Raw genomic sequence first — 72,089 nt, 5'->3', positions numbered from 1 at the left:
AAACCGCACGCTGTACGGCAGGAGCAAGGACTGAACCATCACGACGGTCTGCCTTTGAGCGACTGGGACAAGAAGAGGAAGTGGCTGACAGTAGGGACGCAAGACATATTTCGCCACCTAGACGTACCGGGTTGCCAGGACGCCTCGAACCCAATATGGACCTAAGAGGCCATCTCAACGCCAGGTGGGAGATGCTAAGGCGCCAAGCCGCCCTTGAGCCGCAAGAAGCCGTCCTTCCACCAACCACAACACCACATGTGCCACATGTCACTCTAATCAACCAAGCGTCGAACGAAAGAGGGCGCACTACCCGATTTGCGTCGGCCGTCCCTCAGGGGAGAAACGACGAAGTAACCAACATGTTCAATGTGTTAAGGGAGGAAATACGAGAAATACAAGCGGCATAAACTAGGACCCCGATCGTGAGAAGCATGATCGAAGGAGTAGCCTCACCGTTCGCTGCGAATGTCCTCGCCGAAGATACCGTAGGAAATTTCCGGCCGCCAACCATGACACCCTACGATGGGAGCACCGACCCACTCTATCATATCCACCAATACCGAATAAACATGAAGATGGCAGGGCAAACACCCTCGACAATGTGCCAAGCATTCTGCCTCACACTCACCGGAACCGCGTTCGAATGGTTCCAAAGGCTAAAATGGGGATCAATTCAATCTTTCGAGGACCTTCAAGAAAAATTTCTCACGCGTTTCGCCGCGTCACGTGTCCGAAGGAAAGAAAAGTCGTATCTCCTAACAATCAAGCAAGGACACCACGAGACCCTTCAGCGTTACCTGAACAGATTCATCGAAGAGTCAAACAAGGTGGATGAGTACGATGACAACGACGCTATTTTTGCCTTCATCGATGGGCTCAAAACCAGCAGCTTTCTGATATCATTGGTGAGGCAACGACCAACAACCATGTCAGAACTCATCACCCGCGCTACCCAGGATATCTCCGTCGACGAATACCTCAACAGTCGAAATGCCAACGATAGGGGAAGCCGTCGGAGAGAAGATGAACAATTCGACAACGACTTACGAAGAAAGAAGAACCGGGCCACGACGGTCACGGTCTCGGACCTCCGTCCCCTACCAAGTCCACGACCCTTGCTTGCTGAGAAGTTCCAAAGAAACGCAGACTTTACTCCGCTCAAAACTACGCCAGATAGGATCCTTTCATTGCACAGGAACATGTTCACCAACCCACAACCCATGTATACAGATCCATCCATGCGAGATAAAAGGAAGTATTGTGAATTCCACAAAGATCAAGGCCATCTCACCGCTGACTGCATTCAACTCAGGAAACAGATCGAGGACCTCATCCAAAATGGAGAATTAAAAGATTTCGTCCTATTGATGGTCGCCAATCCAGACGCCGCTGAAAGAAGACGGGCCACTCAAACCAACAAGCAACAAGACCGCGGAAAGAGACCCGCCACCGACGACCGCAACCGCGGCACTCAAAGAAATGCGGTTAACGCCCCGCTTAACATCGTGACAACCATTTTTGGTGGACCAGAGACGGGGGACACCGCCCACGAGCGAAAGAACTATGCACGAGCAGCGACCGGGGAAGCCCACTCCCACCACATCAACCTTACAGAAAATAAATGTCCGACCACTCCATACGAAACAATTCGCTTCATGGAGGAGGAAGCTCTCTGAGTAATGCACCCGCATAACGATGCGATCGTCGTTAAAGCACATGTGGCCAACAACATGGTAAAGAGAATCCTCATTGACAATGGAAGCTCCGCCGATATCCTGTTCAAAACAGCCCTCGAGCGGATGGACCTCGGTGAAATCTACTCAACCCCGGTCAAGACCCTGCTCTTCGGATTCGCTGGAGAACGCGTCTACACAGAAGGATCCATCAGTCTCCCGGTTACCTTCGAAACAGAGGGGGAAGCTCAAACCACACAATTAGTCAACTTCTTGATCGTAGATCGTCCATCTGCCCACAACATCATTATAGGCCGGCCGACACTCAACAAACTTCGTGCCGTCACCTCCACATACCACTTCCTCATGAAGTTCTCGACACCATCGGGGATTGGAGTGATGAAAGGAAATCACGCGGACTCAAGAATGTGCTACGTTCAGGGGTCCCGCAGCAAAAAGGTCGACACCACTAAGAAAGGTGACGAAAGGATAGGGGCTGTATACCAGATCGAAAACGATCTTCCGAGCTAGAGTAGCAAAGCCCAAATGTTTGAAGACTTGGACCCGAAGGAAGAAGCCGACACAAAGAAGGTGGAAGCATCAAGCGACCTTTCCTACGTGATACTCGACGACGAAAAGCCCGAACAAGTTGTCAAGATCGGAGCGCACCTAGCGACCGAGGTAAAAGATCAACTTGGAGCGTTCCTTAGATTACACAAGGACGTCTTCGCATGGACACACGCGGACATGCCCGGAATTGACCCACAGATCATTGCCCACCGCCTTAACGTGCTCCCTGGAGAAGCAGGAAAAATCCAGAAAAGAAGGTCTTTCAACCCTGAAAGATACCTCGCGATCAATGAGGAAGTGAAAAAGCTAATCACCGCCAATTTCATCCGCGAATCGAAATTTCCCCAATGGATCTCAAACGTGGTCATGGTAAAGAAACCCAGCGGAAAGTGGCGAATCTGCATTGACTACACTGACCTCAACAAGGCGTGCCCGAAGGATTGCTTCTCGCTACCTAGGATCGATCAATTAGTTGATTCCACCGCTGGTCACGAACTCATGAGTTTTATGGACGCATACTCCGGATACAACCAGATAAAAATGCACGAGCCCGACGAGCTCAAGACCACATTCACCACGGATCGGGGGCTTTTTTGCTACCGAGTAATGCCATTCGGGCTAAAAAACGCCGGAGCCACATATCAACGTTTGGTGAATCAAATGTTTGCAAAACAAATCGGGAGAACGATGGAGGTCTACGTCGATGACATGCTCGTCAAAAGTCTCAAGGCACATGACCACGTCAAAGATCTACGAGAAACCTTCACACTCCTTCGAAAATATAAGATGAAGCTAAATCCAAACAAATGTGCATTTGGAGTGGAGTCAGGAAAATTCCTAGGGTTCATTGTCAACCAGCGAGGAATAGAGGCCAACCCTGAGAAGATCCAGGCTCTGCTAGACATGAGATCCCCACAAAAGCGAAGGAAGTTCAAAGCCTCACCGGACGGATAGCGGCGTTGAGCCGATTCGTCTCTAAAGCGACAGACCGTTGTCAACCATTTTTCCAAGCCATAAAAGGAGGGAAGAATTTCGCATGGAGCGACGAGTGCGAAACCGCTTTTCGAGAATTGAAAGTTTACTTTGCAACACCACCACTCGTGGCAAAACCCAAAGAAGGCGAGACTCTCTACATATACCTTTCCGTGTCAACAAGAGCCGTAAGCGCGGTCCTCGTTCGAGAAGAAGAAAGAACTCAATGGCCTGTATACTACATAAGCAAGGCCCTTCTGGACGCAGAGACTCGATATCCGGAAATAGAAAAGTTGGCTCTTGCTTTAGCGGTGGCAGCAAGGAAACTTCAACCATACTTCCAGGCACACCAGATCATGGTAAGAACCAAGTACCCGATCAAGAAAGCCCTACAAAAGGGAACGTCAACAAGGATGGCCATCTGGTCTCAAGAATTGAGTGAATACGGAATAGAGTACCAACCAAGAATTGCGATCAAGGGACAGGCAATCGTCGACTTCATAGCCGAGTTTACATATAACGTGGACCTTGACCAAGATGGAAAGATCGATGAAGAACCAAAAGCATCAAAGAAAAGGAAGGCTATCCCCGACGGGCCTGTCTGGAGTCTCCACGTGGACGGAGCTTCCAACGTCCGCGGATCCGGAGCTGGAATCGTATTCATGAATCCAGATGGAGAGAAAATGAAGTATGCCATCCATTTCCAATTCAAAGCTTCAAACAATGAGGCCGAATACGAAGCACTCCTAGCAGGACTCGACATGGCCAGAAAGCTCGGCGTGGAAAACCTCAAAATCCATTGCGACTCGCTACTCATCGTCAATCAAGTCAAAGGAGAGTACCAGGCAAAAGAGGAGAGCATGATCGCGTACCTCGAAGAGACTAAACTCCGACTCGAAGCAATCTCATGGTATGAAATTGTGCAAGTTCCCCGCGACTCAAACACTGAAGCAGACGCTCTAGCCCGAATGGCCTCCGGGGCTGATCATGAAAACTTGGGGAAAGTACCCGTCGAAACCTTGAAGCACCCGTCAATCAAGAAGGAAGAAGTGAACACAATAGAAGATGACCCAAAGCCAAATTGGATGACGCCGATCATAGATTATCTTCGCGAAGATACCCTCCCCAGCAACCAGGCAGAAGCCAGGAAGGTGAAGTATCAAGCGCAAAGATATGTTCTACGAGGAACCACGCTATACAAAAGAGGATTTTCGCAGCCACTCCTCCGATGCTTGGATGAGGCTGAGGCCAATTACGTCCTGAGAGAAATCCACGAAGGAATCTGCGGGAACCATTATGCAGGGCACTCTTTGACACTTAAGACCCTAATGCAAGGCTACTTCTAGTCCACTCTCAAGAAAGATGCATTTGAACTGGCAAAAAAATGCGACAAATGTCAAAGGTTCTCGCATATCCCAAGACAGCCCCCAGCGCCGTTGTGCCCCATCCTTGTTGCTCGCCCGTTCGCAAAATGGGGGGTAGATATAATCGGAAAACTGCCAATGGCGTCAGGTCAGCGAGTCTACGCGATCGTTGCAATAGATTATTTCACGAAGTGGGTGGAAGCAGAACCCCTAGCGAAGATCACTGAAGCCAACACTACTAGTTTTATGTGGCGATCAATCATTTGTCGCCACGGTATTCCCGCCTCCATAATCACAGACAATGGCTGCCAATTTGACAACAAAAAAGTCTGGGAGATATGCAAACAGTTGAAGATCATAAAGACCTTTTCATCACCTCGTCACCCACAGGCAAATGGCCAAGTCGAAGCCGTAAATAAAACAATCAAGGAAACATTGAAAAAGAAGCTAGAAGAGAAGAAAGGTGCGTGGGCCGACGAGCTCCCCCTTGTCCTCTGGGCATATCGAAAGACGACCCGAACCGCGACGGGTGAAACCCCTTTCTCCCTCAGCTATGGAGTTGAAGCTGTTATTCCCGTCGAGATTGGGACTCCATCTTTCCGAATGGAAACTTTTGACGAGGAAAATAACAACGAGGCACTCCGAATGGAGTTGGACGTAATTGAAGAGAGGAGGGTTGCAGCATTCACTCGCATGGCCGCCCAGAAGAGAGTCGTCGAGAAACACTACAACTCGAAAGTCAAAGCTCGTCGCTTCGCCGAAGGAAGCCTCATCTTACGGAAGGTATTCCAGAACACACAAGTACACGGAGCAGGAGTACTTGGGCCAAACTGGGAAGGACCCTACCGAGTCCGGCAAGTAATACGCGACGGGACATATCGCCTTGAAGAGATGGACGGAACATAAATCAAACATCCATGGAACGCGGAGCACCTCCGCCAATATTTTCAATAGGTCGCAGCACCAAATTACCTACCTTCTTCAAACCGGCAAGCGTCACCGCCAGTGTATTTAATTTATTTCGCTATAGTTTCTTCCAAAAGCGGCCACATAGCCCAAAAAATGTAATGTTATGAAAAACAAGACAAAATATTGAAATTAAATATCGCAGTTGTTCCTCTAAAAAAGGATTTTTGAGTTTTCATACAATTTTATAAAATCGCAAAGAAAGGGGGATTTAAAAAAAAATATATATATATAGAGAGCTCGCGGCGTCGAGACCTCTCACAAAAAAAAAATAGAGAGCTCGCGGCGTCGAGACCTCTCACAAAAAAAAAATATAGAGAGCTCGCGGCGTCGAGACCTCTCACAAAAAAAATACAGAGCTCGCGGCGTCGAGACCTCTCACAAAAAAAAAATATAGAGAGCTCGCGGCGTCGAGACCTCTCACAAAAAAAAAGAAAAATAAAGAGCTCGCGGCGTCGAGATCTCTCACAAAAATAGAGAGCTCGCGGCGTCGAGACCTCTCACAAAAAAAATAGAGAGCTCGCGGCGTCGAGACCTCTCACAAAAAAAAAAAAATAGAGAGCTCGCGGCGTCGAGACCTCTCACCAAAAAAAATAGAGAGCTCGCGGCGTCGAGACCTCTCACAAAAAAAAAATATAGAGAGCTCGCGGCGTCGAGACCTCTCACAAAAAAAAATAGAGAGCCCGCGGCATCGAGACCTCTCAAAAAAAAAATAGAGAGCTCGCGGCGTCGAGACCTCTCACAAAAAAAAATAAATAAAGAGCTCGCGGCGTCGAGATCTCTCACAAAAAAAAGAGCTCGCAGCGTCGAGACCTCTCAAATAAAAATTAGAGAGCTCGCGGCGTCGAGACCTCTAAATATATATATATATATATATATATATATATATATATATATATATATATAGAACGCTTGCGGCGTTGAGACCTCTCACAACAAAGTATAAGAAAGCTCGCCTCGTCGAGACCTCTAATAAAAAAAGAGAAGAATGACCTACAAGATGCATTGAAGACCCACCGGAAGCCCGCATCAGCAAAACTCTAAAAACAAAAAGCCCAACGCTCGAACAAGGAAACATTCTCAAGATGCGGACGAGACGGAGATCATAGAGCACTCGTACAAAGGTCCAAACACATGCGCAAGGATGGTCCAAAGCAATTAAATTTTTCGCGCAAGGGATCCAAACTTGCGTGAAAGCAAGCAACATAAGAACGGCAAAGACAGTCCTCATCAAGCAACCACACGACAAAGGCAAATCACAGCGTGAAATAAAGTAGAGACTGCACATACGATCTGATAGCCCATACAACCTATAGTACAAAGAGGGAAAACACCCATTTGTCAGAGTTGTACCCAAAACTAGTGCCCGCAAAAACACAACGGGTCATGAAAGACGCACAACAGACCGCGCCATAAAAAAGAATAATCCTGCAAATGATAGTTTTCCCAAATGCACATACAAAAATGGGAACGCGAAAGTCATCTATTGCAAAAGCAAAAAAAAAGGGACTCGAGCTTCTAAGATGAGTCACTATCATCCAAGGCGGCCAGGCGCTCCGCACCTTCCGGAGGAACCTCCCCACGCGGTCCGCTCTAGTATGAAATCAAGTCACGATGCGCCCGGTCGGTAACTAAACTCCGCTCCGCCCTTAGAGCCTCCAGCTGAAGACGCAATCGCCGGAGCTCAGCCTCTTGCTCACATATCTTCGATGCATCCACCTTAGCGCTCTTCTTAAGCCTCGCAATCTCAGCCTCAAGGCCCTTCATGCGGCCCTCGTTGTCTACCCGTGCCAGATGATGGACTTCGGTCTCTTGTCCTAATTTTCTCACCAACTCGCAAACATTGCGCTTAGTAGCTACAGAAGCGATTTAGGACTACAAAAATGTATATATAATGATGATAAAATAAAATGAAAAGATAATGAATAGAGAAAATACAAGGACATGCGCGAAGAAGAAACCTGTCGGGAGACTCGAGTCAAAAGCTCGGCGAGGGCAATCGCGGACATTCGATCCACCTTAGTCACCTCTGATACAGGAGTCAACTCGATGCCACTGATGGCTTTAAGCGCTAAAGGGGTCAGCGCCTGGGAGCTAGACGGCATCGTTATATCGGATGGTGAGCAAAGATGCGCTCTTAGCTTATTTCCGAAACCGGCATGCGAAGAAGCCACTAACGGAACCTCGTCCCGCGCCCTCTTTGAACTAGTACCTGCTGCCTTCGGGATAGACACGGTGGCTTTAGTGGCACGAGAAGTTAAGGCTGCCTCGGAAAGTGGTGGAGGAAACCTTGCGGAACGAGACTGAGATCCTTCCGAGCCAAAAAACGGGACCGATAACGACCGCCCTGGGGAAGACTCTGGCCCTAGAGTACCTCGGCTCCCGTGGGTCACCATACCTGGAAAAAAAAATGTGTAAATAGATGCATATATATACATATAAATTAAACCACGATAGTAGAAGGTCAAAGACGTATAAACCCTCCTACTAATACCATCGGATGCTGCCAGCAAATATGAAGGAGCTCGGGGGAATGAGTGTGCCATGCTAGGAGTTTTAATCCCCTCGGAAGCCGGAAACGGGGATGGAAGTGAGCGTAAAGACGGCGACGAGGTCTCGTTGAGCGGAAGACAAGGGAACCACCCAACCTCTGCCCACAAATTGACATCAAGGAACAAGCTGGCCCGACGGTCGTTCAAAGGTATCCCCTCTATAAAAGAAGCGAACTTGGATCGTTGGTCAGGGGGTTTAGGGCAATCAACCGATGTACGGAAAACTCGGGAAATATCCCCAAAGTACTTGACACGCGTGTAAAAAAACTCGTCGACCCACTCGCGTCCCGTGCCGGGTAGTTTATGGAGCACTTTTTTTTTATTTGTTGTTACGAATAAAGAACGACCCCTTCGTCCTATAATTCAGAATCACGGAACACAAACTCAGAAATTCGCTGACCGTCATCCCACGACGTTTCTTCCGGAACCACATGATATAACAAGCGACTATCACCCAGTAGCTTCTGGGGTTTATGTTGTCGCAGTTTTTCGGACAACGATTTAGGAGTCGTAGACGGTTAGACCCAAGGCCGGACCAAGTGGTCTCGTCTCGACTCGAGCGTGTCGGGCTTGGTGTCCCAAGCCGTCCCTTAGCTGTAGATGATCTCTATCTCGTCCAAACACCTGAAACGTGAACAGAAAGGTGTGAACTACAAAGGGGAAACAGAGGGGTTGCCTCTGTTTACCTCTCCGACGCTCAACATTAGTAGGATTGAGGTGGTTTGTAGAGGGTTTAGTGTTTAGAGGTCGAGACTTGAGAGAAACGAGCGAGGTACGAGTTCGACAGCGTTTCAGCACTCAAATTCGGATTACCTGGGTCGAGGGAGAGACCCTCATATTTATAGGCGGCCAAGAGGTGTTTGAGGAACCCCTTGGCCGAGGGCCGGCCTTGGAGGGCCGGCCTTGGAGCGCCGGCCGTGGAGGGCCGGCCTTGGAGCGCCGGCCGTGGAGGGCCGGCCCTGGAGCGCCGGCCGTGGAGGGCCGGCCTTGGAGCACCGGCCGTGGAGGGCCGGTCGTGGAGCGCCGGCCCTGGAGAGCTGGTCCTGGAGCGCCGGTCTTGGGGGGCCGGCCTTGGAGCGCCGGCCGTGGAGGGCCGGCCTTGGAGCGCCGGCCGTGGAGGGCCGGCCTTGGAGGGCCGGCCGTGGAGGGCCGGCCTTGGAGCGCCGGCCGTGGAGGGCCGGCCTTGGAGCGCCGGCCGTGGAGGGCCGGTCCTGGAGCGCCGGCCCTGGAGAGCCGGCCGTGGAGGGCCGGCCTTGGAGCGCCGGCCGTGGAGGGCCGGTCCTGGAGCGCCGGCCCTGGAGAGCCGGTCCTGGAGCGCCGGTCTTGGAGGGCTGGCCGTGGAGAGCCGGCCACGGCGAGTGCCGGCCCCGGACGAGCGCCGGGCTCAGGACGGCCGCCAGCGTGGCCGTCGTCGATCTAACGGACCGAGACGGACCGGTAACATTAGCCCCCCGAGTTTATCATCGATTGTAAATCGCGTGGTAAACTCAGAGTCCGACGTTGGCCCATCGGAGAAGCCCGCCGTCAAGAGGTATGCTCCGACGTCCTTTCATGTTATTTTTATTATTATATTTTTTGTCGATCGTGCTCGGTTCGTTATTCGCGCCATGGACCCCATTGACCCGGGATGTGGGACCGTTGACGATGGCTTACACGACTTGTTTGAGGAAAACCACGTGGATTTGGATGCTTTTTGGGCTCAATTTTCGCCCCCATCAACACCACCCAACACTCGACACTCATCGCGTTCGTTCAACGCTATTGAGATGACCGGAGATGATCTTTCACTGGTTGAAGCGTGGCTGGCCGACGAGGGTGAGGGCGCGCGTGCCGGAGACGGCCAGCGCCGGCAGGAGAGCGCCGGCCTGATGGCACCAGCCGCCGGGGACAGCCGGGCCGACCAGCACGAGGCCGGCTTGGCCGAGGGACGCGCCATGGAGGCCGCGCGCGCGGGGGCGACCACCCAGGAGACCGGCGGCGCTGCGCAGGCCGCCGCCAACGCCGGGGGAGTCGCGCCTGGCTGGGTCGGCGCCGTCTGCGCTGGACCCAGCCCCGGGATCGCGCGAGAAGAGTCACGCGCGACGATCCCGACCGGGGAGCACGCCGACCAGGCCGAGGAGGCCGACGCCGGCGTGGAGGAGGCCGGGCCCGGCCGAGTCGGCGCCGCCTGGGGCGAACCCAGACTTGGGGGAGACGTCCCTCGTCCCGGGGGGGCCGAGCCGGTCGTGGAGGACGCGGGTGACGCGTCTGGCGAGGCCGACGCCGGCGAGGACGCGCTGGCGCAGAGGAGCGCCGCCCGGGGCGGCGTTGGCATCAGAGGGGACCCCACCCCCTCGGGTGGGGCTGCGCTGCAGGTGGTCGGCGGCCATGGGAGCCCAGGCGGGTTGGCCCCAGCCGGGCTGGAGCGCGTCTACGCCGCAGGAGGGGTCGGCGGCGCCGGACAGGAGGAATGCCGGCCGCCCAACGCCGGAGAGGGAGAGGCGGCCATCCTGGTGGCCCTGCAAACCCTAGGGCCCAACGGGCCAGGCCTAGGTGAGGAGACTGCAGCCGGCCGGGAGTCGGGCCGGGCCGACGTGCGCGAGGAGGGCCCAACCGGCCGAAGGCCGGACAGGGCCGCTGGGCGACAGGCGCGCGAGGAGGACCCAGCAACCCGCGAGCTGGGCCGGGCCGGCGGGCAGGACGCGCCTGGGCTGAACGCCGGGACGCCCGGGCAAGCCTCAAACGCCGGAGACTCGACTGGCCGAGAGCCGGGTCGGGCCGACGGGCCTGGCGCGTGCGCCGAAGGCCGGAGGTCGCCGGGGCCGCGCGTGGAGGAGCCACCTAGCCAGGTGGCGGGCTGGGTCCTCGGGCTTGACGCGCACGCAGGAGAGGACGTCGCCGGCCACAGGACGAGCCGCCCCGATGACAGTGACCCGGCCGGCCGGCAGCCGATCGAGCGCCCGGGCACCGCCCCGGACTCCGGGCACTCCGGCGACTCGTCGAGCCGTCGTGCAGCACCCGCGGCGAGGGGACTTTCCTCTACTGCGCAAGAGGAAACGCGGACCTCGTCCTTCCCGGTAGGAGAGTCAGCCGTGCGGGGTAACTTTGACTGCTCGGGCGTCGATGTCCCGAGCCTGATCTCCATCGTCAGCTTCAAGAGCCTCAGGAAGCGCTACAGCATCCCAGACTCTGTGTCAATCCTCAGACCGTTGCCTGACGATCTTCCGTCCCGCCCTCGAAGGGGGTACGCCGCGGTCCACGAGGCGAGCCTCCGCGGTGGGCTAAGGTTGCCTTTCCAGCCGGTTATCCAGGAGTTGCTAGTTCGACTGGGGGTGCACGCCTTACAGATGTCTCTGGCCTTCTATCGGGTGGTCGCAGCGTGCCACATGATGCTTTACCGGGCGAAGAAGAGGGCTGTCACCGCCGACGACATCCAGGACCTCATGACGATACGAGGGGTGCCGGGGAAGCCGGGCTTCTACCAAGCGCTACATCGCAAGCGCTTCGTCATCGTCAGCAACGTTAATTCGAAGCACCGATATCCTTGGATATGGGTATCCGAATCAGCCTTCGGGGTCGCGCCTCTCTTCTTTGGTCTTGCGCCTGATTTTCCACCTATGGGCGATATCGAAAGCTCTGAGCTTCACGCGGTGATCAGGGCGCTCCCGGAATCGAGGCGACAAGGACCGCACTTTGAGTCCCCAGACCTAATGGCAAGGACTGGGTGGTTCCCGCCTGGAGACGACGCCCTTCCGAGCTCGGGCCTCGCCGCGGAGGCTACGGAGGACCCCGAATCAGAGGCGGGGGGCTCGTCTGCTCCTCCCCCTGACGTGGGGGGTACCAACCGCACACAAGCTTCTAGTTAATGTATATTCCATTGTATTGCACTCTAACCTGTCACCTCTTCATCTTTTTCAGATACGATGACCCGACGACACCGACCACGCACGCAGGCACCGAGGGTGGCGCCCGACGCCGAGGCCGTGATCGCGGCTCAACCACAAGCTGAGGCCCGCCATGGGGGGCTTCCAACGCGGGCGAGGACCGAGGCGAACTCCTCGAATAAGCGACCGTCGTCGACGATCCTTCCCGGCTCGTCCTCCGGCCACAAGCGCGCTCATACGTCGGCGACGCCAGATGGCATGGAGTCGATGCTCCTGGCGGAGGCGGCGGAGCTGAGGGACCGATGCTCTCAGGGGATCCTTGAAACCTCACTACGGGATTTCAAGAGTCTCCTGACGGTGAGCGACCTTGAGCATTTCCAGAGCGGGATCGGCGACGCCCGAAAGGTATGACTCGCTTGTTTTCCTCATTTGCGATTTGTTGTGCTTATTTCGATTACATGTACGTTGTTTGCTTCCACAGATGCTCGCACGCCAAGAACGGAGCGACCGCATTCTCCGGGACTTGTTGCGTCGCATGCAGATCATGGAAAAAGACAAGGAGGATACAGCGGCCGCCCATGCCGCTGCCTTGGCGGGGGCCCGCCCCGTCCAAGAGTTCCAAGCGCTTGAGGAGGAACTAAAGCGAGCTCGTGAGAAGGCGGCGGCCGAGAAGGCGTCTCGGGAGAAGGCTGAGCAGGCGGCCGAGACTTTCTTAGGGGAGACCAAGAAACTCCAGGCGGCCCTCTCGAGCCGAGATGAAGAACTGAACATCGTCCACGCCCGATTGTCGGCAAGCGAGATCTCCCGGGTCAGGGCCGAGAGGGAGAGGGAAACCCTGCGGGCGGAGGTGCAGACCCTCATCGAGGAGAAGGACGACGCCGTGCGATCGAAGACAGAGTTGGAGGAGGACTGGGATCTCTCGCTAGAGGTGGCTCGTTACGAGGTGGCCATGCGGGTCAAGGATGCGACCGCGGAGGAGAACGCGTCTCGAGGGATCACATTTTCCTTCTTTGACGCCATGTTTCCTCCCTTGGAGGACGAGTTGCCGGAGGACGACCTGCCTCCCGAAGTCCCTGCGGAGGCCGCTCAGTCGTCAAACTGTCGGTCTGGTGGAGGAACCGTTGGCGGGTCGGGCGCCCCTCACCTTGAGGACGACGAAGAGCAGATATGGCTCGGAGTAGCCAAGTTTTCTTTGGTTTTTCCGCGCACTTGTTTAGCGCTCGCTTTGTGCTTTCTTTCGGATTATTGTTATGTTTGCGTCGTACTTTCGTACTTTTCTTATTGGGTTGCTTATGCAATATCGTTTTGCTTTAATTGAAGCTTTCTTTTCATCGTGCGTCTTATTTTCTCGACTTGCTACGCTTAGTGTAATCGATTTGCGCGATTTGAATAGTGCGTGTCTTACGAGCCCGGCTTACTATGCTTAGCGTAACCGGTTGGCACGGCTTACTGCCGCATTTGGCGGCGAAGTTTCCCGCGGACATTAGCTAGACCAGTTTATCCGGCGGGTGTGATTTCCGGCCATCCATTCGTGACTCGCTGCCTATCGGCGTGCGCGAGCTGGGTGGCCGTCGCGCTCATCCTTCGGCGAGTACGCTACCTATCGGCGTGCGTATCGGGATGGGTTTGCAGCTCCCAGTGAGCGTGGTACTCGTTGGTACGCGTGTCACGTTTTGGGTTTTGGCTGCCGAGATCGACAATCCGGTGCGCGAACGTGATCCATCGATGCCTTGCCGCCTATCGGTGCGCAAGGTGCATCGGTGCACGAGAGGGTCGCAGCAAAAGACGTGCGAGGCCGGAGGTCCGGTGCGCGGATCCAACTCATCGACGTTTTGCTATCTCTCGGCATACGGCCTCGACCCGTGCGAGAGCGTCGCACGAGGAGGGTACGAAGTCGGAGATCCGGTGCGCGGATCCGATTTACGGGTGTTTTGTTACCGCTTGGCGCGTGGAAAGTGGAGTAAGCGAGCCCGTTACTCTCGCCCTATCCCCCTTAGCCCCCCGAGTTTCTTGGGTGCTCGTAGAGGAGGCTAGAAACTAAGATACAATGTTTTGAAGTGAAATGTAATTCATTAAATTATCGAAATGGTTCAAAAATTACATCCCAGGCCTTTGGCCAAACTTGAAATTTAAAATTGACTTTGCTAGAATCGAAAATTACATGAAGACAAAAAGCGAAAAAAGGACGAATGAACGTCTACTGGTAATATTGTCGGAGATGCTCCGCATTCCACGGGTGTGTGAACACGAGTCCCTCCATGTTCTCGAGCTCGTACGTGCCATTGTGGATGGCTCGGCGCACACGGTATGGGCCTTCCCAGGTGGGGCCTAGAACTCCCGCACCTTGCACTTTGGTGTTTTGGAACATCCTTCGAAGAACGAGGCTCCCGTCGGCGAACTTCCGCAGCTTGATCTTTGAGTTGTAGTACTTCTCGACCTTCCTCTTCTGCGCGGCAAGCCGGGTAAGTGCGTCCGCCCTCCTTTCGTCTATGAGGTCTAGCTCGAGCCTGATCGCGTCATCGTTGGCGGCTTCGTCGTACTCCTCGATGCGCAAGGTTGGCAACTTGATCTCGACGGGTACCACAGCCTCGACGCCGAACGCGAGAGCGAAAGGGGTTTCGCCGGTCGCGTTTCGGGTGGTGGTGCGGTATGCCCATAAGACCATGGGGAGTTCGTCAGCCCAAGCCCCCTTTCTTGCCTCCAGCTTCTTCTTCAGGTTCTCCTTGATCGTCTTATTCACCGCCTCGACTTGACCGTTGGCTTGGGGGTGGCGGGGAGAGGAGAAAGTCTTGCTAATGCCAAGCTGTTCGCACATTTCTCGGAGGCGCGCATTGTCGAATTGTTTTCCGTTGTCGGTTACAATTGACGCAGGGATCCCGAAGCGGCAGATGATGTTTCTCCAAATGAAGCTTGTCGTGTTCGCCTCGGTGATCTTTGCTAGCGGTTCAGCCTCTACCCACTTCGTGAAGTAATCGATAGCCACGATCGCGTGCTTGTATTGTCTCGGGGCCGTAGGTAGCTCGCCGATGAGGTCGATTCCCCACTTCGCGAAAGGTCGCGGCACGATAATCGGACACAAAGGGGCCGGCGCTTGGCGCGGAATGTGGGCGAACCTTTGGCACTTGTCACACTTCTTGGCCCACTCGTGGGAGTCCTTTTTCAAGGTTGGCCAGAAATATCCAAGTCTTAGCAACTTCAATGCCAAAGATTGCCCGGCGGCGTGGTTACCGCACACCCCCTCGTGCACCTCGTGGAGCGCTTTCCTCGCCTCCACCTCGGTCAGGCAACGGAGAAGGGGCATGGAGTAGCCTCTCTTGAACAAACTATCCTCCCTCATCGTGTACTTTGGGGCTAGGCTTCTCAGCTTTCTAGCTTCTTCTTTATCCTCGGGGACGACTCCTCGTTTAAGGAATTCCACGAGCGGGGTCATCCATGAGGGAGGCGGAGTCTCGTCAATGACCCCTACGTCGCCTCTCGAGACGTAGGGTCGGGTCAACACTTCGATTGGGACGCTGCCCTCGCCTTCCTCGTCTATCCCAGACGCGAGGCGAGCTAGGGCGTCGGCGTCAACGTTCGCCTCTCGAGGGACCTGGACGATCTCGAACCACGACAGGGCCTCCAAGTTCTTTTGGGCCTTGGACAAGTAGGCGATCATGTGTGGCTCCTTTGCGGCGTAGTCGCCCTTAACCTGATTCACGATCAATTGCGAGTCGCAATGGATGCGCAGGTTTTGGGCGCCCAACTTGTTCGCTAGCTCCAAGCCAACAATCAGAGCCTCGTACTCTGCCTCGTTGTTGGAAGCCTTGAACTCGAACCGCAGGGCGTACCTCAGCTTTTCCCTATCGGGGTTTGTGAGCACAACGCTGGCGCCAGCCCCCCGGGCGTTTGATGCGCCATCCACGTGTAAGTCCCAGACCGGCCCTATCGGGTCGTTGGTTCTCTTCCTTGACAACTCGCTATGGTCGTCCTCCTTGTCTTCCGTGGTCTTACTTCTTTCGTCGCCCTCGTTGGTTGGGGGCGCGCTTGTGAACTCGGCGATGAAGTCGGCGAGGGCCTGACCCTTAATGGCGGTTCTTGGTTGGAACTCGACCCCGTATTCGCCCAGCTCTTGGGACCATATCGCCATTCGAGAGGAGGTCCCTTTTTGAAGGGCCTTCTCGATGGGATGCCCCGAGCGGACCACGATGGGGTGCGCCTGGAAGTAGGGCCGGAGCTTTCTCGCGCTCATGACGAGGGCGAGGGACAGTCTCTCGATCTCGGGGTATCGGGTTTCAGCGTCGAGGAGCGCCTTGCTAACGTAGTAGACTGGCCATTGCACCTTGTCTTCTTCGCGTATGAGGACCGCGCTCACGGCCCTATCGGAAACCGCGAGGTAGAGATACAGGGTTTCGCCGTTCTTTGGCTTCGCGAGGAACGGGGGGGAGGTGAAATAGGCTTTCATATCTCGGAACGCTTCCTCGCACTCCTCCGTCCATACGAACCCGTCGGTCTTTTTCAGTGCCTTGAAGAACGGTTGGCACCTATCAGTGGCTTTAGAAACGAATCGCGTCAGGGCGGCGATCCTTCCCGTCAAGCTTTGAACTTCTTTGACCTTTTGTGGCGACCTCATCTCTAAGATCGCCTTAATCTTCTCAGGATTGGCCTCGATCCCGCGGCGGCTCACCATGTAGCCCAGAAACTTTCCAGACTCGACCCCGAAAGCGCACTTGTTGGGGTTAAGCTTCATCTTGTAGCGCCGCAGGATCGTGAACATTTCCCTAAGGTCTCGAACGTGGTCGTGGGCTTTGAGGCTTTTGACAAGCATGTCATCCACGTAGACCTCCATAGTCTTGCCAATTTAATTGGCGAACATGCGGTTCACCAGCCTCTGATACGTTGCTCCCGCGTTTTTGAGGCCAAAGGGCATGACCTTGTAACAGTAAAGTCCGCGGTTCGTAACAAAGGTGGTTTTAATTTGATCCGGCTCGTGCATGCGGATCTGGTTGTAGCCTGAGTAGGCGTCCATGAAGCTTAGCAGTTCGTGGCCCGCAGTGGCGTCCACGAGCTGCTCGATCCTCGGGAGAGGGAAGCTGTCTTTCGGGCAGGCTTTGTTGAGATCTTTGTAGTCGATACAGATCCGCCACTTCCCGTTTGGCTTCTTGACCATTACCACATTGGACACCCACTTGGGGTGCTCCGCCTCCCTGATGAAGTCGGCGGCGAGAAGTTTGTCACCTTCTTCACCAATGGCTTGGTACCTCTCCCCACTGAACGCTCGTCGCGGTTGAACGCGCTCGACCACTCTCTTGTCGTCGTTGAGACGATGAACCATGATCTCGGGGTCGATCCCCGGCATGTCGGCGTGTGTCCACGCAAAGACATCTTTGTGCTCTCGGAGGAAAGCGGCGAGCTCGATTCGGGTCTCAGATGGGAGTTGGGCGCCTACCTTGACCACTTGGTCAGGTTTGGCGTCGTCCAACACGACGGGAACGAGGTCGTCCGGTGTCTCCACCTTTCGACGCTCGACTTCGTCCCTTTGGTCTAGCTCTCCGAAGGTGCCTCCTTCCTCTAACTTGCACGGGAATTTGTCTCCGAGTTGGAAGACGGTGCTCACCACCTTCCCTTTCCCTTTTCCGTCCACGCCCTGGATGTAGCACATCCTCGCCATGGATTGGTCTCCCAACATCACGGCGATCCCTTTATCGGTCGGGAACTTCATCATCAGGTGGTACGTGGACGTTATGGCCTTCAACCGATTGAGAGTCGGGCGGCCGACGATGATGTTGTAAGCCGAGGGCTGATCCACTACCAGGAACGACACGATGTGGGTAACCTCGAGCCCCCCCGGCGTACCGAAGGTAACCGGGAGGTCGATAGTTCCCTCCGTCATAACCCTCTCCCCAGAGAAGCCGAAGAGCGGGGTTGAGATCGGGGTCGGTCTTACCCCGGATAGCTTTATCCTGTCCAACGCAGATTTGAAGATTATGTCGGCGGAGCTCCCATTGTCGATCAGGATTCTCCGGACGAGGTTGTTGGCGACCGGGGCCGAGACGACTATCGCGTCGTTGTGTGGATGGAGAACTCGTGTTGCTTCTTGTCCGGTGAAGAACATGGACTCGAAGGGGGCCGGAGGAGGGACCTCGTACGTGTGGTTGATGTAGTGCGCTATTTTCCCTTGGGAAACTTCGCGCACGTACTTCTTCCTTTGCGTAGCTGAGTCTCCGAACTCCGGGCCACCCAAGATTGCACCCACGACGTGAAGTTGCGAGCTCTCCGGCTCTTCGTTCGTCGCGCGGTCCGTGACAGTCACCGTCGCCGGACCTTTCTTCCCTTGCCGCGGGCGACCTCCGTGCGCCGCGGCCGTCCCGATAGTTCTCAGGACGTATTCTTTCAGCTTCCCATCTTGAATCAGGGCCTCAATCTGACGCTTGAGTTGATAGCATTCGGATGTCAGGTGCCCGTGATCTTGATGGTAGTCACAGTACTTGCTTTGATCCCTCTTGGCGGGATCCTTCGTGAGCGGGGTCGGGCTCCCCAACTTGTCACGGTGCAGAGCTAGGATTTGCTCCGGCGGAGTGTTCAGAGGAGTGAATGGCGAGAACCTCCGGAAGCTGTCGACATGCGACGGCTTCGGCCCGGGGAGGGAACGGCCGTTAGGGGCCTGGCTTCCCTTATTCCTCCTCTTTCGGGGGTCGGGACGATCTTCATCCCGATCGTCGCGACGGCGACTCCCCTGTCCTCCTGCCTTTCGGCCATCTCGGCCATCGAGATAGTCCTCGACTCCCATGTATGTGCGGGCTCTTGTCATCAGCTCCGCCATGTCACGCGGGACTTGGCCAACAATAGACTTGAGGAAATCGCTCGTGCGCACTCCCTCGGTGATCGCCGTGATGGCGTCTCTGTCGTCGAACCCTTCGACCTTGTGAGACTCCTCGGTGAAGCGAGCGAGGTATTGTCTCAACGTCTCGTCTCTTCCTTGTCGGATAGAGAGGAGGTGGGTCTTCGGCTTCTTTTGAGCCACGAGGGTGGCGAATCGGGCGAGGAAAGCCTCTCGCAAGGCCCGGAAAGACGGGATGCTTCCCGGCCTCAAGCTTCGGAACCATTCAAACCCCGAGCCTGTGAGGGTCAGGCTGAAGGCTTGGCAGAGGGTGGCGTCCGCCTGCCCCTGCATAGTCATCCACGTCTCATAGTGTTGGACGTGGAAGTGGGGGTCCGTACGTCCATCGTAGGGGGGAATGGACGGTAACTTGAAGTTCCCCACGCATGGTTGCGCGAGGATTTGCGCGGCGAAGGGAGAGTATGATTCCTCGATCCCTCCGTACGGCCTTTGCCTCCCCGACTCCCTCATTTCGATGATTTGATTCTGGAGGCTTTGAATCATCGTGACCATGTCGAGCCCGTTAGCGGGGCCGACCGTCGGGGCCACGGGAGTCACCGGTTGGCGTTCGTTGGACGCTTGGTCCACGACATTGGCCTGCGGCCGGCCGAGAGTTGCGGCGGGGAGCGCGTCCCTTCGAGAGTTTAGCCTTTGGCGGAGATCCTCCCCTCGGGAGTTTCTCTGCGCCGTCAAGCGCTCTCTAAGGTCCGCACTCGGTGCGGGGCGAGGTGAGGTCGCCCTTGGTCGGGCCGTCCGGCGGGCGCTTCGGCTGTCGGCCCCATCGTCTACCAGAGTCGCTCTCTCCTCGGCGAGGGGCCGTGTCCGGCCACCTCTTGAAACCGAGGGGGCGAGTCCCCGGGAATGTGACCGCGCCTGCTGCCGCGCTGGGTGCGACGGCCCGGCCAAAGCGTCGTTGGGCCTCTCGGGCCGCGAAGGGGCGAGGCTAGGCGTTGCCTCGTTGGTCCTCGACTCCCCCACATATTCGGAGTCGGAGTAGTCTTTGGCGGACCTATCTTCAACGTCATAGCCGAGGAGGTCGGCTATGAGCGAACCTTCGACGCCGGGGCGGTCAAGGAGCTCCGCAAGCCGCCGGGCCGTGTCCTCTCGGAGCACGGCCTCGGGGTCAATCATCGGGTCTTGGGGCTGGCTCTCGCTATCGCGAGGTTGCCCTTCAAGACGATGTGCGAGGCGTCGAAGACCGTACCTCGAGCTCGTCGCTCGGGTACCCACGGAGGTAGTGGGAATGTGACTCATCTCTCGAGAGTCGTGAGAACAAAGGGAGAAAACTGGTAGAGGGAATGCGTCGTCAAGGTCGAGAGATCCCCTCCTTCTAGCGCCAAAATGCTGTCGCAGTTTTTCGGACAACGATTTAGGAGTCGTAGACGGTTAGACCCAAGGCCGGACCAAGTGGTCTCGTCTCGACTCGAGCGTGTCGAGCTTGGTGTCCCAAGCCGTCCGTTAGCTGTAGATGATCTCTATCTCGTCCAAACACCTGAAACGTGAACATAAAGGTGTGAACTACAAAGGGGAAACAGAGGGGTTGCCTCTGTTTACCTCTCCGACGCTCAACATTAGTAGGATTGAGGTGGTTTGTAGAGGGTTTAGTGTTTAGAGGTCGAGACTTGAGAGAAACGAGCGAGGTACGAGTTCGACAGCGTTTCAGCACTCAAATTCGGATTACCTGGGTCGAGGGAGAGACCCTCATATTTATAGGCGGCCAAGAGGTGTTTGAGGAACCCCTTGGCCGAGGGCCGGCCTTGGAGGGCCGGCCTTGGAGCGCCGGCCGTGGAGGGCCGGCCTTGGAGCGCCGGCCGTGGAGGGCCGGCCTTGGAGCGCCGGCCGTGGAGGGCCGGTCCTGGAGCGCCGGCCCTGGAGAGCCGGTCCTGGAGCGCCGGTCTTGGGGGGTCGGCCTTGGAGCGCCGGCCGTGGAGGGCCGGCCTTGGAGCGCCGGCCGTGGAGGGCCGGCCTTGGAGGGCCGGCCGTGGAGGGCCGGCCTTGGAGCGCCGGCCGTGGAGGGCCGGCCTTGGAGCGCCGGCCGTGGAGGGCCGGTCCTGGAGCGCCGGCCGTGGAGGGCCGGTCCTGGAGCGCCGGCCCTGGAGAGCCGGTCCTGGAGCGCCGGTCTTGGAGGGCCGGCCGTGGAGAGCCAGCCACGGCGAGTGCCGGCCCCGGACGAGCGCCGGGCTCAGGACGGCCGCCAGCGTGGCCGTCGTCGATCTACCGGACCGAGACGGACCGGTAACAGTTTAGTTGGCCAGGTGGTAGTTTAATCCTTTTAAGCAAAGCACGTACGAATGGATGCGGAGGGAACCTCAAACCATACCTGAGACTCTCTACGTAGACTGCCGTGTAGCCATCGGGTGGTTGACTGGCTAGATCATTAACCGTAGGAACAATGATGGAAATGTCTAGCGGGATCCCATACTTCTTGCGGAAAAACCTGACCCTCTCCGCTGTCGTCAAACTCACCGCATCAAGACCGGCAAAGTCCCCGTCTCCTGATCGCCTCGGCCCGTACCTTGACCTCTTTGGGGGCTCAAATATGATCGGGTCGTCCCGATAAGACTCCACCTCTTCCTCGGAAGATTCCACCATAGAAGCTCTGTCATCACCATCAGAGTCCACATCAAGAAATGGAGAACTCACCTCGCCCCCAAGCGGAAAGTTAATGCCGGGATGAAGATCACCCCCAATCCGAGTCTGATGCACCGGAGTTTCAACTCCGACCGAATGACCAATCACTTCGAGCAATAAAGACATGTTCTTCCCGCTCGCCGGAGAACGACGATGAAGTTTGTTCGCTAAAATCTCTCTGCCCTCCGTCACGGTCGACGAGAACTCTTTCGGTGGAGCATCCCCATCGCCCTCTACCAAGATCGGCGAAGGCCCCCCAATGATCGAAACTCGGTCGGAACCTATCTCGCCGCCTACCAGCACCGGCAAAAACCCGCTTGACAGTGCCCCGACATTCGCTGAGACCGACGAGGACCCATTTATCAAAAACCGCAATGGCGCCGATGTCAGACAAGTCTCGCTCGTCGAACGTTGGATAACACCCGCCGTGACACCCTCGTCATTCGCAGAATCCCCACCGACATCCGCTGCGACCAACAGGGACAGGGAAGACTCGCCGTGCGCCACCGATCGATCGACCGTCTCTTTCCCATTGGAACATTGACCCGACGTGAACGGAGCTTGTTCCTGTCCGAGGATCACACCGAAAATGGCGCCTAGATCGTCATCGAAACCCTTAGGAAGATCCGTGAAGTCAGCATCTTCATCGAAATCGCCTGAAAAACCTTCAAATGTCCAAGAACCACCAAGATGAAATGAAGTATCAAAAGCTCTAGGGAGGTTGGATGGGACCACTAGATCGTGGGGACCACGTAGAGAATCAGGCCCACCGTTGACGTGGTTGTGAGAAGTCATCAGAGTAAAAAGAAAAAAAAAGATGTAAAAACAGGGAGAGGGAAAGAAAACGAAATAAAGAAAAAGAGCGACAAAAGAGAAGAAACTATATATAGAATCAATAGAAAACCCACCTCAAGAGGAAAGCAAGAGTATTGGAGAGGTTGGATAAATGTCACTTCACTCTGCTCTGAGGAACGTGCGCGAATTTGCAATCCATCATATCCCAAAATATCTCAGCCCTCCCCCTTTTTTAAAAATAAAAAATAAAAAAGGAGAAAAGGAAAGGAAGCAATATGGGAGCTGACGTTTGGTACAAAGCAAGAAATATATATATTTAAAAAAAACAACAACAACGGGAACAGATAAGAGGGGAGCAACAGATCAAAAAGCTAGGGAAAATAAGTACATGCTTCATTCAATTTCAAACTATATATATAATATTTATATATGAAGCAATAATCAGCAAAAACCAAGCACGTATGCAAGTACCACTCATATATATATATATATATATATATATATATATATATATATATATATTTACTAAGCTATGTAACTAGTCAAGATCTTTGGATTAGTAAAACAATTATATATATATATATATATATATAAATAAAGGAAGAAATAAATAAAACAAAATAAAAAGAAAGAGTGCCGACAAGACTACAAAGTTTCCCGCACGACAAGTCGCACGCGAAACTGGGGGGTTAATGTTATACCGTCATTTTTCTTATGGTAAAAACGACGTCTCAATTGCTAAAACGACGTTACAATATAAAATGACAATCTAGTCAAACGAGCTAAAAGGACGCATAACTAAGTCAAGCGCAAGCGACAAGGGACAAGCGACAAAGGACAAGCGGCAAGCGACAAGCGCCAAGCGCAAGCGACAAGGGCCAAGCGCCAAGCGCAAGCGACAAGGGACAAGCGCCAAGCGACAAGCGTCAAGCGACAAGCGTCAAGATTAATAATCTATAAATAGCTCAACTCAGAACTCAAAACTAAATTCACTCTCAAGTCATTCTCTCGACTCAAAATCATCTCTCGACTCAAAATCCTCTCTCGACTCAAAATCTTCTCTCGACTCAGAATTCTCTCAACCTAGAATTCTCTCAACTCATAAGAAAAGACCGATGATCCGACTCGACGAAAAAGAAAAAGAGAAATATTGAAGATCTGATTACCCAACACAGTCAGCGAATAGAAGACGAATAATCCAACAAGAATAACCAAGAAGGCAACGAGAAGATATTCTCTAATCCGAAAGACTCTCAGGAGGACAGCAAGTCATCACGATCCTTTTTAAAAACCGAAGAAATGTGACTCCAGCAACACAAGATCGAGACACGTCGCAAGCTCGCACCCCGACACGTGTCCCGCAAATGTTATCCGAGAAATCGCATTAACAATATGCCCTACATATTTACGTTTCTAAATACTTAGTTGGATAAATAAAACGTTTTAATCAACTAGACAAATTTAAATCATCTTGTAAAATTTAGAAATTACTTACTTCGCACAAACTTTTTTTAAATCCGATGGTACGGATTTTTTACCGAGCGGATCTAGATAATAGCAATTACCATCAAGGTCCAACACGATAAGTGTCCAATGCTTTCTAAACAAATACAAAATTTAATGAATTAGTAGTGATTAAAAAAAAGATGAATAACTTTTTTATATAAACTATAATTATTGTTATAAACTTACGTATAATTCTAAGGCTTTAGTAGAACGCGAGTGTCTCTCAATGTGCACAACCACGATGCAATGTGAGTTGCTCGCTCTTCGACGCTACCGCGACGATCTATTGCGACCTCATGCGGACAAATGAAATCATATCGGTACGATACCTCTTTAACGAACAAGTCCCTAATAAAATAATGAAATTAGTAACAATAAATTTAAAATAATTTAGTATTACTATTTAATCAAACCTCATATAAATCATAATTGGATAGACTCCAATTTCTTCTTGCTCCAAAAATTGTTGGATATCCTCTTTTAACACCATGAGCATCGTAGGAATGCCAAAAATATGTGGTTCGGCCTCTATGGTGTTTAACAGATCGTCTTTGGCATTGCCCATGATGTCTAAAATCTGAGAGATCGCACTAGGATTTTCTTGAGGGAGCGAGGTGATTGGAGGAGCCAAAGGGGGAGATCTTTGTTGCATTTTCGGCACCGTCGGAGTCGATTTACGTGTCTTTTTCGATCTTTGTGCATTATCCTATAATTATTGATTTCAATATAACATATTAATTAACATTCAAAATTAAATTTTACTTACTTCTTCATCTTGAAGTAGGACGAGGTTTTTTGGCCATGCTACGATAGCCTTTATCGGATCGGAGAGAATCAACAATTCATCTCCATCCGGAATCGGCAAATAGTCATTCATATGTTCTTCTTCTACGAACAACAAAGAAACTCGATAGTAGTCCGGTCCAAGGGACCTCCCGTGAATGAGAGGATTTGGGGTATCATCGGCAATCACAATTCCAGATGCAACGATATTCTCGACGTTCCCAATCGCAAGTACGCATGTATTTCCCTATAAAATTTATACAAAATTAATAATTACATTGAATAAGTAATTTTATCACTAAGAGATGACATATTTGCTTACCGACAATGATTGTGTACGGCTTGGGGTTTCATGAACCGGAGATGGCACGTATGGTTCAGGTACATGTGGCGGTACATGCTTGCTTGGCCTCCTCGCCTTCGGCTTCTGCGGTGGGGGGTGCGGGGATATGCTTTTTGCATGTCTTATACAAAGTTCAAGTTCCTACATAAAAACATGATTATTAGGTATATACATAATGTGAATTTATGTATATTTATTTGTTATTACCATACCTCATCAGTGAAATTTGGCAAACGCTGAGGTGTGCGAGGCGACTTTCGATCTTTACCTTCATGAGGTTGGCTCTTCTTTTTTTTCTTCTTTTGACGTGACACATGAGCTTCAACGTCTTCCACATATGGCTCCTACTTCAACAAAAGAAGTTCGAATTAACATTTTACTATATTATCAAATTGTAGCATACTTAGGATTTTTTTTTTACCTTAGAAGATTGTGGCATAGACGATGTTTGTGATTCGAGCGGAGGCATACGAGGAGGGGGATAAGGTGGGCATTGCGATTGGGACATATGCGGAGTTTGTGACTCGAGTGAAGGCGTACAAGGAGGTTGATGAGGTGGGCATTGAGGTTGAAGCATATTCGGTGTTTGCCCACCGAAATATGGAAATGTAGTGCCAAAATCCGTTTGAAATGAAGGGGTCTTTAGCCATTGCTGAAATGGAGAACTGTACTCTACTTGGTCGGGAAGATAAGATGGGCCTTCATTCCCACCTCTTCCCCTATCTCGCTCTACCCTCCTTAGTCTTTCTTCAAATGATTTTCTTTCTTCGGCATAGATTTTAACCTGTTCACTAAGAAGTCTATTTTGCTCCAAGAGCACTGCACGGTCTTTTTGGCTTTGGAGTTCGGCTTCTCTCCGGCTTTGTGTTGATTTTCCCCAATATTGACTTGGTGTAATGGATCCCCCAACGCCTCGCACACGTCCAGTACACTCCGGAGTATCCGTAGCCATCGAATAAATATCGACGCTTCCGACCTCCTGTAAACCGCCTGCGTCTCGTAATGCTTTTAACCGATTCTACAAAAACACGTTAATTATTTATTTACACTTATATTCTCACAATATAATATTAACTTTAATATTCTACTCACAATTTCTTGTTCAATGAGTTGCGCATCATTATCAAGCACTCCCTTTGAATTTTTGTGACACTCGATCCAAACTTCAGCGCGGTTTGGAAGGGTGCCTTCCGGATTCTTCAACCTCTATATTAAGATACGTAATTATTTATAATATCATCGAATAATTAAAAAACCATTCAAATGGACGACTTACCAGATCCTCGCGTATCTCTGCATATGACTTTTGTCCAGTTCGATGAGGTGTTGTATACTTCTTTTTTTTACCTTGTTGTTGTTTCCTAGTTTCCTGTGAAAAATAATTGTAAGAACATGAATTTTATATATTAATTCTGTATATTATTATACCAAACTTACCGCAAATTGTGAACTTAGGCGACTGTTCACGAATCGTATCCAATCATCTCGGGGGATTCCATACTTGTTCTCTTGATCCATAGCGAGACATTGTGGATCTATGTTTTGATCTACGCAATCGTAAATCTCACTTGTCTTCCTTGTTTTGAAATCTCGCCATTGCTTCCCAATTTTTTTCATTGCCACATCGCGGTCTATGTTTTGATCTACGCAATCGTAAATCTCACTTGTCTTGTTTCGTACGTATCCTTTTAAGACTTTCATGAACCTCTCAAATGGATACATCCAACGGAGATAAACGGGCCCACCTAATTCTAATTCTCTCACCAAGTGCACTGTAAGATGAAGCATTACGTCAAAGAACGATGGCGGAAAATGTTGCTCCAATTTACACAATGTATTCACAATGTCTGTTTGAAGTAATTTCAGTATCGACGTATCAACCACCTTAGAGCAAAGAATGTGGAAAAATGCACAAAGTTGTATAAGAGTGTTCCTCAATCCGTCTGGCAGAATCGATTCAATGGCCACAGGCAGAAGTTGTTGCATCAAAACATGACAATCATGAGACTTAAGTCCAAACAACTTCAATTCATCCATAGAAACATAATTACGGATGTTTGCTGCATAGCCATCGGGCACCTTAATATCAGCCAATGTTTGGCACAACTTTTCCTTCTCAATTCTCGTAAGGGTAAAAGAACACGGTGGCAAATATGTTCGATTGCCTTTTTCCTTTGGAGCCAATTCAGTTCATATTCCCATATGCACCAAGTCATGCCGTGATGAAATACCGTCTTTAGTTTTTCCAGGGACGTTCAGAAGTGTACCAATAATGCTGTCACAAACATTCTTCTCAATATGCATCACATCTAGATTATGACGTAGAAGTAGATGTTTCCAATATTCTAATTCAAAGAAAATTGATTTCTTCTTCCAGCATCCCTTGTCGTATACTACTTTCGGTCCTCTTGTCCTCTTATTCGTGTCTTTTGGATTTTTCTTCACAATCTTCTTCTTCACAATCTTTCCAAAACGCTTGAACTTCATCTGTGACACTATATCAAACGTCTCAACCCCAGTTAATGGTTTACAAACTACTCGAAACTCCTTCTTACCGTTGAATGTATCTTTACATGTACAAAATCGATGCTTTAATGGTAAAAAGCGTCGATGATTCATGTAAACAATCTTTTTCCCATGTTTCAAGCGTATGCCTTCAGTATCTTCCCCGCAAATCGGACATCCACTATAACCTTTCACCGAGCACCCAGATAAATTACCATAAGCCGGGAAGTCATTTATAGTCCACAAGAGGACAGCTCGAAGGGTGAATGTCTCTTTACGATATGCATCAAAAGCTTGAACTCCAGTTTCCCACAACAACTTGAGTTCATATATTAAGGGAGCTAAATACACGTCAATGTCATTACCAGGTTGTTTAGGACCCGAAATTAGTAACGACATTAACATGAATTTGCATTTCATGCACAACCAGGGAGGGAGATTATACATCACAAGAACCACTGGCCAACAACTATATATGCTGCTTTGATGGCTAAAAGGGTTGATGCCATCAGATGATAGTGCCAGTCGAAGGTTTCTCGGCTCATTCCCGAACACAGGCCATTTTGTGTCAACATGTTTCCAGGAAGGTGAATCTGCGGGATGTCAAAGTTTTCCATCATCGATTCTCTGATCAACATGCCAAGTTAAAGTTTGAGCATGCTTATGATTTCTGAATAATCGACAAAGACGTGGAATGATCGGAATATGCCACAACAATTTCGCAGGAGTAGTGGATTGCATATGTTCATCATTCTTCTTCTTCCACCTTGACTCTTCACACACGGGACATTGTTGCAGATTTTCGTACTCTTTACGATAGAGGATGCAATCATTTGGACATGCGTGGATTTTCTTATAACCCAAGCCAATAGCAGCCAAAGTTTTCTTGGCCTCATACAAGGAAGACGATAATTGATGTTTTTCAGGCAACATCTCACTGAGCAAGGTAAGAAGTTCTTGAAACATTACGTCGCTCGATCCAAATTTTGTTTTTAGGTTGAATAACCTTATTAAACACGAAAGTTTGGTGAACTTGACACAACCGGGATATAAAGGAGTTTCTGCGTCACTTAATAGCGAGCAGAGCTCGTCCGGATTGTCAAATGGCTCATCTTGCAAATCATCAACCATTTGAGCTATATGAGGAGCATCAACATTCATGTCTTCGGAATTTCCTTCAACGACATTACTGTCGTCTTCTAGTCCATGATTCTCGCCGTGATGTATCCATTTTTGATAACTTTGATCAATACCATTTATGATCAAGTGATCGTATAGAGTACGTATGTTAACAAAGCTATAATTTCCACATCTAATACACGGACAAGGAATTCTTTCTACGTTTTCGCAAACAATTTGACAATGCTTTAAGAAAGCTTCTACTCCATTCACATATTGTATTGTATCTCTACGAGCCGACATCCATATTTTATCCATAATTTATCTACGATAAAATGAATATATATATATATATATATATATATATACTTTAATAAAATTGAATTTTTAATAGAAAAAGAACAATCAATATCTAACTCTTAACACGTCGGTTTTAAAAAAAATGACTTCAAAACCACACTCAACAACTAATGTCCTATACACACTATATTCCAACATCATTATTAATGTCTATACCCTACCACATTTTCAATTCAGCATAAACCAATAGATATTTATCAGTAAAGAACAAAAACAATAATATCTATAACAGTCAATAAAAAATAAACATTCCTACTCTACCGATCAATTTTAACATTAACCAATTACCATCTATCGCTAAAGCAATCAATAAAAATGACACCAAAATCACAAACGCAACAAAAAAGATTGGAAACAATTTTTTGTACCTATTCAATCACTCAATTATTAAATGATGTCCACAAGAACATTAAAAAAATACCTGGATTAATTAGAAGCTTGGCTGCGGTCGAAGTGGCTGAGTCGAAGTGGCTGGAGTAGTACTGGGGTCTCGGCTGGGTCAAAGTGGCTGCAGTGATAGAAAAAATAAATCTAACCTTAGTCTAGGACTAACTAAGACAACGTCAATTCCAAGCAAGAGAAAGAAGAAACAGTGAGAAAGAAAAGGAAGATGAAAGATGGTTCATCGTCAATTCCAAGTACGCACGCGACCAAAGACTAGAATTCATTAGGTCGAAAACTAAAAAAAATCAAAATTTTGAATTGGGATAAAAAAAAGCCTAAAAATAGTATAGAAATTCATACTATTAATGAGGTCTCACAGCTGCTTTCCTGACCGAGAAGAATAAATTATATACGGCGGCGTGAGCGTGATGACAACGGAGAGAAAAATCGAAGAAGAATAAACGGCCGGCGGCGTGGGTTTGATGATCAGCCGTCTAAAAATCAGAGAACACGAAATGGCGAACGAGAGTATGTTGGAAATAATAAATCACCCCGAACAAATATCCAAGTTTTGTTTGTTATCGCAACTTCTTCTGTAATATTAGTAATATTACTTTGACAAACAGTAAATCGGAATACCAATGGCCGGCGTGGGTCGGAATAGCTTCTTTAGCTCCACACTCGCTAACTTCGAGTAATCATTGTCATTCCAATTCAACAACAGTAATCAATGTCACCAATTCTGCCACAACCATTAATAATCAATGATTAGAACTCTCTCACCCAAAACAATACACACACCTACGTGAAAACCATTCACTGTTCTGCAAATGCTCAAGTTTTTTTTTCCCTTCAACTATCTGTTTGACGAAGGTATAATGAGGCTGGAAAAATGTTTTTGCAGGAAAAATTAATGGCCCAAGAATCTCTACCTTGCTTACCGGTGAATTGGCTAAGGTTTTCTCTGTTCTTTGTTCGTGTAAACAGAGAAGAAGTTTTGGAGGCGTACGTGAGCGATATGGAGAGGCCGGCTGCAGGTTTAAAGAAGAAAGAAGATATTTACAGCGGTTAGCAGCTTTAAAGAAGAAAAGATATATTTTAGCAGTTATAATTTAGTGCCGAAAACCAGGAAAACTCTATAGCGTCACTCATAAAATAGGTAATGCCACATCTTTTACATCACTTTTAAATTGAATGATGCCCCGTGCCATACCAATTTCTAACGCAAAAAAAAGAAGTAATACTTTCATTTATATGAAAAATAATATCAAATGACGATTAAAAAGGATTATTTATTTAAATTTAAAAATCCACTACTTTAGATATTCTATTCCTGTCGCTTTCCATTATATCCATGAGAGAATCATGTTTTGAACGAAAGGCCAATTCTCCACGAAATAGCTAGTAATAATAGTGAAAACACCAGACAGAAAAAAGAAAGGAAAAAAAAAGTGCAGAGTCTATACTCTGGAGTGTACACCATATGTTTAAAATACTAGTCCTTGAAGTTGAAGGATCTGAAAAGAGTAACGGGAAAATAATACAAATATTCATCTGAAGCCAATGTATTTATGATCCCTGTAAGTTTAACTTTAACATATATGTATGTTCACAGCGTGATCGATATTTCTCTGTACAACAGTAGTCATTTTCGCACTTACAAAGCTTTAATGGTGATTGCCAGTATTTGTAATGATGAGTGAGTAGCAACACAAATACTACAATCAGAATGTATATTATGGTACGAAATGAAAAAAAAAATCAAGATTCCAAAATTGGGATAAAAATCATCATATTTGTGTTACTCGCAAGTTTTGGTAATTCCCTGCTATTCTCTGTGATTCAGGGTGTAGAGAAATAGAGTGGTTCTGATTGAAAGTGAAGTAAAATTGGAAGTAAAAAAAAAAAAGAAGAGAAGAGGAGAGAAAATGGAGCAATACGGGAAAGTAATTAATGCAGACATTTCAGACGAGTTTTGTTCAAGTGCAGGACATTCTTGACCAGAACATGCCAGACTTCTGATCAACGAGATCAACCAGAACCAGAGTCGAAAATTCCTGACAACCTGAGCCGCAACGTGGGTCTCATCCGAGAGCTCAACAACAACATCAGGAGAGTCGTGGATCTCTACGCGTCTCTCGACCTCGTTCGCCAAGTCCGTCGAAGCCTCGTCCGAAGGGGAGTCGGGTGGGACCTTCAGATCCGACGGGAAATCTAATTGGCCGACCTTGATTCTGTTCTGAGCAAAATTTCCCGTTTTCGTATGGCCATGGGTTTAGAAGAAGCGGCCATCGATCTGCTCCAGCTGACTCTTTTGTGCTTTTTTATTTTTTTGAAGGAATTTCTTTTGAGCAGAATAAAAGAGCTAGAGTAATATTATTATATGCATCAAACAGTAGTACACGAGTGGATTTGATGAAGACTCACATATGTTTTCCCGACCGAGAAGAAGAAAATACGGCGGCTTGAGTGTGACGACGACGGAGAGAAAAATCAGAGAAGAATGAACGGCCGGCGGCGTGGATTTGATGAGCAGCCGTATGTTTGAAAAATAGGAAGAAAAGCTTAGTTACTGGAGGCGACCAAGAAGCTGCGCGATCGAGACGACCAAGACGACGTCGACGTACGGCCTGGTGGGTTTGGAGGCGGCTCGATCTGCTCAGGTTTCTTTTGTGTTTTTTTAAGGAGTTTCTTTTGAGCTTTTTTAATTTAGAGAATAAAAGAGTAGGATATATATGAGTAATATTATAATATATATATATATATATATATATATATGTACGTGCAGTGTGGCTGCAGCTCTGTACGTGTGATAATATATATTATTATATATAAAATTTCTCAAAAGCATCACACATCTTTTACTTATTGCATCACTTACAAAAACAAGTGATGTTTTTTACTTATTGCATCACTTACAAAACAGGAGATGCCACCAACTTATTGCATCGCTTATAAATTGAATGATGCCCCGTCACATGTCGTCACCAGAATCATCCTCATCTATCATATAGCGTTAAATATTATAAGAGTGACGCAAAATCCAATTTTGGCGGGATTAAAAAATGTGGCGTCGGTTGTGCACATAGTGACGCCGAGATTCGTACACGTGGCACATTCCTAAAGATGCCATGTCAATTTTAAACGCAAAAAAAAAAGTAAAGCGTCGCTCTAATGTGCCAGTGACGTTATATGGGTGACTTCGAAGCCCATTTTTGTACTAGTGGATATTCAATAGAAAAGGGGAAACTACCTCTTCAAGACAATCACCCCTCCTTTAAATACCACACTTCATTCACAATGTTGAACACACAAGTTTTTGAGATTGAGAGCTTCTCTCTCTAGCTTGGCCGCCCATCCTCTCTCTCTCTCTCTCTCTCTCTCTCTCTCTCTCTCTCTCTCTCTCTCTCTTCTTGCTCTTTTGTTTTGGCACCTAGGTCCACATTAGATCTAGTATTTTGTATTAGCTCTTTGGCTCTAAGATTATTTCCTGAGTCATTGTGTTTAATAGTGCCCACCCACTAAATCATTTCTAAACTCGAAGACTTTAGTAGTAGAAACTATCGTGGTTACTCAGATTCAAGAAGATACAAGGAGACTGTTGGAATTGATCTAGGGTTAAGAAAAACTTTAACGCTTCGAGCGAGCGGCGAAATTTAAAAATTTTCTTTTAAACGAGTAAAATGATTTTACTAACCTAGACAAAGCGCAAGTACGTGTAAATAAAAACTATTATGAGCATTAAAATTTACTAACCTTTTTAGAAGCTTGAACATTGATGAGCCTTCGGAAGGTTGAAAACGTTCGTCTCCCCTCGCAGAACGTCTCTCTTCTTTCCTTGGCAACTCGAGCAACCACGAAAGTTTCTATCACAAGAATCACTCGAGAAAGAAAGGAATTAGTTTGTGGGCACTTTTAAACACGACGACTCAAGAACAAGTCTTAGAGTCGAAGAGCTAAAACACTAGGTCAATTGTGGACCTAGGTGCCAAAACAAAAACGAAAAGAAAACTAGAGAGAGAGAGGGAAGGGGCGGCAACCACAAGTTCTAGAGAGAGAGAAGCTCTCAAACTCTAACTTATGTGGGATGAGAAACAATGTGAATGAGGTGGGGTATTTATAGGAGGAGGATTATCTTCAAAATGTAGTTTCATCTTTTCTATAGAATATCACATATTCATGAGAAAATATTTTAATTAGCTTTCCTTCTAGAGGAAATTTGTTTCCTCTTTTTCTTTTGGCAAGTATCATCATACATGAATGCACAAAATAATTTCCTCTTTCTCTCTATGGTATGCACGAAATTTTGAGTCTAGAACATGCTTCTAGATGTTTCTTTATTTGTTCAAGACAATATAAGAAAAGCTCATTAAGAATTTTCACATAAAATTCCATGAAATGAAATAAATCCTCAAGGCCCAAGTTCTTTAAGTTGGCCATATGATTTAAATTTCATTTCTCATCATACGACAATGTCAAAAAAAAATTATTGACATTCGTTTCATCCTATGTCCAAAAAGACAAAAATACCCTTTTGACAATTTTCGTAAAACTTGTCTCGTTCTTGTTTTGACTTAGCTTCTAGTTTAACTATTCCTACTCGGTATGATTTGTGACAGTGACCTCATGGATCCAAATGAACAAAGCTTGAGCTAAAACTTGGACTCAAAAGTTCACAAACCTTTTCCAATTTTAGCTTAATGTCAACTGACTACACTGAAGAGTTTACATTGAGAATCTCTCGGTTCAAATGAATTTATTTTTACTGAAGAAATCAACCTAATTGTGATGAGTGGATCCATTGAATATTATCTATGTTTACCCTTCATGAATATCATCAGCTAGTCGGGATTTACAAAATTATCATTTTACCCTTCTAGCTGTTATTTCCTCAACTCCTTTGTCGCTTGTGAATAAGTTAGAAACAATGTATTGGCGAGGAGCTAACAAGTCACATTGTTTCATCCAAAAGAGTCAAGACTCAATTTGGACACTGGCCAGTTCATTTATTCACATTCCAAGGAACAAAGCATGAGGTGATATACATTGCATTTAAGCAATCTTGTACATATATTCCATATCTATAAGAACTTCACAAAGTTACTCATGACATCTTCACAACTTAGTACTTCACCAATAGGTCTTGTTCAGATTCACATAGTGATTCCGAACTCTGACTTTCTCAAATGATAATACGTAAGCTGTGAAATGGCATGTCTCATTTCTGGATTAAGGTAAGCACGATGCAATTCATACGTAGTGACTTCGAGACATAAGAGGTTAAATGGTTTGTTCTTATCTTGTCTCTAGAAGTGCACTGGTCAATTCAGTACCTTCGGAAGATACCTCGGAAGATACCTAGAAGAACTATAGAGTCTCCAACTCTCAATGCCCCATAACCAGACATCATAAATTTTCCTAATAATCGTACTGAGGTCAATAGTCCTTTAAACCTTAGATTGCGAATATATCGTTTTGATCAAACTACAAAGAGTTTGTTCATGCAAATCTACATTTGTCTCTTCGTAAGTTGTTAAGTTTGTTTATGGACTAAAGACTAATGTTTTATCATGAAGCTTCAAACAGACAAGGAATAAAGAATGAACGTTTCAACTTTTTATTAAATGAATAAGCAATTACAAGCAAGAGTCTTCGTGAGACTTTATTACATCAAATATACAAGATAAAGACTACAACTCTTCTTGTGGGCACCATTGACAACAGAGACAAGCTAAGTGGGGAGATAAGCTATTCAATCTTTCGAAAGGCTTCTCAACGCTCAAGGTTCTAACGAGGTTGGGAGTGAGTGAAAACTCTTTATAGTTATTAATTTTAAATTATATGTTCGTGCACTTTCTCTACGTAGTAAAATCGTTTTACGTGTTTTTAAGAATTTTTTATATTCTGCCGCTTGCAGAAGCGATAAATCTTTCTTAATCTTAGATTTATTCCAACAGAAGAACGACGTTTTTATGCCATTCCCACTGGAAATGAGATTAGAGATATGGTTTGGGCTATGCACGAGCTCAAAGCCCTGGGGCCAGATGGGCTCCAAGGCATTTTCTATCGCAAGTTTTCAGATGAGGTTGAGGGAAGCTTGGTGGATTGCTTTCAACATTTTTTCTCTACGAGAAAGCTTGAACCTTTTTTTAGCGTGGCCCATGTAATCCTCATTCCAAAGAACAGGAGGAGCGAATTCTTTCGACTAGTTTAGGCCTATTGGCCTATGCAACTATTGCTTCAAGGTTATTACGAGGATCATCACCAGTCGGCTTCGTGGTCTCCTTGGTAGACTCATCTCCCCTTTCCAATCGGCATTCGTTCCCAATCGTTGGATTGCATAGAATTCCATTCTTGCTCGTGAAGTTCTTTCTCCTTACCTTTTCATCTTGGTGGCCAAAGTTCTTAGCCGTCTTTTGGCGAGACAGGAGAAGATGAGAATTATTTATTGTCGCTGTTTTTCGGACAACTATTTAGGAGCCAAAGACGGTTAGACCCAAGGCCGGACCAAGTGGTCTCGTCTCGACTCGAGCGTGTCGGACCCGGTGTCCCGACTCGTCCCTTAGCTGTGGATGTCCCTCGAGTTCGTCAGAGTACCTGAAAAGGAGTAGAGAACACGTGAACTACAAAGGGGAAACAGGGGGGGTGCCCCTGTTTACCTCTCCGACGCTCAACATTAGTGTGATTGAGGTGGAGTATAGAGGTTTTAGGGGTGTTTAGAGGCCAAAGCTTGAGAGAAACGAGCGAGGTACGAGTTCGGCAGCGTTTCAGTGCTCAAGAATGGATTACCTGGACCAAAGGGGGTGCCTTGGTATTTATAGGCGGCCAAGGGGTGGTTTGAAGACCCCTTGGCCGAGTGAGCATGTTTGGGTCGGCCTTGGAGGAGGCTGGGTCGGCCAATGGCCGAGTGAACATGGTGGTGAGGTTCACTCGGCCATTGGCCGAGTGAAGGTCTTGGGCCGGCTGAGGTTCACTCGGCCATTGGCCGAGTGAACTGCTGGAAGGTTCACTCGGCCAATGGCCGAGTGAACTGCCTTGGCGGCTGAAGGGTTCACTCGGCCATTGGCCGAGTGAACTGCTGGAAGGTTCACTCGGCCAATGGCCGAGTGAACTGCCTTGGTGGCTGAAGGGTTCACTCGGCCATTGGCCGAGTGAACTGCTGGAAGGTTCACTCGGCCAATGGCCGAGTGAACTGCCTTGGTGGCTGAAGGGTTCACTCGGCCATTGGCCGAGTGAACTGCTGGAAGGTTCACTCGGCCAATGGCCGAGTGAACTGCCTTGGTGGCTGAAGGGTTCACTCGGCCATTGGCCGAGTGAACTGCTGGAAGGTTCACTCGGCCAATGGCCGAGTGAACTGCCTTGGTGGCTGAAGGGTTCACTCGGCCATTGGCCGAGTGAACTGTCCAATGGCCGAGTGAGCCATTTGACCCAGCCAATGGCCGATTGAGCCATTGACTCGGCCCATGGCTGGGCTTTTGACTTGGCCATTGGTTTGGGCCAGCTCCTGGTTGAGTCAGGGTTCCGCCGCCCAAGACCTCGTACTAGCCATGTGGGTCGAAGAGATGCCCTTGTTCCCGTTGGCCCTAGACGGGCCAACAACATTAGCCCCCCGAGTTTCCGGTCGAGCGTAGGTCGAGTGGAAACTCAAAATCTACGCTTTTATGCGGACGCGGGATGAATGCTCTCGGGTTTGCATCATGAGGAATGGCCTTCGCGCGTCGCGAGGGACGACTTTTTGTTTCGGGTTGATCGTGCGTGGCTCATTTTCTCGATCTACCAATGAGGGCGTGATCGATTAGCACGGCTTTATTGTGTTGTGCGCGTCTTATTTTCTCGACTTGCCAACGAAGGCATAACCGATTTGCACGTCTTTGTTGTCTTGTGCGCGTCTTGTTTTCTCGATTCGCCAACGAAGGCATAATCGATTTGCGCGTCTTTGTTGTTTTGTGCGCGTCTTGTTTTCTCGATTTGCCACCGAAGGCATAATCGATTTGCACGTCTTTTTTGTATCGTGCGCGTCTTGTTTTCTCGATTTGCCAACGAAGGCATAATCAATTTGCGCGTCTTTTTTGTATTGTGCGCGTCTTGTTTTCTCGATTTGTCAATGAAGGCATAATCGATTTGCGCGTCTTTTTTGTATTGACGCAGACCTTGAACCCATTTGTAACTCGTTGCCTGTCGGCCGACGAGCTGGGCGGCGAGCGTGATGCCACATTTGTGTGGCGAGGTTTCCCGTGGACGCTGGCTTGACCAGATACGCCCTGGCGGACGCAAGCCTTGAACCCATTTGTAACTCGTTGCCTGTCGGCCGACGAGCTGGGCGGCGAGCGCGATGCCACATTTGTGTGGCGAGGTTTCCCGTGGACGCTGGCTTGACCAGATACGCCCTGGCGGACGCAAGCCTTGAACCCATTTGTAACTCGTTGCCTGTCGGCCGACGAGCTGGGCGGCGAGCGCGATGCCACATTTGTGTGGCGAGGTTTCCCGTGGACGCTGGCTAGACCAGATACGCCCTGCGGACGCAGACCTTGAACCCATTTGTAACTCGTTGCCTATCGGCCGACGAGCTGGGCGGCGAGCGCGGTGCCACATTTGTGTGGCGAGGTTTCCCGTGGACGCTGGCTAGACCAGATACGCCCTGCGGACGCAGACCTTGAACCCATTTGTAACTCGTTGCCTTTCGGCCGACGAGCTGGGCGGCGAGCGCGAACTCAAGACTCAACTCGAGGGCTCATGTAGAACCTGCACGAGGTATAGTTAGTTGACTTGTGGACTTGGGACTCAACTCAAGGACTCATGTAAAGCCTGCAAGAGGAGTGGTTAGTTGGCTTCGTGGACTCGGGACTCAACTCGAGGGCTTTCGTAGAGCCTGTACGAGGAGTTTCGTGAAGAGTCGTCGCGAGGAGTGTCGGCCGGCTCGCGGACTTGGAGCTCGACTCAAGGAGTGAATTTATCTCGAGGAGACATCGTAGAGCCTGCACGAGGACTATCAATCGACTCGTGGACTCGAACTCGACTCGAGGAATGAACGCATCTCGAGGAGACATGTGACGAGTCGGCACGAGGAGTATTAGTCGACTCGTGGACTCGAACTCGACTCGAGGGCTTATGTAGCCTGCACGAGGAGTTTCATGAAGAGTCGGCGCGAGGAGTATCGGTCGACTCGCGGACTTGGAGCTCGACTCGAGGAGTGAATTTATCTCGAGGAGACATCGTAGAGCCTGCACGAGGACTATCAATCGACTCGTGGACTCGAACTCGACTCGAGGAATGAACGCATCTCGAGGAGACATGTGACGAGTCGGCACGAGGAGTATTAGTCGACTCGTGGACTCGAACTCGACTCGAGGGCTTATGCAGCCTGCACGAGGAGTTTCATGAAGAGTCGGCGCGAGGAGTATCGGTCGACTCGCGGACTCGTAGCTCGGCTCGAGGAACGAATTCATCTCAAGGAGACATGTGAAGAGTCTCTCTTATTTTTATTTTTTGAATTGTTGTTGAATTGTTTTCTGATTGAGCGTTGGTCCCTGTTAGCCCCCCGAGTTTCTTGCGTTTGTGAGACAAAAGTTGAGAAACTCTCGCGTTAGAGGTATACAATAGCATGCGTTACATTTTTTCGTCTGTGAAATAACTCTTTATTGCAATAAGGGGGTCATTACAGTTTGTCATGGCACTTGGCCTTCTTTGAAAGAAGGAAATTACATTTTTGAAATGAAAGTGACCACGAAGCCGATCGAGTTCGGGCGTGAATGTCGAAGTCGCGACCATCATGGCTTGCTAGTAGACGCGACGAATTTCTTGAGATTCCCAACTCGAATTAGGGAATCAATTCGCTTCTTGAGCTGCTTGCATTCGATCGTCACGTGCCCGTGATCTTTGTGGTATTCGCAGAATCTGCTTCGATCTCGCTTTGCGGGGTCCTTTGTGGGTGGGGCGGGGCTTCCCAGCTTATCGCGGCGTAAGCTCAGGATCCGGTCGGGCGTTGTGTTGAGCGGGACGAAGGATCGCTTCGGAGCTGGAGAAGGGTGGTCGTTAGGGACTTGACCCTTCCGGCGCCTTTTCCTTCGTGACTCGGGACCACCGGCCGGCATCACACGCGTGGCTGGGCGCTCTTGGTCGAGTGCTCGATCAATGTTGGGTGGTTGCTGCCCCAAGATGATCGCGGACTCGCGTCGGGCGTTGAGCTTTTCTCTCAAGTCGAACTCGGGATCCTCTCTTTGAGAGTTGAGGCGGTCTCTCAAGTCTCCGGAGGCCGTCCCTATCACCCTTGTTAAGGGTGCATCATTCAGGCGACGCCTTTGGCGGAGGCCGAGACCATCGACGTCGTCACCTTCACAAGGGTTTTGGACGCGGATGGTGAGCTTGGAGCGTCCCTTTCGGGACCTCGAGGTCGAGCGTCCTCGGGCATTGTGCGAGCTTTGATGCCTTGACGTGGTCGCCCGAGGGTGTCCCCTCGAGGGCACGTGTGCGTGCTCACCAGAAAGTTGACGTTTTGACGCGGCCGCCCGAGGGTGTCCCCTTGGAGGCGTGCGCGCGTGTCCACTTTCGTGAGTAGCGTGGTCGAGGTTGGTCTCGTGGTTGATGTCATCGACATTGTTGGAGCCGAGGAGGTCGGTGATGAGCGCGCCGGTGACGCCGGGGCGGTCTAGGAGCTCGGCGAGCCTTCGAGCCGTGTCCTCTCGGACTGCGGCCTCGGGGTCATTCGCCAGGTCTCGGGGCTGGCTCTCGTTATCACGAGGTTGCCCTTCGAGACGGCGCACGGAGCTTTGGAGGTCGCGCCTCGAGCTAGTCGCTCGGGCGCCCACGGAGGTGGCGAGGCTACGACTCATCTCTCGAGAGTCGTAGAAGTGAGAAGAAGACTGGTAGAGGGGATGTGTTGCCAAGGTCGAGAGATCCCCTCCTTCTAGCGCCAAAATGTTGTCGCTGTTTTTCGGACAACTATTTAGGAGCCAAAGACGGTTAGACCCAAGGCCGGACCAAGTGGTCTCGTCTCGACTCGAGCGTGTCGGACCCGGTGTCCCGAGTCGTCCCTTAGCTGTGGATGTCCCTCGAGTTCGTCAGAGTACCTAAAAAGGAGTAGAGAACACGTGAACTACAAAGGGGAAACAGGGGGGGTGCCCCTGTTTACCTCTCCGACGCTCAACATTAGTGTGATTGAGGTGGAGTATAGAGGTTTTAGGGGTGTTTAGAGGCCAAAGCTTGAGAGAAACGAGCGAGGTACGAGTTCGGCAGCGTTTCAGTGCTCAAGAATGGATTACCTGGACCAAAGGGGGTGCCTTGGTATTTATAGGCGGCCAAGGGGTGGTTTGAAGACCCCTTGGCCGAGTGAGCATGTTTGGGTCGGCCTTGGAGGAGGCTGGGTCGGCCAATGGCCGAGTGAACATGGTGGTGAGGTTCACTCGGCCATTGGCCGAGTGAAGTCTTGGGCCGGCTGAGGTTCACTCGGCCATTGGCCGAGTGAAGGTCTTGGGCCGGCTGAGGTTCACTCGGCCATTGGCCGAGTGAACTGCTGGAAGGTTCACTCGGCCAATGGCCGAGTGAACTGCTGAGGCAGCTGGGAGGTTCACTCGGCCATTGGCCGAGTGAACTGCTGGAAGGTTCACTCGGCCAATGGCCGAGTGAACTGCCTTGGCGGCTGAAGGGTTCACTCGGCCATTGGCCGAGTGAACTGCTGGAAGGTTCACTCGGCCAATGGCCGAGTGAACTGCCTTGGTGGCTGAAGGGTTCACTCGGCCATTGGCCGAGTGAACTGCTGGAAGGTTCACTCGGCCAATGGCCGAGTGAACTGCCTTGGTGGCTGAAGGGTTCACTCGGCCATTGGCCGAGTGAACTGCTGGAAGGTTCACTCGGCCAATGGCCGAGTGAACTGCCTTGGCGGCTGAAGGGTTCACTCGGCCATTGGCCGAGTGAACTGCTGGAAGGTTCACTCGGCCAATGGCCGAGTGAACTGCCTTGGTGGCTGAAGGGTTCACTCGGCCATTGGCCGAGTGAACTGCTGGAAGGTTCACTCGGCCAATGGCCGAGTGAACTGCCTTGGTGGCTGAAGGGTTCACTCGGCCATTGGCCGAGTGAACTGTCCAATGGCCGAGTGAGCCATTTGACCCAACCAATGGCCGATTGAGCCATTGACTCGGCCCATGGCTGGGCTTTTGACTTGGCCATTGGTTTGGGCCGGCTCCTGGTTGAGTCAGGGTTCCGCCGCCCAAGACCTCGTACTAGCCATGTGGGTCGAAGAGATGCCCTTGTTCCCGTTGGCCCTAGACGGGCCAACAACATTATTCATGGCATCCATATCCAAGACTTTTTTAGGACTTCAGTAAAATCGGTTATTCAAAGCATTCCCAATCACGTTATAGCCTCATACAAGTTACCCAAGACTTTTTGTCATTCATTGGATAAAATGGCGAATAAATTTTGGCGGAGCGCAATAATTGTAGTGGTAATTACTTGTCCCTAGTCAACTGGGATAAGCTTTATAAACCTAAAGAGGTTGGAGGGTTGGGTAATATGAATGCGGTTATCTTGGATAAGCTCGGTTGGCATTTAGCGGCTAAATCGGATCTTTTATGGGTTCGGCTCCTCAGCAAAAAGTACTGCTCCAATGCCAAATTTCTCGAGGTGGGCCCGTCCTCTAAAGACTCTACAGCCTCAAAAGACATTTTATCCACTAAGGGGTTGATTAAGTCCAATACTTGTTAAATCATGTGGTATTCGAATCTTATGTCACAAATTGACAATCCAATTGCAAATAAGTCACACGCAAAAATTTTAGAAAGTTTTAGCGAAAGATGAAGTTATTTTTAATGAGGCATTGTAAAAATTCAGAAGACATTGAGTAACTAATAAAAAGATTAAATGATGAGAGAGAGTAATTTGAAATTTGCACATATGACACGAATGTAAATACGTGACACAAATGCAATTTTGACAATTTTGTGACACAAATGCAAAAACCCGACGAATTTGTGACATTTACGCAAATTTCCCTTAAATCATTGGATCTGGTAGCCATGTCTCGATCTTTACAGACTTCTGGGCTTCACAAAATAGACATCCCTTCCACATCGTTGAATGGAGATTCGGTCCTAGCTCGCTCTTGGTCAGTGAATTATTCTAGGAGGGTAGTCGTGAGAAGACCTGGGAAAATTAAGCTTGTGGTTCCAACAGATTGGAGCTCTGATATTCTGAGTTTGCATATTCTCCCTGAACCTAGAGAGAATCATTTGATGTGGACGGCCACTCCTTCTGGGTTATTAAGCGTCAAATCTGCAGCCAGTCTTCTCGACGGCCTTTTGGTCCTCGTTGATGATTTGTGAGCTCGTCTCTGGAAGCTCTCGATCCATGAGCACAATCGGCATTTTCTATGGGGAATTGTGGTGGATTGAATCCCTACAGTGTCCATTCTTCTCAAACGAGGCATTGGCAATTCTAACAAATTCCGGATTCGTGACATCGGTAAAGAAACCGGTGCTCATTTATTATTTCATTGGAATTTTGCGCGCAGGTTCTAGTTCACTAAAGCCTTTGGATTGAAATGGGACCTTCCAGAGGAAGCGTCAGGGTTTGTGGCGATCTCTGGTTTGTTGCGCAAATTGGATGAATGGGAAGTGCTCTCGAACAGCTCGAACACGTTGTTGTTCCGATCGGTGGCTATTATCAAAGAAATTTGGGATTATATGAGTGCTAGCATTTTCAAGCCTACGAAGATTGGGGTAGGGTTGTGATTAGATGTCATGCAGCTACTTGGAAGGATCTCTGGTGGCAAGGCAGCTTCGCAATGATGGTTCTCATCCGCCGATTGAGGTTTCCAGTTGGTCGAGACTGATCAGGGGGCTGGTCAAGATGAATGCCAACGCGGCCTTTTGTTCGACAGGTGTCACGGTCGGAGTGATTGCGCGGGACAGCACCGGGGAAGTCAGGTGGATGTGTCGCAGTCATATTCACGCTGGTTCGGCCTTTGAAGCAAAAATGATTGGAGTCTACCTGACTCTTTTGTTAGCTAGGTTCAAGAATTTGAAAACAGGTGCAAATTGAAGGGGACAATCAGTCTAATGTTTGCTTTGCATCGAAAGTCTTGTTGCCCAGATTGGAGACTTATACCTCTGTTTATGTAATCTTGGATAGCGTTAATTTTTTTATTCTGTTGTTTTTTTTTACTAGTAGGAAGTCAAATACTGTAGCCCACGCTTTTTGTCAATGAGCAATCAATACTCGGCTTTCGGGTTTTTGTTCTCTAAGCGCTGTTCCACCCCTTGTGCGGAACAATATTTTGGCCGAGGCCAGTTTGAGGTAGTGGGGTGCTCCTTCCTCTTCACCCCTCTTTTTAGGGGGCAGGGTGTTTGAGAGGCCCCTTTTAATCTTACAAAAAACCAAGTTACGGAAAAAAATTCGATAAACAAAAGAAAAATAGTAGTAATAATTATTAGGGTCAAATAGATATTTGATCATATGAAATATTGAGTTTTGTCATTTCGCTAATCTTTTATAAATTTTTAGAAAATGGCCACGACAGTTATTTACACGTCCAAATTGAGGTAAATACCCTATAGAATTTACAAAAATTAACTTGAAACACAAGGACAAATCTGGAAATCTGAGACTATATAGTGGATGTCATGTTGCCATAAGGGTTATTTACTTACAATATAAAAAAGGTTGGCTAGTTTATGTGGCTTAATTAGTTATAAATTTGTAATTATTATTACTATTATTATTATTATTATTAATGTCATAAACTTAAAAACATTATCCCTACGTCTGCCACACTTAGAATAACTTCAATGGGAGTGCCATAAGCATTTTGCATTGTGAGCACCATTTTGGGCCCCCACCAAATATTGGGCATGGATGCCCTTGCTCGGCACCATGCTCAGCTCTTTTGAAAAAAAAAAAAAAAACAACAATTAAATAATGAGTTATAGTACCTAAATAAAATAATAAAATATTAAAGTGGTGTCATGTTAGACAACTTTTAATGGTGCCTACCATTTGAGTGTTTTTTTTAGAAATTTTCATAATAAAAATACTTTTTTAAAAATGATGTGTCAAAATAAGCATCTCTTAGTATCGGAGTTGCTCTAATATCGTAATCAATGGTTGGTATTTTGCTTTATTGCTTCCATTGGTTAGTTGACATGGGATCTAACTGTTTAGCTAGTCACTAATTATTGGGCAGGTATTATGCGCATTACTCTACATTTTTATTTTGTGAGTCGCATTTTTTCAATTGTCTCCTTCACTGCCGTAAACTTATGTTATGTTGATTTAAATATAAGTATACGTACTCGTTTATTTAAATTTGAAAGAAGGTGGTTGTTGTTTGGTGATCTTATCAAGCAATGACGTGGAGGTGACGTGAGCGAGCTGGGCGATCTAAGGAGTTGAGCGAGCTACGAGCTAAGTTGAGCGAGCTACGAACTAAGGAGTTGAGCGAGCTGCGAGCTAAGTTGAGCGAGCTGCGAGCTAAGGACAGCAGTGCATTGGCCGTTGGATCTTCATGACGTAGCGTGCAAACAATCTTCGTCCGGGTCTTTAAATAGGTCTAGGCTTAGTGGTTTATGTATGGTGTTCCATTCCTCTCTTTCATATGTACTTGTAGTGTGAGAAAGTTCTTGAGAGAAACTAGTCTAGAGAGATAAACTGGTTTCGGCATAGAAAGACTTGTAATCTGTAAACTGCAAGAGATCTTCGAGTCTCATCGATAGTGAAAGAAACCGCTGGATGTAGGTCTTTTATGACCGAACCAGGATAAATCCGGTGTGCTCTTTTCTTTTTTCACTGTTTTGGTCGTATTGTGTCTATGTGTGTGTGTTGCTTGTGATGCAAGTTTCGTCTGGTTTTGAATTGTTTCTTCAGCAGACTTAAAGAATTCACAGGATTTTTATAACAATTGGTATCAGAGCCTACTTCACGCTCACAAGAGACTACTGATGGGACTCACGAAGATTGAGGTTGAAAGGTTTGACGGCAAAGGCGATTTTGCCCTTTGGCGAGTCAGGATGAGAGCCATCCTTGTACAGATGAAGATCGCGAAGGCTTTGGAAGGCGAGAAAGGCTTACCTGCGACGATGTCAGCGTCAGAAAAATCAGACATCCTCGAAATGGCCTACAGCACTCTGATTCTCCATCTCAGTGACAAACTGATGAGAGAAGTCTCAAAGGAAAAGACAGCTGCTGGAATTTGGTCAAAACTCGAATCGCTATACATGACCAAATCGCTCTCCAACAGACTTCTTCTCAAGGGAAGGCTCTATGGATTCAAGATCCATGAGGATAAACCCCTCAGCGAAGGTCTTGACGAATTCAACAAGATCATTCTTGATCTGGAAAATATCGATGTGAAGATCGATGATGAAGATCAAGCTGTACTGCTTCTCAATGCGCTGCCAAAGTCTTTCACTAATCTTGTTGAAGCCATGAAGTTCGCCAAGGAATCCCTAACTCTCGAAGAAGTTCAGATCGCCATCAAAGCAAAAGATATGGATTCAAGATCGGAAAAATGATCCACAGCTGAAGGATTGAACGTCCACAGCAAAGGCAAGAAACACCAGAAATCTCAATCGAAGAATCGCCAAAAGTCCAAGAATAACGATTCCAAGGACAACAAAGGCGACGATCAAAAGGATTTCCCGTACAAATGTTACCACTGTCACAAGGAAGGGCACATAAAGAAAGATTGTCCTGATAAAGACAAAACCTTTGAGAAACCTAAGAAGCACGCAAACGCAGCCATTGCTCAAGACGGCTATGAAAGTGCTGAAGCCCTCAACATCACCAATCAAGATCCAAACAAAGCCTGGGTTCTTGACAGTGGATGTACATATCACATGTCACCTCACAAAGCCTGGTTTGAAGACTTGAAGCTTGAAGATGGAGGCTCGGTTCTACTGGGAAATGACAAAGCCTGCAGAGTCATGGGGTCAGGTAACATACGTATCAAAATGTTTGATGGCATTGACAGGATCTTAACCAAGGTCAGGTATATCCCTGATCTCAAAAGAAACCTTATCTCGTTAGGGACTCTAGAAGATCTTGGTTACAGTTTTAATTCCTGCAATGGACATATTTTGATCAAATGGAAATCTGAGACTGAAATGAAAGGTGTTAAGAGAAATGGTTTGTATTTCTTGATTGGCAGTACTGTTGTGGGTAGTGTGAATGTGACTAGCAGGGAAAACCTAGCCAAGCTTTGGCACCTGAGGCTTGGACATGTAAGTGAACAAGGAATGTCAGAACTAGACAAGAAAGGCTGTTTTGGTGATCAAAGACTGGGAAAACTTGAATTTTGTGAAGACTGCGTTTATGGGAAGTCATCCAGGGCAAAGTTCAGCAAAGCCATTCATAGAACTGAAGGCATCTTGGACTATGTGCATTCAGATATCTGGGGTCCATCAAGGGTTGCTTCACATGGTGGTAACAAATACTATATGTCCATAATTGATGACTTTTCAAGAAGAGTTTGGGTGTATATTCTCAAACACAAGTCAGAGGCTTTTGACACTTTTAAAACATGGAAATGTGATGTTGAAAACCAGACTGGTAGAAAGGTTAAGAAATTAAGAACTGACAATGGCCTTGAGTATTGTGCATATATTTTCAATGAATTTTGCAGAAATGAAGGAATTCTGAGACATCACACAGTGGTCCATACTCCTCAACAAAATGGACTTGCTGAAAGGTTCAACAGAACAATTTTGGAGAGAGTAAGGTGTATGCTGTCTCATGCCAAACTGTCTCACTCCTTTTGGGCTGAGGCTGTTAAAACTGCCTGTTATCTCATAAATAGATGTCCCTCTACTGCTATAGAATTGAAAACTCCTATGGAAATATGGTCTGGTCATAAAACTGATTACTCTAAGTTGAAAGTTTTTGGATGCACTGCATATGCTCATGTGAAACAGGGAAAACTTGATCCAAGAGCCATCAAGTGTATTTTTGTTGGCTACCCGGATGGTGTGAAGGGATACAAGCTATGGTGCACTGAAACAGGTCAAAGAAGGTGCATCATCAGCAGAGATGTGACCTTTAATGAAGAAGATTTTCAGAACAGGAAAGAGTCAGACACGGACTCTTTCTATTCTCAAGATCAAACTCCAAATGTTCAAGTTCAGGTGGAGCTGCAACCTGAAGAAGCTCCAGATGAAGACCAACCCGTCCAACAAGACCCTCACCCTGATCCTGAGTTATGTCAGGATGAAGATGCACAACATCGAGGTGGAGCTGCTAATGATCCACCAGACCAACCTCAAGAAAATGTGCAGTGTCGGACAGACTACAATCTTGTCAGAGACAGGGAAAGAAGAATCTCAAAACCAACTCAGAGATTTGGATATGATCTCACTGCCTATGCCTACATGATAGGATCTGAGATCCTTGAAGAAGAGCCAAGAAATTACAAAGAAGCTTGTCAAAGCAGGAACAAGGAAATGTGGAAATCTGCAATGGTAGAGGAATTAAATTCCTTGAAGGTTAATCACACTTGGACAATTGTGAACAAGCCTCTTGGCAAGAAAATCATTGGTTCAAGATGGATATTCAAGGTGAAGGAGGGTATACCAGGTGTGGAAAAGCCAAGGTACAAGGCCAGATTGGTTGCCAAGGGGTACTCACAACAAGAAGGCATTGATTATAATGAAATCTACTCACCAGTGGTTAAGCATCAATCCATCAGAACTATCTGTTAGGAATATTGCCCACTTGAAGATAATGAATAAATGATTACTAAATTCGATAATAAGATTACTTTATTAGCATTATATGATTAGTGGGTTGAGTTCTAAATAATTAGAATCAATAACAACTATCTTCCATAGCCTCCGTATTAAACTGAGTCACGTGCTGGGCACCTGAGTTCGGGCGGTGAGCTAAAACATGGTCGATGACTGATATACGCCCGGAAAGCTATATCTAAAGTCATATATGTAGAACACATAGGTGAAGGCTGATCACTATGTGGGAGCATTCTACACTTGTGGTAAGTGTACGACTTGGACAGGTCTTGGTGTAGATGTGTCGTTTAAGGACCGTTACGACACACTAACCGAGGTCACTATGATGGTCACAGTGAGACTTGATCTAAATCCTGAAGTGATCATGGACATTGGGTTATGTTACTGGGCTCTTTGACTCATTCGCTAAAAGGCTATTCATGCTAATCACAGCTTATGTCTTGGGAGTTTTCTCAGAGCATGATTCGAGTGGGAAGTGATTTACATACAGAATCCAGCCTTCCTGAAAGAAGGTTAATGTTCACTCACCTAAGGGTTGATTCCAGAACCGATAGATTGCTAGCACTTTCGAAGTAAGTAACGTTCGAAAGAATCTTTCGCTGGGGAAGCAACAATGCTTAGGGCTGATATGTATCAAGAGAAGTATAACGGATATATTGACTTCTCTTGACACGGGTTGAACCTGGAGGATCTTGATCACGAACTGACTATATCAGTGGACACTCGTCACGATGAGTAAATATAATTCTAGTATAAAGGAGAGTTCAGTCTTGGCTTACAAGGTGGAGTATTTGACCAAGATTAGACGAATCGATGGACAAAAGAGAAAGGACTATTTCGTCTTTTTCATCGGATTTGTTAAGCTTCTATTACTAGGTCCATAGTCCCCGATTCGGCTCTGATAAAGGCGGATAAGAACTTTCTTATAATAATATTTATCATTATTAATCTCACTTGCTCTAATTGTGATTGACAGCATTAATTCTGGAAAACGGGTATTCGCAGAATTAAATAAATATTTATGGTAGAATTGTTTGATCAAGTAAATAAACAATTATTAATTATTTGTTGATTGTTGGACAAAGTAAATAAATAATTAATTGAGTTTTAAGCAATTGGGCCTTGCACAAAATATGAAAGTCGGATTTAGGGTTTTGGCACTAGGGTTTGCGCAAATCCCCTTGGCCGTGTGCCTAAAAACCGATTTTTATAATATTGGTATTTACCAATATTTTCTCTTTAGTTGTTTAAATAAAGGAGAGAGAATAATATAAGATATTTTCCTATATTTTCTCCTTATTTAAAGGAGAGTATTTAGGAGAATATTTAGGAGAAAATTTAGGAGAATAATATATTCTCCTTTATTATCTCACTAAATAAATTATTCTCTATTTAAATATCTCATAGATATTGATATGATGGATGAGAGAAAAAGTAGGATTCACTTGTTGAGATCCAAGGGCCTAGATTAAATCCTCTAGTGTGAACACAATAAAAGGAAATAAAATATTCTGGAAGATTCCATGAATATCTCCTTTTACTACTATAAATAGGGGTTCATAAGAAGGCAAAAATAAGCAATTATTTGAAGCAATTTTTGGTGAAAATTTCGTGCTCTCTAGCCTACCTTGGCCGAGCACTTCACTTCTCTTCCCCTCGGAAAATTCGTTTCCATTCTTAGTTAAATAAGAGCGAGATCTCGAAACACCTAGTTTCGTGATCTAGTGAGATAAAGACTGTGCCCACTCATCTTTCTTATTCGCCTCGGAGATTACGTTTCGGAAGACTAAGGTGTCATCCTCGAGTCCTTCATCAAGACGTTCAAGACGAAGACGGATTGTGAAAGCTTTCAGTTCGTGAGCCAAAAACTGTAAGTATTCGTTTTCGCTCTATATCGGTTGCTTGACTTATATGCTCTCGTGAATTAAATTAATTAAACATAACTAGATCTTGTTAATTATAACCATAATTTAATTAGCTTATGATCAGCCTAATTAATTATTTTTCCGCATTAATATGGTTATATGGTGGAATCATCTCAAAAGAGGCGCGTCGGAGCGATCGTTCGTGTCCGATGCGCGCTCGATCCACCAACAAGTGGTATCAGAGCTAGTTGTTATGATTAATTAATCGATTCGTTCTTGTAATTAATTTAAATATGGTTTGAATGAAATTATATGTGGATGTGAATTTCATGCAATTCAATATATGATATGTGAATTGTGATTCGTGGTTTGATCGTAGAATATTTGATTCTCGCTTTTCTAGATTTTTTTGTAAACCCGAAATTCAAAGGGTATAGGTTTTATGTAATTATTATTATTATTATTGTTGTAATCCGATGGTGCGACGTTCTTGATCACGACGATCGGCGAGAGACGGATACAAAACGAAGAAGCATGACGGACGAAGAAAGCCTCCACGACTACGCCACAAAAAAACTTGTCACAAAATTTTGTGACAAGTTTCGGCCGTCCTCTTCGTGCCGGGCCGCGCCCTCGTGGCGGCGGCAGTCCGGTGCAGCCTCAAGTATTCGTCCGGGCCTCAGCCCGGAAACCCTAGTGGGCCCACGGGCCCACTCATTAAAAAAAAAAAATTACCGAAAAAAAAAATTAAGTTTTTTAAATGTTTTATTTAAATAATTGTATGGGCTGAGCCCTAATGATTTTTTATTTAAAACATTACAAAATAAATGATTATGATATCGATTTATTTTAAATGGGACATTGGAATGTGCCCTTACTTAATTAATTTTTTCGATAAAAAAATTAGAAAAATTAAATAATTTGATATTGATTTATTTTTCTAAGGGACATAAGAATGAGCCCAATTGAATCCATGGGCCAATATGATTGGGCTCATCTTGATTTACTCTATAGAATCAAATAGGAAACGATCAATCCGAATCAAACCATTCTTGCATGCTCTTGCTTGTTTATTTAATTACTATGCCATGCTTGTATGCTATAACTTAGATCATGTATCGTATGTTAATGGTTATCATGGGCTTTCATTCATTAAAATTGTCTAATTGGATTAGGATAGTTAATTAATGAATGAGTTGAACGGATCGGAGAGCTCTGTCACCAAGCCGATAAGAGGCTAAGCTGAGAGGTACTTAAGAAGACCTAGTGTCTCACCTTCTCTACTGGGAGCTTTTCCGTGATGGAATACTTTTAGGATAATCAAGACTAGATGTCACGAATTCCTAATCACTAAGCTATATCGAAACATCTGTTTTTAAGGGTAGCTTAGAAACACTCGAGTTTTTAATATGACTTAGTTAACTCGAGTGGATCACCTAGATTAAAGTTAATGCTAGGAAAATTAAAATACTGAAAGTATATTGAGTCGTAGGTCTCCAACATTGACACAACACCGTGAGGATGAAAGATCCCCTCGTGACCGGCGGTTTTCTAAACATGGTGGTCAGTTCCATTCGGAAGGGCTTTTCTGATTCCAATACCAAGGTTGTGTCTCTGACGATAGGTGGGAGGGTTGATCTCTGCGTGTACTAGTTACGCTAGTGCGTATGAGCTAGATTTCTTTCACTGAAATGTTGGGCTGACTCATGCATGAACCAACCGGTGGTTGCTCATGTGGCCAAAGATTCCTATAAAATTGGTAGTTAGTGAGCATAGTTATGAAGGTGCATGTACTATGATTGCTCACTAATCTGAGATGGTTCTCATTTTCACTAGGTGCACTCCGTTACGTCACCAGAGTGAAACGGACTGTGGCTATTAGTCGAATTACCTTGGAATATAAAAACTGGGTTCTTTTGTTTAGTATTTTATCCCGTGCATGTTTGCATTATAGTTTTTATTTCCTAAATTATATTGATAGTTGTTTCTTTTCATATTGCCAATAAATGTGTTTTTTTTATGTTTTTAGTAATCATGTCGAACCCTATTATGGCCCTGTTGTCGAAAGACGTCCTGACTGGAGATAACTTCCCTAAGTGGAAGTCGAATCTCAACATTGTGCTTGTGAGTGAAAGCATTCGCTTTATCCTCACTGAAGACAGACCTCCTCTTCCTGCTCATGGTGCCTCCAAGAACTTGAGGGAGGACTATGACAAGTGGACTACTGCCAATAACAAGGCGGTGGCCTACATGCTCGCAAGCATATCTGATGCGTTGCGAACTAAGATGAAAGGGAAGGAGACCGCTGTGGAGATCCTTGACTCGTTGCAACAAATGTTTCGGATGCAAAGCGAGCAAGCCCGCATTGAGCTCACCCGTAAGTGCACTAGCACTAGGATGACTGCGGGAACTCCGGTGAGGGATCATGTCATGAAGATGACTAACTACTTCACCGAAGCTGAACTCCATGGGGCACAGATGGATGAGGTTACTCAGGTGGGAATAATCCTGAATTCCCTTTCGAGTGACTTTATACAGTTTACGTCCAACTACATCATGAACAAGTTGACGTATGGACTGTCTCAGCTGTTGAATGAACTACAGACTTTCGAGTCTATCACTCGACATGGGAAGAACAAAGGGTCAGCTCTCTATGCTAACAGTTCTTCGCCTAAAACCAAGAAGAAGTTGACTTCTGGTGCTGAGTCATCTAAGGCACGCCCGAATACTTCAAAGGGGAAAGGTCCCGCTAAGAAGGAGAGGAAGAACTTCAAGAGAAGTGGAAAAGGAAAAGAAAAGAAGCGAGAAAGCATTGGTAAATGTCACCACTGCAACACTGAAGGCCATTGGAAGAGGCATTGTCCTTTGTACTTGGCTGAGCTTGAGAAAAACAAGAAGAATGCTGGTATTGTACCTTAAAATTCATGAATAAAGATATCCTAAAAATGTTTTGAGGATAATTATTCATGAGCATGTTGTCGCACGAAAATGAACAACTATTTAAAACCTCGGGCGGTTCGATCCAAGGCCGGACCAAGTGATCGCACCCGGGCCAAGAGTGGGAACCCAATAGTCTCGAGCTAGGGTTTTCTCCGATCAACCCGCCTCTCGGGAGAGGTAGGGGGTGAGGAGGAAGAGTGACCGTGCCTTGGTTGTCGGCTGCCTACGTACCCGTGCGTGGGATCAGGTCAGAACGTAGTTCATGCGTGTAGGACGCAGTATGAGGCGCGGGGCCTTGGTGGAGAGGCGTGCTCGACGAAGGAGACGGGGCGCGAGGAGTCCTCGGCAGCGTCTCAGAACTTCGGAGATCGTGTACGCATCTAGCGTGTTAGACGCGCGAGGGGAACTCTAGTCGAGAACCCTAGGGGCGCGCTTGAGCACCGGAGAACGTTCGGTCAAAGGGAGCGACGTTCGGGAAGTCCCCGTGAGTGCTTCGGAACCTTTGAGAACGAGGGAGGGAGAAGAGAGTCTGCTTCAGGCCAAATATGGCATCCAGAGAAGCAGAGGCGAGTAAGAAATCGAGCATGTCGATAGGAGATGAAGAGAATTTTTGTGTATTGAATAGGATTCAATGGGATGGCTTTCCCCTCAATGAAAGGGGGTTTATATAGGTGTTTGGGAGCCTTAGAAGGTCCCTTTTTCGTCCATGTGGGACTAGGAACGCGCATGCCATCAAGTGGAGGCGCACGGCGCGCGCGGCGCACAACGCGCGGCGCGCGGCGCAGGGGGCGCGGCGCGCGGGTCACCGGGCGCGGCACGAGGGTCACCGGGCGCGGCGCAGGTCGCGCGGCGCGCCGTCTGCTGCACGGCCGGCCGGCGTAGCTGTTGGAATCGATCTAGGGTTTAAGAAAAAGATTAAACGCTTCGCAAAGCGGCGGAATTTTAAAAATTTTCTTTTTAAGTAAAACTAGTTTTTACTAACCTAGACAAGAGCATATGCATGTAAATAAAAACTAATATGAGCTATTAAAGTTACTAACCTTTCTTGAAGCTTGAACCTTGTAGAAGCTTTTGGAAAGTTGCAACGCTCGTCTCCCCTCGCAGCACGTCTCTCTTTCTTTCCTCGCCACCTCGAGCAACCACGAAAGTTTCTATCACTAAATCACTCGAAAAGAAGGAATCAGTGAGTGGGCACTTTTAAACACTACGACTTGAGAACGAGTCTCGAAGTCGCAGAGCTAAACACTAGGTCGAGTGAGGACCTAGGTGCCAAGACAAGAAATAATCGAAAATATAACTTAGAGAGAGAGAGAGGAAGGGGCGGCCAAGTCTAGAGAGAGAAGCTCTCAATCTCTAAAACTTTGCATGAATGAAAAGTGTGGAATGAGGCTCCTATTTATAGGAGAGGTCTCACCTTCAAGAAGGTAGTTTCCTCTTCTATAGAATATCACATATTCATGAGCAAAATAACCCTTATTTCTCATTCCTTTTGGGCGCCCAAGGCAGCCTTCTAGAAGGCTAGGATTTGTTTCCTTTTTTGTTCCTTGGCTTGCCTATTACTCTCTTGGCCGATTCCCTTGTGCATCTAATATGCAAATTTGTTTCCTCTTTTTCTTTTGGCAAGTATCTAAATACATTTATGCACAAAATAATTTCCCTTTCTCTTTGGGTAGTGTTGGGCGCCTATGGCTTCTAGAAAAGGCTTCTAGAATTTTCTTCACTTGTTCATGACAACATAAGAAAAAGCTCATTTAGAATTTTCAATAAAATTCTTATGAAATGAAATTAATTCACAAGGCCCAATGATCAAGTCATGGCCGAGTGAAACATGTCATAAAATGACCTTGTCAAAAATTTATTGACATTCATTTCATCGTTTGTCTCAAAAGACAAAAATACCCTTTTCACTATTTTCGTTCTTGTTTTGACTTAGCTTCCAGTTTAACTATTCCTATCGATGTGATTCGTGACAGTGACCTCATGGACCCAAATGAACAAAGCTTTAGCTAAACACTTGGACTCAAAAGTTCACAAACCTTTTCCAAGTTTAGCTTAATGCCAGCTGACTCCACTAAAGAGCTGACACTGAAAATCTCTCGGTTCAAATGAATTTGTTTTCTACTCAAGAATTCGACCTAATTATAATGAGCGGATCCACTGAATATTATCTATGCTACCCTTCATGAATGTCATCAGCTAGTCGGGATTTACTAAATTACCATTTTACCCTTCTAGCTGTTATTTCCTCAACTCCTTTGTCGCTTGTGAATAAGTTAGAAACAATGTATTGACGAGGAGCTAACAAGTCACATTGTTTCATCCAAAAGAGTCAGGACTCAATTTGGACACTGGCCAGTTCATTTATTCACACTCCAAGGAACAAAGCATGAGGTGACATACATTGCATTTCAGCAATCTTGTACATGAATTCCATATCTATGAGAACTTCACAAAGTTACTCATGACATACTCACAACTTAGTATTTCACCAATAGGCCTTGTTCGGAATCACATAGTGAGTCCGAACTTTGACTTTCTCAAATGAGAATACTAAGGTGTGAAATGGCATGTCTCATTTCAGGATTAAGGTAAGCATGATGCAATTCATACATAGTGACTTCGAGACATAAGAGGTTAAATGGTTTGTTCTTATCTTGTCTCTAGAAGTGCACTGGTCAATTCAGTACCTTCGGAAGATACCTAGAAGAACTATAGAGTTCCTAACTCTCAATGCCTCATAACCAGACATCATAGATTCTTCTAACAATCATACTGAGGTCAATAGTCCTTTGACCCTAAGATTGCGAATATATCGTTTTAAGCAAACTACGAAGAGTTTGTTCATGCAAATCTACATTTGTCTCTTCGTAAGTTGTTAAGTTTGTTTATGGACTAAAAGACTATGGTTTTATCATAAAGCTTCAGACAAGGAAGATTGAATGAACGTTTCAACTTTATTAATGAATGAATAGGCAATTACAAGCAAGAGTCTTCATGAGACTTTATTACATCAAATGTTCAAAATAAAGACTACAACTCTTCTTGTGGGCACCATTGACAACAAACTCCCACTTGACTCAAAGAAGGTGTGTGTAGTCCTTCATGCCTAATCCCTCACGATGTTGGTCGAAGACCTTGTTCGCTAGGGCCTTGGTGAATGGATCTGCGAGGTTGTCCACCGTTGAGATCTTCTTCACTTCCACGTCTCCGCGCTGCACGATCTCTCGAATCAAATGGTATTTCCTCTCAATATGCTTAGAGCGCTTATGGCTTCTAGGTTCCTTTGAGTTAGCGACAGCCCCACTATTATCACAATAAAGGGTCATGGGCTCGTCGACGTTTGGAACAACTTCCAAATACTTAAGGAATTTCTTAAGCCATACAGCCTCTTTGGATGCTTCACAAGCAGCCACATATTCTGCTTCCATTGTGGAGTCAGCAATGCAAGATTGCTTAATACTTCTCCACACAACAGCTCCACCATTAAGGATGAACACAGATCCCGAAGTGGATTTCCTGGAATCCTTATCCGCTTGAAAATCGGAGTCGGTATATCCCGTCATAGTCAGGTCAGTACCTGAGTATGTAAGCATCAAGTTCCTAGTTCTTCGAAGATACTTAAGAACATGCTTAACAGCAATCCAGTGCTCGGGTCCAGGGTTGGATTGGAAACGACTAACTACGCCAACGGCGAAACATATATCAGGTCGGGTGCAAAGCATAGCATACATGAGGCTTCCTACGGCAGAGGCGTAAGGAATTTTCCTCATGTCTTCAATCTCTTGTGCAGTCTTGGGAGACTGGTCCTTAGAGAGTGAAACTCCATGCCTAAAGGGTGTTTGACCCCTCTTGCAGTCTTGCATCGAGAAGCGATCCATCACCTTATCAATATAAGATGCTTGAGAGAGTGACAGGGTCCGGTTTTTCCTATCTCGAAAGATTTGGATCCCCAGAATGTACGCGGCTTCTCCTAGATCCTTCATATCGAATTGTTTTGCCAGCCAGACCTTAACCTCAGATAACTTACCCACGTCATTACCAATGAGTAGTATATCATCGACATATAGTACCAGAAACACAACTTTACCTTCGTGTATTAACTTGTAAACACAAGGCTCATCTATCGACTGTTCAAAGCCAAAGCTTTTTACAGTTTCATCGAATCTAATATTCCATGACCTAGATGCTTGCTTTAGTCCATAAATGGATTTAAGCAACTCACAAACCTTGGCCTCTTGACCTTTATCCACGAAACCGTCTGGTTGAGCCATGTAAATGCGCTCGTCAAGATTGCCATTCAGAAAGGCTGTCTTGACATCCATTTGCCAGATCTCATAGTCGAGAGCTGCAGCTATGGATAGGAGTATGCGGATGGATTTAAGCATCGCGACTGGCGAGAAGGTTTCTTCATAGTCAATCCCTTCTTGTTGGGTATAACCCTTCGCCACAAGTCGTGCTTTGAACGTCTCGACGTTCCCATCAGGACCCCTTTTCTTCTTGTATATCCACTTACACCCTACGGGTTTAATCCCTTCAGGAAGGTCTACAAGTTTCCAGACTTTGTTGACATACATCGAGTGCATTTCAACTTTCATGGCGTCAAGCCAAAGGTTTGATTCAGAACAAGCCATCGCTTGGCTATAGGAAACAGGGTCATCCATGTCGAAGACGGCTACAAGAGAGTCTCCATAAGACATGTACCTGTCAGGCTTTTGAGTAGCCCTCCCACTACGTCGAAGTACTACTTGACGAGATTCTGATGAGATAGGTTGTGTTTCAGTTGGGGTAAGAACAGTTCTTACAGATGAGGTAGAAGCTTCCTCACCCAACTTTTCTTCAAGCACAATTTTGCTTCTAGGTTTCGCATCATTCATAAAGTCCTCCTCAAGGAAACGAGCATTCGTGCTAACGAAAGTCTTATCGTCCTCGGGACTATAGAAAATGAAACCTTTGGTTTCCTTTGGATATCCTACAAACAGGCACAATTCTGACCTACTAGCCAACTTGCTAGTCTTTTGCCTTAGCACATGTGCAGGGCAACCCCAAATTCGGATGTGGCCCAAACTTACTTTACGGCCAGTCCATCTTTCATAAGGAGTACCAGGAACCGTTTTAGACGGAACTTGGTTCAGAATGTAAGCGGCTGTTTCGAGGGCATATCCCCAAAAGGAAAGCGGGAGTGATGAGTAACTCATCATCGATCTAACCATCTCCATAAGAGTTCGGTTTCTTCTCTCTGACACTCCGTTTTGTTGAGGTGTGCCAGGTGCGGTAAGCTGAGAAGCAATACCTTCTTCTTTAAGAAAGTCGTCGAACTCTCCAGACATATACTCACCACCTCGATCAGATCGAAGGGTTTTGATCACTTTGCCAGTTTGCTTTTCCACTAAAGCCCTAAAGACCTTAAATACGTTAAAGGTCTCGGATTTGTGTTTGAGCAAATAGACAAACCCATATCGTGAGTAATCATCAGTGAAGGTAACGAAGTATTCGTATCCTCCACGTGCCTGTTGGCTGAGCGGACCACATACATCAGAATGTATTAGTTCCAGCAACTCAGTGGCTCTTCGACCTTTATCAGAGAAAGGTCGCTTAGTCATTTTTCCTTCTATGCAGGATTCACAAGTAGGTAGTGAACCTATTGCAGAGGCTTGGAGTGGACCATCCCTCACAAGTCTCTTAATCCTTTCTAGACTGATATGACCAAGTCTTAAGTGCCATAGGTGTGTTGATTTTGTTAGATCGGAGGATTCAGAAAGTTTGATCCTCTTTGGCTCCCTAATAAGATCATTATCTATTTCGGTGTCTAAAAGAGAAGGTTGAGTGGGATAGATGTAGAAAAGAGCATTCTTCATACATGCATCAGTGACAAAAGAATTATCAGGAAACGAAATACGAATTCCATTCTTAATGAACTTTAAACAATAATCTTGCTCACGAAGACGAGCAACGGATATTAAGTTCTTCCCAAAGGTAGGAACAAAATATACATTATTCAAGTTTAAAGTGCGGTCTTCAAAAGACAGCGTCACAGATCCCACAGCCTTTGCAGACACCAGGCTCCCATCACCCCATTTGAAACAGAACTCGCCTTCCTCTAAGCTTTTGGTTTTCTTGAAACCATTCAAGGAACAGCAAATATGGTTAGTAGCAGCGGAGTCAAGAATCCACGTTGATACATTATCAGCTACTAAGCATGCTTCGGTAACTAGTACAATACCATGTTCCTTTGCTTTGAGATAGGCGGGACAGTTCTTTTTGTCGGCCTTGTAAGGTCTCTTCACAGTTTCAGAGGCGGAGGCTTTTTGCTCAGTAGCATGTGCCTCTCCTTGATTCCTCTTTCTCTTAGTGAAACCTACAGCAGTGTGAAGTTCCTCCATAAGCTTGGTAGCAGTGTACTCTAGCTTGTTTATGGAGTAGTTCATCTTGGAGGTATCAAGAGACGCGGGGAGAGTTTCTAAGATCATATCTATGAGATTCTTCCCATCAGTCTCAGATCCTAGGATTTCCATTTTATTTAGAAAACTAATGATCAGTATCATAAAGTCTCTAACAGGAGTCCTAGCCTTCATATGACAGTTCATAAACTGTCGGACTGCTTTTTGCCTTGCTTGACGCCTTTGCCCTCCAAAACTCTCAAGGAGATTGTAGAGCATGTCAGCGGCAGTCTCGATGTCACGATGTTGCTTGTTCAACATATTGTTCATAGATGCTAAGATATAGCACCTCACAATCTCATCGGATCGAAGCCAGGCCGCTAAGGCGTCATTGTCCTCTTGAGTTGAATCATCATTCGTCAGAGGAGGACACGGGGTGGTGAGTACCCATTTGTGCTTGTTAACGGTAGGTATTATGTCGAGGTTATGTTTCGAATCTATGTAGTTTTCGTTTTCGAGTTGGTTCGAGGAAAGAAAGATAGAGAGAGGGTTGAGAGACATATTGCCTATATAAGTTGAAACAAGTTTATGATTAGTCTTTGGTTTAGGATTTAAGTTTCATTAAGACTTTTGTAAAATCCAAAGGTGTTATGAACGAAATGACACTTTACTCCTTCGAGGGAAGGCCGCAACGAGTCTCCTTTCATAAGTAAATGACTCATCATTAATGCATAGCCAAGATGTCAATACATCAATTTTGACTAGCCACCTTGTAAATTGGTTTGATCACTCACATCCTTTCGCAGGGCCTCGAGGGAGGATTACTAGGGATTGAGTCTAAGTGTGTAACCAACCACTTAGTCCAAAAGATTGACTTTGAAAAACAATCCGCCGAGGGGAGGTCTTGTCATCATCGTCTCACTCTCGAACGTAGCTCATTGAGCAATGATCAGAGCAAAGCGCCCTTGAGTACTCTCATTTAAGAGAGGGCCACGAGGGTGACTCTTAGTCCGGCGACACTTGCACTTTTCATTAGTGTTGGGGATCGTGGGTTACAAACAACAAGTATAACCCTCCCACTTAGTTTTTGGAGATGGTTCATCGACTCTTTTAAGTTCGGAAACAGATTTCCTAGTTAGAGAGCGACAGAGCGGACAACTAGAAGAGAATCCTAGATCGACATGTTCAGAGCAGTATTAGTGCATAAAGGCACAAGGGACATACTCGATCTTTTCCTATTTTCTATTTCGGGAAAGTGCGTGAGGGAAGTGTGAACTTCAACTCACTCGAACACTTGAAAGTTTGAGATTACACATCTTTTTATTTTTCGGCTTGTCTACAAGGAGACCTCCCACTCAAATTTTCAAGAGCATATAGATTTTGAACATATGTGATATAGATATAGTTTTGAAAACATTTTGAAAACTTATTTGATTTGGATGACAAAATATTTTCAAGTTTGAAAGTGAAAACGGTTTTTTAAAATTCAAACTAGTTTTGTAAAAATTCAATTTCAATTAATCTTTCAAAAATCAAAACTTTTAATCTTTACACATCATGTTTATAATCATATGAAAAACATTTTTGCTCAAGAAAGTTTTCTCATTAGAGTTCTATAACTCATGGTAGTGGGGTTTGAAAATCCGGATTTCTAAAAAACTGGAGTTTCAGACAGCCGCGCACCTCGGAGTAAAATCGCCATAACTAGCGGCTCCGATGTCCTTTTGAGCCGAAACCGGTGGCATTGGACAGAGGACAGACAGAGCTTTAATTTGATTCAAGAATCATTAAATTTCGATTTCTGAGCAGAGAGTTATGCCGCTTTTAATGCGGGTTTACATTCCAGCTCGAAGAAAAAGAAATAAATTAAAGCTTCGTCCTTTTAGGTGCGAAAAAGAATCGAGTGTAACGGAACGTTTTAAGATATTGTTTAAAGCTTTTATTTGTGTTTTATTAGCAGGGTAATAACATAGAATAAAAGAAATAACAACATGCATAAAACGATTTCAAGTAAATAAACGAAACTAGCAAGAAAATAAAACTAGTCACAAAATTTACTCGAAAAATCTCAAACCTTTAAAACACGTTTTTCAATATAAAAAATTAAAAACTTTTAGAACTGATTCTAATGTGTTTTAACATCATCCCAAACTCATAGAAAAACAACATGGTTTTTAATTTAAAGGCATGAGCAATAAATTAAAAAAAAATCTAAGATTACAATTCTAACTTGTCACAAAATTAGTAAACTTTCGAAAACGATTTTCAAGCTCATAATTTAAAAACATGCACATGCATTCCTTTGACCATAGCTCTGATACCATTTGTTGGAATCGATCTAGGGTTTAAGAAAAAGATTAAACGCTTCGCAAAGCGGCGGAATTTTAAAAAATTTTCTTTTTAAGTAAAACTAGTTTTTACTAACCTAGACAAGAGCATATGCATGTAAATAAAAACTAATATGAGCTATTAAAGTTACTAACCTTTCTTGAAGCTTGAACCTTGTAGAAGCTTTTGGAAAGTTGCAACGCTCGTCTCCCCTCGCAGCACGTCTCTCTTTCTTTCCTCGCCACCTCGAGCAACCACGAAAGTTTCTATCACTAAATCACTCGAAAAGAAGGAATCAGTGAGTGGGCACTTTTAAACACTACGACTTGAGAACGAGTCTCGAAGTCGCAGAGCTAAACACTAGGTCGAGTGAGGACCTAGGTGCCAAGACAAGAAATAATCGAAAATATAACTTAGAGAGAGAGAGAGGAAGGGGCGGCCAAGTCTAGAGAGAGAAGCTCTCAATCTCTAAAACTTTGCATGAATGAAAAGTGTGGAATGAGGCTCCTATTTATAGGAGAGGTCTCACCTTCAAGAAGGTAGTTTCCTCTTCTATAGAATATCACATATTCATGAGCAAAATAACCCTTATTTCTCATTCCTTTTGGGCGCCCAAGGCAGCCTTCTAGAAGGCTAGGATTTGTTTCCTTTTTTGTTCCTTGGCTTGCCTATTACTCTCTTGGCCGATTCCCTTGTGCATCTAATATGCAAATTTGTTTCCTCTTTTTCTTTTGGCAAGTATCTAAATACATTTATGCACAAAATAATTTCCCTTTCTCTTTGGGTAGTGTTGGGCGCCTATGGCTTCTAGAAAAGGCTTCTAGAATTTTCTTCACTTGTTCATGACAACATAAGAAAAAGCCCATTTAGAATTTTCAATAAAATTCTTATGAAATGAAATTAATTCACAAGGCCCAATGATCAAGTCATGGCCGAGTGAAACATGTCATAAAATGACCTTGTCAAAAATTTATTGACATTCATTTCATCGTTTGTCTCAAAAGACAAAAATACCCTTTTCACTATTTTCGTTCTTGTTTTGACTTAGCTTCCAGTTTAACTATTCCTATCGATGTGATTCGTGACAGTGACCTCATGGACCCAAATGAACAAAGCTTTAGCTAAACACTTGGACTCAAAAGTTCACAAACCTTTTCCAAGTTTAGCTTAATGCCAGCTGACTCCACTAAAGAGCTGACACTGAAAATCTCTCGGTTCAAATGAATTTGTTTTCTACTCAAGAATTCGACCTAATTATAATGAGCGGATCCACTGAATATTATCTATGCTACCCTTCATGAATGTCATCAGCTAGTCGGGATTTACTAAATTACCATTTTACCCTTCTAGCTGTTATTTCCTCAACTCCTTTGTCGCTTGTGAATAAGTTAGAAACAATGTATTGACGAGGAGCTAACAAGTCACATTGTTTCATCCAAAAGAGTCAGGACTCAATTTGGACACTGGCCAGTTCATTTATTCACACTCCAAGGAACAAAGCATGAGGTGACATACATTGCATTTCAGCAATCTTGTACATGAATTCCATATCTATGAGAACTTCACAAAGTTACTCATGACATACTCACAACTTAGTATTTCACCAATAGGCCTTGTTCGGAATCACATAGTGAGTCCGAACTTTGACTTTCTCAAATGAGAATACTAAGGTGTGAAATGGCATGTCTCATTTCAGGATTAAGGTAAGCATGATGCAATTCATACATAGTGACTTCGAGACATAAGAGGTTAAATGGTTTGTTCTTATCTTGTCTCTAGAAGTGCACTGGTCAATTCAGTACCTTCGGAAGATACCTAGAAGAACTATAGAGTTCCTAACTCTCAATGCCTCATAACCAGACATCATAGATTCTTCTAACAATCATACTGAGGTCAATAGTCCTTTGACCCTAAGATTGCGAATATATCGTTTTAAGCAAACTACGAAGAGTTTGTTCATGCAAATCTACATTTGTCTCTTCGTAAGTTGTTAAGTTTGTTTATGGACTAAAAGACTATGGTTTTATCATAAAGCTTCAGACAAGGAAGATTGAATGAACGTTTCAACTTTATTAATGAATGAATAGGCAATTACAAGCAAGAGTCTTCATGAGACTTTATTACATCAAATGTTCAAAATAAAGACTACAACTCTTCTTGTGGGCACCATTGACAACAGTAGCGTGTTGTGTGCGCGATGAACGGCTCGTCTTGTCGGGTTCTTGCGGGCCTTCGAATATCATTCTTTCCACGTGAAATATGAAGATTTTCACTTGATGAGAGTGACTCGGTTCGAGGAGCAAGGCTCAACTCGACGAGAGCGACTAGCGACTTGACTCGAGGAGTGACTCGAGAATGACTCGAGGCTCGACTCGAGGAACAATTCAAGGCTCGACTCGAGGAGCGAAGCTCGACTCGAGGAGATTGACTCAAGGCTCGACTCAAGGAGCGAAGCTCGACTCGAGAAGTCAAGAGTTTGGGCGAGGGCTTGAAGATTTGCCGCTCCTCAGGACCTCCAGCCTGACCATCGGCCCTTTGAGCGACGTGCCTTCTTGGCGTCTCGGGTTTTCCGAAAACGACCGATAACATTAGCCCCCCAAGTTCGTCGCTCGGGAGGCGTCCCAGCGATGAACTTTTTATTCTTCTAGTTGGGTGTTTGAGGAAAATATTTCCCGTGTCTTGTGACCCCGAGGAAAAGTCTTTTCCTCTTCTTTTTTCTTTTTTTTTTTTTTTTTTTTTGAGGGCCGCGCGGCGCGCGCCCTGGACGGCGCGGCGCGCGGTCTGTGTTGCATGACCCGCGCGGCGCGCCCCGTGCGCGGGGCTGGTTCGCCTCGCGCGGGAGAACTCCGACTTTTTGGAGTTTTTACTCCGATTTTGCTCCTTGTGGGAGTAGGATTTCGACTCCTACCCCCTTAGAAGTCTATAAATAGACCTTCCCCCTTCCCTTTATTCCTCACTTTATTTTTTCTCTTTTCTCTACGCTTGTTTTCTTTTTTTACGCTTGCATTATGGGTGTCCCTCCCCTTTTCTCAGCTGAGAGTCCCGAGATTGATTTCTCTCTCTTGTTTCAGGGTTCTGAACACGCAGGGGATGATCTCTTCGCGGGATTAAGGGAAGTTCCTCTGCACGTGGAAGAAAATCCAAGCGGAGTAGAGCAGTGGCTGGAGGAAGGCGAGCTGGGTGCGACCGTGCCCGCTGCTCAGCCTCTTGAAGAGTGCACGCCAACTGGGCGCGATACACGTGGGGAGTTTGATCATCCCACCTCCGGGGAGCCTGCCCCTCGCCTCGTGATCAACTTAGTTGGCGAGGGGGTTCGCGACAAAGTCCGCCTCGACGTGCCGCAGTCCGACTTGGACTTTCAAGGCGTTCCGGGAGATGTTACGGACGCGGATGCGGTGACTCCGCTAGAGTCGGTTCTCGACGAGATAGACTGCGTGGACGACTTTGGTCCCGAGTCTGAAGATCCCGGAGGTGAGTCAGAGACATGTCTGGGGGCCGAATGCCTCGCATCGGAGCGTCCCGAGGTACCGTCGGCAGCTGCCGCGGTCGTGTCGGAGGGCAGGGACCCTTCCGTGGAGCCAGGGGGTTCTCAGCCCGAGACCCCTGACGCAGAGGCGTTAGTATCGGCGAGGTCGCTTGCTAGGACGGAGTGGTATCCCGAGGAGGGCCTCGCTGCTCCCGAGGACTTCGATTGTTCGGGGGTCGATGCTTCGAGCTCGCTCACCTACCGGACATTCGTTGGTCTCTGGGAGGCATTCGCCATTCCGTCGTCCATGGTGCTTCTCCGTCCTTTACAGGACGACCGTCCTTTCCGGCCTCGTCGTGGATTTGCCGCAGTTTCAGTTGCAAGTCTCAACTGCGGGTTACGGCTGCCGTTTCAACCCATCGTTCAGCAGCTTCTCGCCCGTCTGGGGGTGCACGCATGTCAGATGAGCCCGGCATTCTACCGTATAGTGGCGATGTGCCACATGGAGTGGCATTGCTAGGCTGAGCGGGTAATGACCGTGAGTGATTTTCGCAACCTCATCGTGGTCTTCCCTGCGCCCGGGCAACCTAGTTTCTTTGTGGCCCGCGATCGCCGGAATACTAAGCTGATCGTCGATTCAGAGAAGTATAATCGACGACCATGGGTGTGGGTCTCGGCGGAGGCTTTTGGCGACGCGCCGCTCCGGTTCGGCCCCTTGGCCGAGTTTTCTTCTAACGTAGGGGCCGATGACCTCGACTTTGTGAAGGAGATCCGGGGAATGTCGGAGGCTCAGAAAGCCATAGAACGATTTCGTTCCCCTGAGCTGATGGCCTCTACCGGGTGGTTCCCGCCATTTCCACCTAGCCAGCGGACCGAGAGTGCCCCCAGTGCCGCTTCATCTCTCTCGAGTGGCGATCCGCAAGGTATGTCGATGTTTCACACTTCTTGCTTCTTGTTTTTAGCTTAGGTTTTTGACTTTTGTTGCTTTTGTAGTCTCTTCGGCTAGGGCAAGGGCTCGAGCGCGCCTAGCGAAGGCTTCTCGGGACCCGAAGTCGTTGGCGGCGGTCCGTTGCCGGATTGCCGCTCGGAACGGCCGGGAGAAACCCGATACCGATCATCGGACGGGGAGTGGTCCTCGCGCTTCTTTGAAGCGACCCTCCTCCTCGGCTTTACCCGACACGTCTTCGGACTCCAAGCGCGTAAACTCGATGGTTGACGTGGAGGCTGCGGAGGTTAGGGGGGAATGTTCCCTGGGCCTCGCTCAATCTTCGATGAAGATGTGGAAGAGCGTCGTGGCCAGCAGCGACGTGGAGTTCTTTCGTCACGGCGTTTCCGATGCACAGAGAGTAAGTTTCCCTTGCCTCGTTTGTGATGAACCTTTCTTTTGCTAAATTATCTTTTTGCCTTCTCAGGTGCTCGCTCGAGCGACCCGGGGCGAGAAGATCCTTCACGATCTCATCAGGCGGATGAGCCGTGCCCAGGAAGAGCTTGCTCAAGCGAAGTCTCAGCTGGCCCACGCCGAGCAAGTTCTCACTCAAAGGCGGAGTTTGCGAGTCTCCGCGAGCAGCTTCAGGAGGCTCGCGTGGAATTGGGAGTTACCCGCGGCAAGTGCGATCGCGCTCAGGCGGCGGTGGCGAAGATGGCTGAGGAGCTAACGACGGAATGTCAAGCCCTCGAAGTGGCGACTCGATCGACGGAGGTCTTCCGGAGCGAAGCGCGGGATCTTCGACGTCAGTTGGAGTCGCGCACGGAAGAAGTTGGCATTCTTCAGGGCCAGCTTACGTCGAGTGAGGCTGCCCGTGTTCGTGCGGAGCGTAAGCGCGACTCCTTGGCGGAGGAGGTGGTTCGGGTCACCGAGGAGAAAGCCGCGGCGGAACAGCTTGCGTCCGACCTTCAAGACGACTTTGATGTCGGAGTCGAAGAGGCAAGGCATGCAGCGGCGGTGGAGTGTCGGGACGCCACAGCTACCGAGAATGTTTCTCGGGGGGTCACCTTCGACTTCTTCGACTCGCTATTCCCACCACTCGACGGGGCCGATCTTGTAGGCGATGTTCCCGCCGAGTGACCTTTTCCTTTATTTATTTTTCTCGCGCAAGTGTTTAGCGCATGCTTTTTAGGTTTTTCCATTCAGTGCACCTATCTTAGCGCTTGCTTACTAGGATTTTTCCCTTTAGCGCACTTGTCTTAGCGCATGCTTTCTAGGATTTGAGGCAGTTGCCCCTTTCTTTTATGAAAAGTTTTTTTATTTATTCTTACGAATGTTTTCGCACACTCATCTTTTATGGCATGCTTGGATGGTCGATTTGTTTGTGTCAATGGTTTTGCAAATCCTTTTACCTCAGCAGGGTACCTTTTCAAACACGCCAGTCACTTGGATGGTTCGCATTTTTAAGTATTTTCAACTGCGGGTCAGCCATGTTACGTAGGCGCCTTACGTGTGCCGGATTGCGTCAAGTGGACGTATCAGGCCGCGCTAGGTAGGCGTTTTAAGCGCACCATGCAGGCGTCTTGGATTGCGCCATGTAGGCGTCTTAGGTTGCGTCATGTAGACGTCTTAGGTTGCGCCATGTAGACGTCTTAAGTGCGCCATGTAGGCGTCTTAGGTTGCGCCATGTAGGCGTCTTAAGTTGCGCCATGTAGGCGTCTTACGTGCGCCATGTAGGCGTCTTAGGTTGCGCCATGTAGGCGTCTTACGGGCTGCGCCTTTACGCGTCTTACGTGCGCCATGTAGGCGTCTTAGGTTGCGCCATGTAGGCGTCTTATGGGCTGCGCCTTTACGCGTCTTACGTGCGCCATGTAGGCGTCTTCGGTTGCGCCATGTAGGCGTCTTACGGGTTGCGCCTTTACGCGTCTTACGTGCGCCATGTAGGCGTCTTAGGTTGCGCCATGTAGGCGTCTTACGGGTTGCGCCTTTACGCATCTTACGTGCGCCATGTAGGCGTCTTAGGTTGCGCCATGTAGGCGTCTTACGGGCTGCGCCTTTACGCGTCTTACGTGCGCCATGTAGGCGTCTTAGGTTGCGCCATGTAGGCGTCTTACGGGTTGCGCCTTTACGCGTCTTACGTGCCCATGTAGGCGTCTTAGGTTGCGCCATGTAGGCGTCTTACGGGTTGCGCCTTTACGCGTCTTACGTGCGCCATGTAGGCGTCTTAGGTTGCGCCATGTAGGCGTCTTACGGGTTGCGCCTTTACGGGTCTTACGTGCGCCATGTAGGCGTCTTAGGTTGCGCCATGTAGGCGTCTTACGGGCTGCGCCTTTACGAGTCTTACGTGCGCCATGTAGGCGTCTTAGGTTGCGCCATGTAGGCGTCTTACGGGCTGCGCCTTTACGCGTCTTACGTGCGCCATGTAGGCGTCTTAGGTTGCGCCATGTAGGCGTCTTAAGGGCTGCGCCTTTACGCGTCTTACGTGCGCCATGTAGGCGTCTTAAGTTGCGCCATGTAGGCGTCAGGTTGCGCCATGTAGGCGTCTTTGGTTTGCGCCATGTAGGCGTCTTAAGTGTGCCATGTAGGCGTCTTATGTGCGCCATGTAGGCGTCTTGAGTTTTTTGGTGGAGCGTGTTCTTTTGAGAGTTTCCTTACCATAGCTAGCCCCCCCAAGTTTTTGGGTTATAAGTTAATAGTTCGATAACCAGAAAACTTGCATAAAACAAAATTTGGAACGGAAAACTTGAGTTTTATTACTTTTGCGAAAAAACTTGCGAGAAAATTAAAATCCTAAAACATTGGCTCGTAGGCCTTATTGAAAATGGGAAATAAAAGCGATAAAAAAGCGGGGGACGCTAGCAACTGATAGTACTGCATCAAGTGCTCCGCGTTCCACGGGTGGCGAATCGGAGTTCCGTCCGTGTGCTCGATGTAGTATGTCCCGTCGTGAATGACTTTGCGGACTCTGTAAGGGCCTTCCCCGTTCGGGCCTAGGACGCCGGCGCCTTGGACTTGTGTGTTCTGGAACACTCGTCTGAGGACGAGGCTTCCGGCGGCAAAGGTTCGCCTTTTGATCGTGGAGTTGTAGTATCTTTCGACCTTGCGCTTCTGTGCGGCGAGGCGTCTGAATGCTTCCGCTCTCTTTTCATCGATCAGGTCCAACTCAAGGCGCATGGCCTCGTCGTTGTCCGCTTCGTCGAATGTATCGACTCGGAACGTGGGTACCTCGGTTTCAATTGGAACCACGGCCTCGACCCCATATGCAAGGGAGAATGGCGTCTCGCCGGTGGCGTTTCGCGCGGTTGTCCTATATGCCCATAGGACGAATGGCAATTCCTCGGCCTAGGCGCCTTTCTTGTCTTCGAGCTTCTTTTTCAGGTTGCTTTTGATTGTCTTGTTGACTGCCTCGACTTGGCCGTTGGCCTGAGGATGACGCGGCGAGGAGAAGGTCTTGCTGATCTTCAGTTGATCGCAGATATCTCTTACTCGCACGTTGTCAAATTGTGCTCCGTTGTCGGTCACAATCGAGGCGGGGATACCGTGCCTGCATATGATGTTCTTCCAGATGAAGTTTGTCGTGTTTGCTTCAGTTATTCTGGCAAGCGGCTCGGCCTCTACCCACTTAGTGAAGTAGTCGATGGTGATGATGGCGTACTCGTATTGCCTTGGCGCTCTAGGGAGCTTGCCAATGATGTCCACGCCCCACTTAGCAAAGGGACGTAGGACAACGATGCTGCTTAATGGGGTCGGGGGCTGTCGCGGAATTTCCACGAAGCGCTGGCATTTATCGCAACGCCTTGCCCATTCGCAAGCATCTCGCTTCATAGTAGGCCAGAAATAGCCTTGCTTAAGCGCTTTGAGCGCAAGGGAAGTTCCAGCGGCGTGGTTTCCGCAGATGCCCTCATGGATTTCGCGGAGGACCTTGGTCGACTCAACGCTATCGAGGCATCGGAGTAGCGGTGTTGAGTAACCGCGCTTATAGAGTGTGCCCTCACGGAGCGTGTATTTGGATGCTAAGGCCCTCAGTTTATCGGCTTCCTTGCGGTCTTCGGGGAGTTCCCCTCTTCGCAAAAACTTGACAATTGAGTCCATCCAAGTGGGCTGAGATGCCATCCCTATGGTCCCAACTTTGTCTCGGGAGACGGATGGTCGTGGGAGAGATTCAATGGGTACGGTCCCCAATCCGTCTTCGTCGATGCCAGATCCGAGGCGAGCAAGCGCGTCAGCCTCCGAATTTTGTTCTCTCGGGATTTGGTGAATCTCGAACCAAGAGAAGGCCTCGAGTTTGGAGTTTGTCTTAGCCAGGTACGCGATCATGTTGGGTTCCTTGGCGGTGTAATCTCCTCTAACCTGGTTTACGATCAACTGCGAGTCGCAGTGTATTCGCAGGTTATGGGAGCCGAGTTTCTGTGCCAGCTCTATCCCTACAATGAGCGCCTCGTATTCAGCTTCATTGTTGGAGGCTTGGAAGCCATAGTGAAGGGCGTATCGCAGCTTTTCCCCGTCGGGATTAATCAGGATTATTCCGGCGCCAGCCCCCCGAGCATTAGATGCTCCGTCTGCGTATAACTCCCAGATGGGACCCGTTGGGTCAACCTTCCTTTTCCGAGTTAGCGTATCGTCGCTAAGGTCGGCTTCCGCTCTTCCCATATCGGGAGCGTAGGAGAATTCTGCCACGAAGTCGGCTAAGGCCTGCCCCTTTATAGCCGTTCTTGGGTGGAACTCAATCCCGTACTCGCTCAATTCTTGGGACCAGATCGCCATGCGAGTCGATGTTCCCTTTTGAAGAGCTTTACCGATTGGATGCTCAGTTCGCACCGCAATTGGGTGAGCTTGGAAGTACGGTCGTAGCTTCTTAGCTGCCGTTACGAGAGCCAGAGAAAGTTTCTCAATCTCGGTGTAGCGCGTTTCTGCGTCGAGTAAGGCTTTGCTCACGTAGTAGATCGGCCACTGGACCTTGTTTTCTTCGCGGACAAGGACAGCACTTACAGCTCTTTCGGAGACGGCGAGATACACGTATAGCGTCTCGCCCTCTCTCGGTTTAGAGAGGAATGGTGGGGACCCAAAGTAAGCCTTCATTTCTTGGAAGCCATTTTCGCATTCGTCCGTCCACTCAAAGCCGTCCGTCTTCTTCAGAGCTTTGAAGAACGGTTGACACTTGTCGGTGGCTTTAGACACGAAGCGTGTCAGAGCGGCAATCCGACCGGTCAGGCTTTGTACCTCTTTGACTCGTCTTGGCGACTTCATTTCAAGGAGTGCCTTGATTTTTTTCGGGTTCGCCTCTATGCCTCGTCGGCTGACGATATAACCGAGGAACTTTCCGGATTCAACCCCGAATACGCATTTATTGGGGTTGAGCTTCATTTTATATCGGCGGAGGATTGTGAACATCTCCCTTAGGTCGCGTACGTGATTGGTTGCCAGTAGGCTTTTAACGAGCATGTCGTCCACATATACTTCCATCGTCTTGCCGATTTGATCGGCGAAGATCCGATTTACCAAGCGTTGGTATGTTGCTCCCGCGTTCTTAAGGCCGAAAGGCATGACCTTGTAACAGTAGAGACCTCGATCAGTGACAAAGGTCGTCTTAATTTGATCGGGCTCGTGCATTCGAATTTGGTTGTAGCCTGAATAGGCGTCCATGAAGCTCAGAAGTTCATGGCCGGCCGTGGCGTCCACCAGTTGTTCGATGCGCGGGAGTGGAAAGCAGTCCTTAGGGTAGGCTTTGTTAAGATCTTTGTAGTCTATACAAATTCGCCACTTCCCGTTGGGCTTTTTTACCATTACCACGTTGGCGACCCACTTGGGGTACTTAGCCTCTCGAATGAAGTTTGCGGTGACGAGTTTCTCGACCTCTTCATTTATGGCCAGGTATCGTTCTGGGTTGAACGTTCGTCTAGCCTGCACTTTTTCGTCGACTTTTGGGTCGTCGTTCAGTCGGTGCACTATTACCTCGGGATCGATTCCGGGCATGTCCGCATGAGTCCATGCAAAAACATCCTTGAATTCCCTAAGGAAGGCGGTAAGCTGAGTTTTGATGGCAAGTGGAAGTCGGCTGCCGATTTTTACAACCTGATCAGGCTTCGATTCGTCCAGGACGATTGGCACAAGATCATCGGAGGTTTCCACCTTAAGTCTTTCGATTTCATCACGGGGGTCAAGTTCTCCGAACTTCCTTGCATCCCTTGGGTTGCATGGGTAATCGTCTTCCAGTTGGA

At 47.5% G+C, this 72,089-nt stretch overlaps 2 protein-coding genes and 1 pseudogene across 2 annotated transcripts; 2 read left to right on the top strand and 1 right to left on the bottom strand.

The window, feature by feature from the left end:
* The first annotated feature begins 509 nt into the window (after positions 1 to 509).
* Positions 510 to 1,676, top strand: LOC149390170 (uncharacterized). The gene has a single exon (XM_089619692.1). It carries the CDS (start codon positions 510 to 512, stop codon positions 1,674 to 1,676), a length of 1,167 nt encoding a protein of 388 aa, XP_089475818.1.
* Positions 1,677 to 1,679: 3 nt separating this feature from the next.
* Positions 1,680 to 2,204, top strand: LOC149390169 (uncharacterized). Its single transcript, XM_089619691.1, has one exon. It carries the CDS (start codon positions 1,680 to 1,682, stop codon positions 2,202 to 2,204), a length of 525 nt encoding a protein of 174 aa, XP_089475817.1.
* Positions 2,205 to 25,612: 23,408 nt separating this feature from the next.
* On the bottom strand, positions 25,613 to 27,826 carry LOC149390168 (uncharacterized; annotated as a pseudogene).
* Positions 27,827 to 72,089: the final 44,263 nt, after the last annotated feature.

This window comes from Urtica dioica, chromosome 7 (genome assembly GCF_054948205.1).
Source record: "Urtica dioica subsp. dioica isolate 48M chromosome 7, U.dioica_male_clone48M_v1_H2, whole genome shotgun sequence".
Lineage (NCBI taxonomy): Eukaryota > Viridiplantae > Streptophyta > Magnoliopsida > Rosales > Urticaceae > Urtica > Urtica dioica.
The sequence above is the reverse complement of the archived record's forward strand: the minus strand, read 5'-3'. Positions and strand labels throughout refer to the sequence as shown.

Bases quoted from the DNA above. Each gene is read 5' to 3' on its own strand.
- LOC149390170 (XM_089619692.1), top strand. From the start codon at position 510: ATGACACCCTACGATGGGAGCACCGACCCACTCTATCATATCCACCAA.
- LOC149390169 (XM_089619691.1), top strand. From the start codon at position 1,680: ATGCACCCGCATAACGATGCGATCGTCGTTAAAGCACATGTGGCCAAC.